The sequence below is a fragment of the Eschscholzia californica genome, unplaced genomic scaffold (genome assembly GCF_041429995.1).
Source record: "Eschscholzia californica isolate CP2 unplaced genomic scaffold, dmEscCali1.0.p SCAF_1, whole genome shotgun sequence".
NCBI classification, from domain to species: Eukaryota; Viridiplantae; Streptophyta; class Magnoliopsida; order Ranunculales; family Papaveraceae; genus Eschscholzia; species Eschscholzia californica.
The window spans coordinates 29,577,345-29,648,360 of NW_028238198.1; the positions used below are offsets into that span (position 1 = coordinate 29,577,345).

A 71,016-nucleotide genomic window follows, 5' to 3' on the forward strand; every position below is an offset into this window, starting at 1 on the left:
TGGATTAGCAATGGCAAGACAAGGGATTTCCTTAATCTTTAATTTTATCTTTTGGACTGCTTCTGTATGAACATTAGTCCAATCAGGAGGATTTTTCTTAAGCCTGTCAAATAAAGGCTTAGCATCAATTGCTAAGTTCTTATAGAAGTCAGAAATATAATTAAGACTTCCTAAAAACCTTTGCAATTGAGTTTTTTCTTTAATTTCATCTGGAAATTTATCCGCAAAAGTAATAGCTCTATCAATAGGGAAAATAGTCCCTTCTTTGATGGTATGGCCAAGAAATCTTATTTCTGTTTGAAATAATTTGATCTTTTTTGCTGACACAACTAAACCAGCATTTTTGACGGCATTAATAAATGCTTGAAGATGTTTAAAGTGTTTATCTATTTTTTCAGAAAACACTAGAACATCATCGATATAAACAATACAGAATGACGTATAAGGACTGAAAATGTCATTCATTATATTTTGAAATTCTGATGGGGCATTCTTAAGCCCAAAAGGCATTACGTTCCACTCATAGTGGCCAAATGGAACCGTGAATGCAGTTTTGTATCTATCCTTTTCATTAATCTGAATTTGCCAAAACCCAGATTTCATGTCAAATTTGGACATAACTTTGGCTGAAAACAGCCGATTTAATAAGTCCCTTTTATTAGGGATTGGATACCTTATCCATCTAAGAGCTTTGTTCAGAGGTTTGTAATTAATTACAAGCCTAGGAACACCTCTTTCAAGTTCAGCAGCATTTTCAACATAAAATGCAGGACAACTCCAAGGGCTGTATGATTTTCTAATTAAACCTTTGAGTAATAACTCATCAATCTCTTTTTTGCAAATTTCCAAATGGCGAGGTCCCATAGCAATAGGTCTAGCCTTAGTGGGAATTTGCCTTTCATTGAAGTCTGGCTCATAAGGCAGACTAACAATATGTTTCTTTCTTTCCCAGAAGGCATTGGGGATATCAGAACATATTGTTTTGACAATAAGATCATAAAGATCATTTATTTTCCTTTGAATTAAAGGATGTTTGATTTTTTCAGTAATTTTCATGTAACTGATCTCCTGAGATAAGGAGTTAAGAAAATTTTCTTTTCTTTGAATTTTCTTTTGTAACAAATCAATCTCGTGATAACGAGGTTTAGTAACGAAATTAAATGTAATTTCCTGAGAATTAATAGAACTTGTTATACCTTTCTCACTAATGCTTTTAATGGGATATAACATGTGAAGAAAAGGATTTCCCAAAATAACATCATGAGAAAGATTCTTTACCATTATAAATGGCATTTCTAAACAAATTCCATTATTGCAAACTGCAGTATTTTGTAGCTTGTAATTTACAAGCATTTTTCTACCATCTGCAGCATTTAAAATTTCAGTAGTTTTTGAAAAATATCTGGAGGGTATCAATCCTTCATTGATACAGTTTAAATCTGCTCCAGAGTCTACCATGGCAATTGCAGAGAGAGTATATTCTCTATGAACAATGATTTTAATTTTAATATGCCATTTATGGGTAATAACCCTATCTAACATATTAACATATGTTAAAGATTCATCCTTCGAAGATCCTTCGTCTTTTGAAGATTTATCTTTAACAGATGTTAAAGTATTTAATTTTTCCTTTAAGGAATTCCATTCTTCTTCATCTGACTCATGATCAGAATCAGGCTCAGAAAGAATAGATTTATCCTTTTTAATTTCAAGAGAAGTTACTCTAGATTTAAGAGTATTAATTTCTCTTTTGAGAATTTTGACTTCATGCAGTAATTCATTAATGCGAGAAGATTCTCCCGGAGTTTCTTCTTTTGATGTTGAAGCCTTAGCTCTTTGTAAAATTTCTTTTAGACTATAAGTCTCTGGTTCTTCAAATTTTAACCTTTTGTCACCTTTCTTTCCATTGTAATCTTCTAAATATTTTTGAAGCATTTGTCTTTTAACAATGGGATCAGAAAGTTGATCAATAAGGTCAAGGATGAAATTATCCTCTTTTGTTAAAGGAAATAGACCATTTGCCTGACATAAGGCTTTGTAGTAATCACAATTTCCCTCACAAGAGTCATCCTCAGATTCTTCTGTTTGATCAACAGATCCTTCTGACGATGATTCTTCCTCAGGATTATCTTCTGCAATAGCAGCTACTCTAAAATTTTTTCCTTCTTCATTAAGAAGTAATTTTTCAAGTGACCTCTTAAGGCCTTCATCAATATTCAGACTATTGATTTTCTTTTTCATTCTACACTTATTAGCGTAGTGGCCAGGTTTCTGGCATTTCCAGCAGACCGGGATAGTTTTTTGCCGAGAATTATTCTCGGGTTCAGACTGCCTTTTCTTCCCTCTAAAAATTTTTTTCCTTTTTTGTTTAGGAAAATACTTTTGCTTGGCATGGACCTTATTAGTCCTTTTCCCTCTATTTTCGATAGAGGTTCCAATAGGAGGTAAGCCAATTTGCTCACAAAAGTCCCCTATAATTCTTTTGCCAAGGACTTTCTCCTTTTGGATTTGTCTATGTAATTTTATTTCATTGCATAAATTAATGCCTTCAGCAACCACTTCCGAGGATAAATCCCCATAAGTGTATTCGGAATAAGGAATAATTCCATTGTGTCTTTGCTTAATACGATTGCGTATTTTTTCCGCAAAGAAATGAGGTAGTCCTGATAAGAACTTTTCTTTCCAAAAATCATTTTGACTATCATGTCTGGTGAAGACCTTCGAAAAGAATACGTCTTTATACCATTTGAACTGAGATAAGTTCTGACATTTTAAATTCATTAGTTGCTCTTGAGATCTGTCAATGAGCAATGATGTAGTGCCAATAAAATGTTTTGCTATAGTATACAGAAGTGTATTGACACAATCTGTAACTTGTACAGGCTGATTTTCTCTAACTTCTGTTTTAATAGCCTGTGAAATATGTATTTTGGCTTCTTCAGGAAGGTAGAAATCCCACCATCCTTTCAATTGACCAGTAAATCCTTGAGTTAAGGCTTTGGCAATATTTTGATCAGAATTACCATGTGTTTTACAAGCAGTTGCATACATAGTCATGTAGTGCAATACCGTTTGTATTTGGTATTCTGACATGCCATCTATATTCCATTCATTAATGGATTTTCCATCAAATTGAACAGTCATGAATTCATCATGTTGTTCTAATTGGAGATCTACAGGTGTAGGCCTATGATAATAGGGCTTTGCAGGAATATTATAAGCCATTTTCTTCTTGTATGAAGATGCAAGCTTATTTACTTGAAATTGATTTTCATTATTTTTTTGTTCTGATAAGAACATATTTTCCAAAAGATTGACTTTATCTTCTGTTTTTGAAGAATTTTCTGCTTCATCATAAGAAGCATCAGAATTATAATCTGACTCATGTGTCTCTAGAGGAGCACATTCATTGTCTTTAATTCCAAGATTTTTTAATCTTTTCATAATCTCATCAACCATTTCGGAATTCTGAGGATCCATCTTGAAATCAAAGTTTTCAGAACTCATTGGTTTGAATAAAACCTTTTCTTCAAAAGTAGTTTCTGAAATTTTAGAAACATTTGAAGCCTTTTCTTGTTTTTCAAAATCAATATTTTTCTCAATTCTATTTAATTGATCTCCCATTGTTTTGAGAGTTAAATTTGTAAAATTGTTTTGTTCAACAACAGCCTCAATGTTGTCGCTTTTCCTGTAAGGAGTTGCAACAACTTCTTCGTTGTTGATTCTTATTGCTAATTGGGTTTCCGGGGGATGAACACTCCTAAAAACTTTTCCATTTTTAGCAATAAAATTCTTATAAGAAGCTTCAAGAGAAAATATGAAATCTTGATCCTCGAAGTCAGGAAATTTTTCATAAGCCCGTTCCATAAAATTGAAGAAATCAATAACTTCTCCATTTTTTATTAAAAATCTTTTATAGCGAGAAAACCATTTTTCATGACTCTTAGAGTCTTTAGCAAGGGAAAACCATTTTCTCTTTAATTTGTTTTCTTTGGAATAAAATAATTCTTTTGGAAGTCCCCTAAAAGGAAATTTAAATTTGAATTTTTCTTCTTCATGGATCGTTATAGGCGAAAGGCTATAATAACCCATATCAGAAGGAGTGGGGGATGTTCTTTCACTATTAATTTCAGAAGTGGGTAAATTAACCCTATATTCAGGTTGGTTTACTCCGTCAGAGGTAAATTTTGTTCCAGAAATTTTCTCAAAATTAGTTGTTGACGAAGTAGAACTTCTACCTGGAATAACTTTGTTGTTTAGGCTTTCCAATTTTAACCTTGCAATTCTCTGATTAGAGAAGACAATTTCAACATCACCGTCAGGGAACTCTTTGATTTCTTCGAGTTCACGGTTATCTTTTTTAACAGGCTCATTAGCCTTTTCAAGTATCCAGTTTTCAGGTAGATTAACCTGATCCCATGTGATCGTTTTTGGGACCTTTAAATTACTTTTTTCTAAATTGGTTATAAACAAAGTAGTAGACCCCTTTTGATCTTGTAAAATATTTTTCATCTTGGGTACTACGGTGTTCATAACTTTATACTGAATCCTGTAAATAAGGATTATGTTTTCAGCTCCTTGCATCATATTAAATCCATCAGATTTAATGTCTAAGCAAAGAGAGTGCATAATTGTGGGGTCGTTTAACGACAGAGTAAAATTTGGAAAACACGAAAAGAATATGGGTCCGTCACAAAGACTAGACTCCACTATTCCAAGTAGTGAATCATGAAATTTGTTGTGTCTTTTATCACGTACACAAATAATTGCGGACGTGTTTAAACCTAAACGGGTAGCAGGTTTCAAACCTACTTGAATTAACCCAATATGCAAGAATTTATATTGTTGTTGTCTATGTTTATCAATTAAATTTTTTGACAACAATTGGAATGAGTTGTAACCCTCAGTTAAGGGTATAGCCTCTTCTACAGTTTTTACGATATAATCGGAGGTAAATTCAAAAGTTCCTTTCTGTTTATAAACAGAACTTTGAACTGGTAAATTCCAGTTTTGTAAGGATTTTTCGAAATTTTCTTTTATCAAAATTTCTTTATTATAGCTACTATTAGCCTTATCTTGTCTTTTAGACATAGCTCTAGTTAGCCCAAGCATATTTGCCTAATCACTGTCAACGGTTTAATGCCAATCCCTTAAAATGCCCTCACCGGCTACACGGGACTTTCAGGCGACGCGACTTAGGGTGAAAACCCGGGTTTCAAAGGACAAAAATGCTTTAGTTCACCAAAGTTAAGCTTCAAGACTTAATAAGTATAGTAGTGTTTAAAGAAATTTAATTAAATAACAACTTAAACAAAGATTTAAAACAAAAATATAAATGAAACTAACAGAAATTAAAACATAAACTAAAAGAAATTAAAACTATGATATAAACTAAACAAAGACAAACATAAATCATAATTCCTAATCTAACCTTCTTAATATATTATAACTGATTTATCTTCAAAATCCATAAAGATCTTCTTCCATTTTTATCTCACACATTCTCTCTCCAATCACGTTTTTAAACAAAGAAATATATATTATAACTGATTTATCTTCAAAATCCATAAAGATCTTCTTCCATTTTTATCTCTCACATTCCCTCTCCAATCACGTTTCTAAACAAAGAAACGTGATTCATTATTTTCAGTAACCGAAACCTCTTTATTCTCTCTCTAAATCCGATTCACATAACAAAACCTCCATTAAACTCAGAAATCTTTTTTCATCTTCATTAGATTGTTTTTCAAACATTCGTCTTCTAATCCTATACACAAGCTCAGAACTTCATTTCCATTTATGTCTCTTCATATCAAGTTAATCAGGTAAAACATAAATCAATTTATAAGTTTTTGTGATTCTATTTCAATTTATAGTAGTTGATTCTCTCTCTCTACATCTTAATCTACTGAAAATCTTCCATTAAAACAAAGAAATTGTTTCATATTCATTAGAGTTTTTCAAAATCAGTTTCTTAATTGTTAATCAGGTAAACAAAATTCTTCTTTAATGATTCTGTTTCAAATCGAGTATGTTATTATTGTATTTCTCTCTCTAAAAGTTTCTTTAATGATTTCGATGTTGATGAAATAATCCTTCATTACTAATTCCTATAAATCGAGTATACTTATTGTTGCAACCAATCATCATATCAAATATCTTTAAATATGTAGTTTAAACCTAATGATATTCGTACTTTTTCTTCAGATCTGGTTCTCAATCCGTACGGATTTATGAAACGTGATTTTTTCGTACGGTTCCTCATAACATAATTAACAGTACATGTACTTTATCATAAATTACCATAATTTATAGTAAATTATGCAAACATCTCCCGTACGATGTTTTTCAAAATGAGAACATGATATATGTATTTTCTGACAAATTATATATACTTTATCACGAATATCATGAACATTATATGGAACATTAATTATGCTTTAATCTCAAAAACAGTACTCGTTTCATTATTAGAACAACTTCGCTTATATATGTAAATCCCGTGTACTTTGAAATAAATTACATATAATTTACGTAAATGTTCATGTAATTTATTGTAAATAATATACTTTTTTATATAATTTATATGTATTAATCTCTCTCCATTTGTTATCACAGATGGAGTTCCAGGCAGAATCATCAAATCAAAATAAGCAAATCAAACTTGAAATACCCTTGTTCTTGTTACTTGACTTTTTGATTGGCTCCTCGAAATATTTCATAAGAAATGCACACTTGAATGGATCTTGATCATGATTCCTTGGAAAAGCCTAATATTCGGCCCCCTCCATTAGCATTCCAAGCAATAGGGCAACATGGATGGGCACCATTATTGAACCAGAGAAGATTTTGTACGTTTTTTTTGTAGCAGAATGTAAACGATGTGTTATGTAAAAGAAATTATGTGTTATGTAAAAGAAATTATGTGTAATGTAAAAGAAATTATGTGTAATTTACAGAACAAGACCCAAATACATTTGATAAATTACGTTGTATACTTGACAAATGATGGTTTATTCGTCATAAATAATACATAATTTGCGTATTTATTTCATAATTTGTATTCGATGAGTATTTATGTATGAGTAAAAACGAAAACAAATGCTGCTTTAATGTTCCCAGAAAAATATACTATTTTCAAAACTAAAAGTTAAGTGAGAGAAAGTGACATATATGTTTTGTATATTAACCCCCAAATCACGCTAAATTGATCCTAGATTATATACTATTTCCAAATTTGAAAGTTAAGTGAGAGAAAATTGTTTTGAATCGAAAAAAAATTTACATAGTAAGATAGAGAAAATTGATTTGGTTTCCAAATCTGTAAAGAAGAGAGAGAAAATTAATTTGGAAATATCCGTGGTGATGACGTTTTGGTTTTGGTTAGGATTTTGGTTTCTGATTGATTCGGATAATAAGAAAGAGAAAATTTGATTTCCAAATCTGTTTAGAGGAGAGAGAAATTATGATTTGTTTCTATCCATTTGTTTCTAATAAATCTCCATATATTTTGGCTAATAAATCTCCATATTAAATCTGTAAAGAAGAGAGAGAAAATTGATTTGCAAAAGTTTGAATTTTGTTTCTAAACAGATTATAGAAGAGAGAGAAAATTTCGTGAGAATCTATCCGTTTTTTCCTAAATTTATCCTAAAATCAAGGTACATTAAACCGTTTGAAATTTTTGTCCGGCCTCACATATTAAAATCCTGCAAAAAACGACTGGGACATAGAAGGAATTATGTAATATATATTAAGGGTTTTTAGTCCCAAGAGCAAAAGGACTAAAAATCTATTTTTTGAGAAGATTGGACCCTAAATCCTTTTTGAACATTATTTTGGGCTATATACCCACGGACCCTTTTTTTAACAAGAATAATCATACGGCATAAGAGGTACAAAATTTAGATGTTGAGACCGACAAAAAATTAATTTTGTCAAGGTGAACTTAAAGAAATGTTTAGCTAAGATTTTGTCTAAGGAAGGATTTGTCAAGTGGTAAAAAAATTTCGACAACTGTTTAAGTTTTGTCAAGTGTCGAATATATTCGAACACAATTAAGATGTCCAAGCCCAACAAAAATAAATGTTTACGGAGAGATTTGTACTTGATGTAGGTACTGGGCATCACATAGATTGTACCATTTGAGATTGAAGTTGGCCCTGGTGTCTGAATTATCGATTCTCTTTTTCCATTTTTTACTAAATCTGTGGTGGCCGACCTAATTTCAACCCATAATATATGTCTCTCTCTCTGAGTCTAAGATATTCAACAATATTAAGATGCCTATCTGATATCAACAATATGAATGTCCTGTAAGAGGGGCCTATCGCGTACAGTATGTACTTATAACATACTGTAGTCACTATTCTTCGAGATTGCATATGGGTTATTATAATATTTTATTTTCATATTTACTCTAAAGTCTAAACCCTTGGTACTGAAAACGAAGTAGTCCATATCATATTCCTGCAGTTAGTAATGGAAATTGATTGAGAATCAGATGTAGTTGATGAAAATCTTTAGTACAATGAGCTCAACTTCTTTTCGGGTACAAAAGAAAAGTTATTTTCCATCTTTATCCACAAACAACAATGTCTGTTTATACTTAGATTTTCCAATTAAGTATTTAGAATTCTAACTCTCAATCAATTCTTAGAGAAGTCAATCCATAAAATTAATTTGTAAGTGAATTGTTTATACACTTGTTTATTAAAATTTCCGCATTTCTTTAACAAGAATATTGTACAAGAGATTCCTTCGTCATGAGAAATCAGACAAAGAAAAACATTTTATGTTTGAACTTCGAATATTTGTTATTATTATTATTATTTTACTTAAAATTCATAATAATTCAGAACCACAATTATGAACTCCATTCTTATCCTTAAGCCATTGTCAGTTCTGTTAACATCATATTATTAAGTCTTCATTAACTAACAGCAAGTGGCACATGGATTCAGAAGCTTCTAAATCTTTTTAAATGATTGACTTTTAAGAAAACTATTTTCAATTTTTTAATTGACTTATAAAATTTTAATCTCAAACAAGTAGGCATATTAAAGGTATAAAACAAAAATATAAAGTCAGCTTATCTAGCCATGAATTTCGAAGAAAAAGATGCGATGTAACTTCGACTAATAGACGTTAGTTTCTATAAAGACTAGAGAGAGATAATCCACAATGAAGTTATTTTCTACTTGCTTCGACTAATAGACGTTAGTTTCTATAAAGACTAGAGAGAGATAATCCACAATGAAGTTATTTTCTACTTGCGAATATATCGGGATTAAAGTACATAAACAAACACATATACACACTTGACAAAATGATTTTGACTACAGACATATGATGCATACCCTCGTTTCAATAAGATGAATCGGGTGCTTATCTAACTACTATTACATAACTTAGCTAAGAAAACTAGACTAATAACATTCTGCCGATATATTATAAGAGAAAGCCATCGACCTTTGAACTCGTACTGCAAGTGACAAATGATTTAGAATACCTGTTGTCTCAATCCGACTTGAAAGCATTGGGTAGTTTTCTATCTATGCCATCTTTTCGATCTCACGTTTTATTTGAAGGGCAGCTCTAACTACGTTTCCTCTAGTTATAATCCCAACCTTCAAAACAATATGAAATTCAATGAGCAAAGATTCCGATAAGTTAACTATTTGTGTCTGATTGTGTGTATCATATTACTTACTAGATTTCCGCTGCTGTCCACGACTGGAAGACGGCGGTACTTTGTTTCAAGCAACAATCTGCCATATATAATTGAATTTGAACATTTTGGTAACTGCCTTAATGCAAGAGAGAGTAAACCAAACAAATTAGGTCAGAAAAACAAAGTTGCAGAAAACCTAACCTTGCAGCATCTTCAAGATTGGTGGTTTCACGGACAACAAGAGGAGCAGGAGTCATAACATCGGCAATGACTTTTCCATTGGTCTTACCAAGTAACTTTTGTATCTCATTGAAAGTCTGGAAACAGTTCATAATAGGATAGTCAGTAATTACAACATTAAACAATTGTGTTTTCTCATTAGCACCGAATTAGCAAAATAGAAAGAGTGCGAAGAAAGGTCCTACATATCCGTTTATCATCCATCTAACAGATCATATCAGTCGAAGACATAAATATCAACGAGTAAAAGCACATTTTGGCAGATAATTAACAATTGGTGAAAGCAGTCGAAGAAGCCATTATTTCGGCAACAAACAGAATGTGGGGAAGCAATGTGACTACTTTCAAGCATTGCATATGAATATATAGTTTTGGCCTTCAGACAGTCAATAAAAAAAACTAACATGTATTATTCTTAATGAGTTCTAGTTAGAATCATTTTTTTAACAGTTTCTAGAATAGAACTTTTTTCACCTATTTTCATTTTGTATCAAATGAAATGTTATTAAGCCTCAAGGTTTCCGTATAGCTAATCAATGCTAGAAGATCGTCTTCGGTACTTCAGATAGAGACTTATTTGTCTACTTAGCAGTGAGAACAAAGAAAGGGAAACAACAAAAAGAGAAGAATTCTGACGTACTTTCCAAGAGCTGTCGACTTCAGGAAACATGCTTGTATCAGCTCGCCCACTACCTATCAGCACAGAAGAATTATACGTCACTGGTCACTTGAGATTCACTAAATTACAACTATCCAGTGCATAAAACACAATGGCATGCTAACTAAAGGTTGCAATTTGTTAGGCTACACTTATGCAAGTCACGACAAGAAAATAGACGAGAAAAACCCAGATAGAGAATGTTGGTGTAAGTTCTTGTGGCATGATTTTATTGCCAGTCTATGTAAGGATAACAGGATCAGCGGACTTACCACTGTAGTCTTGTAAGATACAAAAAAAGTCGCTACCCCTCCAGGCAAGTCGCTACCCCTAATGACCTATATTACATTACCGCCTTACCGGTATAACTAGAACTAAGCTCTCCGGGCAAGTCGCGCTACCCCTCAACAGTGACAAATAGTTGCGCCCTACCTCAAATAACTAAAATACCTGATATTGAATCCAGAGCTAACAAATCATAATCTGATACTAGGCCAACCTGCATCCAGTAGAAAAAGAAAAAAAATCCTGTATTCAGTATTTGTATTGAAGAGGTTCAATTATATAGAGCCAAGTATAGTTTCTTATTTTCTCATAAAAAAAAAAAGTAAAAAAAAAGTATAGCTTCTTATTTTTCTTTTTTCTGAAAGAAAACCAACTCTAGCTTAGACCTAATAACCATTGCTTGAAAACGAACACATGATCAATTCCAAAAAAGAAAAATCATAAAAGATGTAATATGTACCAGTTTCCAGCCATCATCGATCACAGGAAAACCAGTAATTCTGTTATCCACTAGCATCTCGAGTGCTGTTTGACGCGAAGGCCACATTATTTAATGAGATGAAACTAAACGTAGTTGAGACTCGGGAACATCAAACCATGTACATAAAGTGTACCTTCATTAATTGTTGTTGTAGGCCTTACCACATGTAGCTCTCCTTTCTTAGTCATGAAATCACCAACTGTATAGACCCCATTTTTGGGCTGCTGTATTAAACAAGGTCAAGTTACCTAGAAATGAGTTTCTGAAGGAGACACCTCTAAACAGAGCACACATACTGAAAAAGGAAAAGGCTACATACTAATGGACTGAACTGAGTAACTAAACATAATACATACAGCATATTATAAAGTTTCAAAAAATAAGATAGCATATTAACTCATACAATAGTCCTAAATTTTTTTTTTAGTCCAGGTTTAACTCTACAGTCTAGACTACCATTTTCCCTCAAGCAATATAGTGAGGTACACAACATAACCATCTCATGTGTTAGGTTACACAACTGGATAATAATAAATTAACTTTTATATAGTTCATCTACGCACCAAATTTCATATCTATAGATCCTCGAATCCTTAGTTGCACTGTACTTACTGGATAGCAAAACAACTTTCTTGTGAGGTATTGATTCCAATAGTCAATTCAATGTATTGATACGCATAACCAATCCATTGTATTGGTTTTAATAATGCTATTGTGCGTAACCTATGCATAGTATAATGATCTGTTCTGGAGTTCAGCTGTTCATGCAAATTTCATCACTTCATGAATTTTGCACAACTTACCAAGACCCTTCTGCTACACAAACCAAGCAAATTATATTGTTCATCGTTCACTGTGAAAAAATCTATGTGATCTTGGTAAGAAGAAAATCATGGAAATGGAATAATGATGTTAAGGATCTGATAGTGCAAACAGGAGCAATCAGTGTGCCAGAGACACCAAAAATTCCAGTTGCAATAAATGCAAGTGAATAGTTTATTGATATTAATAGAAGTATAGTGCATCATTGCTGTTATGTAAATGGCGAGGAGGTGTCCACGTGAATCGTTCTTTAGACTGACGAGCAACTTGGCTAAAACCTATAATGAAGCTTGAAACTCCAATCCAAATAGTTCTATTAAAGCTTTGATTTTGTGTACCTTTCACTGCTAATCAAATCGATATAAAGTTGATACAAGGGATCAACCTGTGCAAATCTTGTACTGAAGCACTCCTTTCTGTACCAACACAGTATGCTAGGAGTTGCATAATAAACAGATGGCGACTTACACATACACAGTAACTATGAAAATGCACATTACACTGCATTTAAGTATATCAAGACAAAACACTATCTGTAACCCCAGCAAAAATCCTCGGCATGCAACTGACACTGAGGGTACAGCACATTCCCTCATCGCCATCTACTACCATACCATAATTTATGACTCCAAGCCCTTCCACAAGTCATAAATATCAAGTTCCAAGGTCATGCAAGGTTTCGTGACGCATGTTAATGTGGCATCCACCTAATGGACAAAATGAATTCACTCGACAGCAGTGGAACAGATATTTGGGAAACAGGCACAGGTGTGTGGTATAGGATGTCAATCTGAAAGTTAAAGTAGTCTGCATAACTAGGTCGAGGAGATCCACGTGGACTTAGGGTTTTATCCAATGGAAATAAGTCGACCTCCTGAGTCCATCTTGGCAATTGGCATAGGTCAACTCATGTTGCGTGGCCAAAAGGTCCACTATCCATACAATGATATGATTAGCAAAGGTTTTGACACAAGGAGGGTAAATATTCAAATGTTGACATTTCCACCTGTGCATTTTCAGTAATATCGCTACCTTAAGGTAATTCGACATTGTCCGCAAAATAAGCCTACGTCTGGATTGACTCAAAATTCCAATTCGGATCCCAACCAAGGTTGATATTTTGTTCGAAAAATGAGAGAACTCGGACTGGATTGTCATGTAATAAGAAAAAAAAAATTGGGGAGAAAAAGATAAAATTTTATTATTATAACGTGTTAGTTCATTTTTGAATCTTCATGGAAAGTCGACAAGGACCACAACTCAAGTGAGGATTATGTCAAAAATGGCCATCACAGCTTGCTCATTAAGCTCTTTATATTGAAGGATCATTAGGGCATTGAACCATCAGTATGACACATGTAGTAGTAACCCCTCTTTAAATTAGCAGACACCATTTCAACTGTCAAGAATGAAACATTCTGCGCCCATCTAATTCTAATAAGTAGGTACTTCCCCAATGATTAATTAAAATTCTAGACAGGATGGACCCCTAAAAATGTAAAAATGCCATCTTTTTTACCAAACAATGAATAGAAGTGATATGGCAGGAAAAGCAAACACTCTTCTTTGACTCATATTTTTCAGAGGGTAAATAGGATTTGGGAATTTTAGCTTTTTTTTGGCAACTCATTAACTAAAGAGAATAAACTCCCAAAGTCCTAAAATCAACCTGTCTTAAACCTAGAGTGAACACTCAAGTTTCACAGGACACCTAAACAACCCTAGAGATAGAACCCCAGCATAATCCCTCTAAGATGCCTCTTGATCACAATTATAATACTAAAAACTAAATTCACATCTTACACTAAATTGATCAAGATAAACAAGTAAAAAAAAAAAACACAATTCGTTCTTTAATACCACGTATATTTACTTCAAATGATATAAATCTAACGTTTTTTTCCTAATTATTTCCCAAATTAGAACAAAAACTTGGATTCAATCACAATTCACAAATTGATTCAAAGAGGGGCGGTAACTAACCGGTACAGAATTTGTCATCAAAGCGTCGTTACCGGCAACAGCCAAGATCTTGAAAGAATTACAAGCTGACCGACGGTTGAGATGTTTATAGAGAGAGCTAGTAATGAAGGAAGGAGGAGGAGGTGGAGGTGAGAGAAAACAAGGAAGTTGCTGACGAATGAAGTGAGTTGAAGTTATAGCCGTGGAAACAGAAGAAATCTGCGTACTGATGAACTTGTCTGAAAGAACAACCAAATTCATGTCTTCTTCTTCTCTTCCGATATTCGATTGACCTGATCGGTGCTCTGGAGAAAAACGAGATAGAAATGAGGAGAGAGTTTTAGAGAGAGAGAGAGAGAGTTTTAGAGAGAGAGAGAACGCCCACAGTATCGGTCGGGTGAATTATAGTTGAAGAAATTAAGGGAACTAACGGAACTGTTAGTATAGAATATGGATATCCGTCAGTAATGCTTTAGGGCCCAGCCGTTCAGGCCCATAATGACCTCAACCAGTGTCCAAGTCTGGACTTGGATTCTTTTGAAGAGGACGATGCCGAAAAATGGTACGTTCGGTTATCTTCTTGATGATAAAGGTCTATCGTCACATGATGAATTTTTCTTGCTTGCATGACCAATGACACAAAGCATTCAAAAAGTCAGAAATCACTAAAACGATTGAGTCGGTAGAAGTTTTTACAGTTTTAGGAATTGAATTTGAAGTTTCAATTTAGAAATTGGAACTTGTGTCCATCTTTAAGACAAATTTAATATGCTAATGTAGGTGTGGTTGTTCTACCGTAATGCTCGCCTAAGATGATCTGGTGGTGGGATACCGGTCTTAGGAAATGAATTCAAAGTGAGTAAGGTGTTTTTCGAGTTTTAGGAAAGGAATTCAAAGTCGGAATTTAGAAATTGAAACTTAGTTCCCTCTTTAGGACAAACCTTATATGCTTATATAGGTTTGGTTGATCTACCATGATGTCTGGCTGAGATCATGCGGTGGTAAGACACAAGTCTTGATGAGAGCCACATGTCAATAACCGTTAGGAGGGCATTTGACGAGTGAGTGCCTTCTAACATTGACAGATATTTAAAAGATTTGTGTATGAAAAATGGGTTGTTGACTATTTCTAGCCTTCCACGTCACCTGCATTACATTCGAGTAGAGCAAAGCTGGGAGAGATCAATCTTACTCTAGCAGATCCTACTTTGAGTCTCTTACCAGATCAGAGATCAGGTTGTGGAGTTTGACTCGAATCCACCTTCCTGCGCTTCAATGCACCACGAGGTTCAAGGTGTCAAATTGACTTCAACAGACTTCTCTTCACTGTTTCCTGACCAAAATAGAGCTTTTACCAGAGGTGACTCTGTGTTATCTCCTCGCTTGCATCTAGACTAGTGCCTGGCTCAAAGTGCTTACCTTACTCATACCGATCTCTCAAGTTAAGACTCATGTAACCGAGTTGTCTCAAATCTATCTTTCCATGCCTCAGGCAATTTGGGACTCAAGTGTGGAGTTGACTACTTCTAGTAAGGATAATGTGTTGATTAATATGAAAAGAAAGCACAACAGAGAAGTTAAATATGTTGTTGATGGTTTAAGGGAAATAGAGTCACCAATGAATGTGCTCGAGCCATAGAAAGTCAAAGACTGTAGGCAGAAAATGAAGGTCAAATATTATGGCCATTGATATCATGTTCCACTCAGACGATAACTGCGCCCAATTTCTTTTTTTTTTGGTCCACTCGAAAAAGTTGACTGCTACCTCTTTCAGTTTTCTTCTACTCGGTTTCCCTCTTTCGTTTCATGGAGTTGAGTTCCATCAACAACTAGGGAGTCTAGGTTTTAAGACGTCCAGGTTTCAATCTCTCTCTTTACTTATTTCAATTTCATTCTACTTAAAAAATACTCTTGATTCTGATTAACAAATTCTGTTCTATCTCTCTCTATTCTTGTACTTAGTTTCAATTTCAAACCTTACTCCTTTAAGACGGTTTCAATCAAAAGAAAAATTGTTTTTTTGATTCTTTGTTTCAGTCTCCCAAGAAGATAGATGGCGAAGCTCATTTTGGTTGATTTGTTTCAATCCCTAATTAGGGTTTTTGGAACAATGGAATGTTTATCTTACATGTTACTTCTGTTTGATGACAATCTCTAATATGTTTGTTTGGATTTTATGATGATTTCTTCTTTAGAATGTCCTAATTTCGAAGATGTTTTCTCTTTCAGTTATCTCTATAGTGTCTCTTTCGATTTTCCCCAATTCACGGAGTTCATTGAGGGAAACCATAGACGGAGTTTGAGTTCCATCAAGGGCAGCTAGGTTTCAATCTCTGTATCTCATTCGCGGTTTGTTCGATCTCTCTCTAAACTCCTTATTAGTTTCAACTTCATTCTACTATTGATTCTTGGTATGTGTATCTCCTTCTCTATCGTAATGTGTCGACATGAAATGTGAATACCAACAAACACCTTTAAAGTATTATTGACAATGGAATGGACTGTTTTTCTTACATGCTACTTCTGTTTGATGAAAAATCTGTAATATGTTAATTTAAATTTGATGATGATTTCTTCTTTCATGAAAATGAACAATTTTTAGGTTGGGTCCTATCTTGGCGTATTTATAAGGCAGTGTTTAGGTAATAGTGCACGGTTGTAAGAATATCTCAATTTAGTTGTCAAACAGAAGTTTGACACATTTATGAGGAGAATTTAGAGAAAAATATTCATGATGGAAGAAAATCACATTTATCTGAATTACTGATTCAGTGAGTCAGAGTCAAACACCATGAGTCATGCAAAAGTAAATATTTGTGAAATCTGACTTCGAGTCATGTTTTCTACTCATAACAAAAAGGCAGGGGTCTGATATATGGTGCTACAAAAAAGTACGCTGCTAAAACTTATCCACTTTATTTCCTCTACATTTTTTTTTGAAATAACATGATATCATTCATGGCTTTGATACATCAAATGATGGAGTGTGCTCATAACTTCCATTAACTATTTGAGAGACTCCTAAAGGGCATACAAACTATCCAATAGGCCATCATTTATACGCTTAATAACCCAAGTTCAATAAATCATGGATTTTACCTCCGTTGTGAATCGAACCTGGAACCTACGAGGTTTTGAAGTAGATTCACTATCAACTGGCCTAGCAGTTGTTGGCAACTCTACATCTGTTACCTATCTCACTATCTGTATGGAATTTTTAGAAGTCAGCTAGCCAAACTAAAAGGTTCAGAGTTGGGTTTGTGAAAGTAGGTTCTCGTATAGTTTATTGCTTGTGATTTAAACAACAAATTTTCTCTTATATTATATATCACTAGAAATGTAAAGACTTTTAGTGAGACTATATAGAGGACCGACCTTATGCATTTAGCTTCATTAGTGCCTTAGTTATTTCTTTTGTTCATTTCCTTGTTATGGTTGCTTGCTCTGTTCTCTACTTCTTTGTATGTTGTTCGCTGATTGAAATCAAGCTTTTAGAAGTAATTAACTTATCAATTAGGAGCTTTTAGACTGTGGAGCACAAATTACGATTTTTCATTAGGTATCGATTTTTTTTTTACTTAAGTTATGATGTAGATTGTTGCGGAAGCGTAAAAGTAGTAGAACTCATTAATAAACTAAAAGAGAAACGATAAATAATGTAAAGATAAACTGAAATAACTGTAAACAAAGAAGATGCAATCAAGGGTTTTTGTGTTTAATAATTCAATTGTGTTTAACAAGACAGACTGGACTTCTCTTATGTAGAGATTATACTTTTCCTAGTTAGACTCAAATAAAGAAAGAAGATAACTACTAAAGATACTTTCCTTGATTGCTAGGATTCTAAACATGGGAACATTAAATACTAAACTGGAAACTTATATTAATATAGGATCTTGGCTGTTAGGCCCGTTATTGGTCTGGCCGTGAGGCCCATTAGTTGGATGGCCGCCATCATACTCCCCCTCTGTAGAACAACTTGTCCCCAAGTTGGTGTCGTTGTAAATTGGCTCATCTGAATAAAACGGGTAAATATCGGCGACAGTGAAAGTGTTTGAAATATTGAAATCTGGCGGGAGATCTATAACAAACGCATTGTCGTTGGTTTTGTGAAGGATCTTGAATGGACCAAATTTCTTCTGACCCACTTTCTTGAAAGTGCCGATTGGAGTTTGCATCTTGGAATTAAAGACCATAACGTAGTCGGCAACTGCGAAATCTTTAGAGAAATTTCTTCCCGAACCTCTCGAAAAAGAAAAGATTGGTGGTATCACATACAATGACATCACCAAAGCAATTCTTAGTTCCCACTTTGAACGAAAGTTGCATTGGGTTCGAAGAACACCCACTTGGACTAAATCACTATCTTCAATCCCATATTGCAAAAACAATTGTAGGAAATAGACTTCCAACAAATTGCGACATCTCCCATCATCTTTTAGGTTGAAGAAATAATATAAGATATTATCATCTACACTATGTTTATGAGCTCTTAAGATTATCTCGTCATCTATACCTTCGATTATATGTAAATAAACATGACGGAAACAAAAAGGTAATTTGATAGTCCCTTCACTCCATTTTCTGTTAGTATCCATCATCTCATCATCTTTGTTATCATCTTCAAATATCCAAAGCTTCACAATGTAACTACCCGTTCTAAACAACAAAGCCACACGAACTCCTACTTGTATCAAATCAGCTATTGGATCAAGTATATGATTCAAATACATCACGTATTGATTTGGATGCTCATTAAAAACAAAATTAGGGATTTTGATTGTTCTAAACCTCTCACTTGTAATCTATGTTGAAAAAGGCGGCAACGGGGACTAGTCGCCAGACCCGGGAGTAGGAGTAGTCGTTAATAGTCGTATTTAGGCGGGACTAGTCGTATAATATTAATATATAATGTTTTTTTATATGTAATTATATATATGCATAAATATTAACATTTGAGATCAATATGATGAGAAATCATACAATAAACCATAAAATCAGTTCATTACGAGTATAATATCAACCTTAAACCCTAAAATAACCTCATTATGAGTATAAAACAGTACAAATCATACCCTAAACCCTAAAATATCAACCTTAAACCCTAAAATAACCCCATTATAAGTATAAAACACTAAAAAACAAACCCTAAACCCTAAAATCAGTCCATATTATGAGTATAAATCATTATAAACTAACCATAACAAGTCAAACCTAATTGTTATAAACATTAATGAAGTATAACAACTCAAACTTAACATTAAAATCAGTGTATATAGAAAAAAAACTCAACTAATGATTTCTAGAGAGAGAAAGAGTTGTAAAAAGAAAAAATGGAGAAGATAGAGAGAGAAACTTACTTGGAATCAAGTTTGGAGAAGAAAATAGCTTGAAAAAGTGCTTCAATGATGGTTGATTGGTGTTTGGAGAAGAGGGAAGAAGATAAGATGGAAGAACCCTAGACTTTCTCGGTTTGGAGAATGAAAAAGAAAAAAAAAAATAGACCTGCTACTATAAAGCCCGACTAGTCGACCCGACCCTAGTCGGGTCGAGTCGGGGCTTTATTTATAATAAGTCCCGACTAGGGGTCTGGTCCCTAGTCGAGGCGCCACAATGGCGACTGGGGACTAGTCTGGGACTAGTCTAGGACTAGTCTGGGACTAGTCTAGGACTAGTCCCGACTTTTTCAACATAGCTTGTAATATCAAATGCCACTATGCATGAAGGACCAACGCCATCATTACGTATATTAAACGCTAAAAGCGTTTTAGTAATCCAGTAAATACAACTATTCACATAAGCAGAACTTGATTCTACTAATTTAAGAGGTGGAACCTCTTTGATCCTTCTCCATGAATTATTCCCTATTGGCAAGACTTCACAAAAAGTATAACCTGTAGGTACATCCACTGGGCTACCATTTGAAACAAAAAACTCTAACCTAGTTACAAATGCCACACAAACTAATTTGTGTTTGGTAGTACAAGGATCAAATCCAAGTTGGTAGCTTCCGTCAAACCAGCCTAGCCAATCAGGATCGCCACCCTTTTGTTCTTCTATAGGTATTACTAATGATATAATCCATGGTGTTATTTGTCGAGTGGCGATAGTGTATATACGAACAGAATAAGATGCTTTTGAGTCGATGAGACAAATTAAACCGTTTACAGGCTTTGAAACACTATGATAAAACCAAGAAGGCGTTTTACATACCGTGGTAATAGATGATGATGATCTTCGACAAAAAAAATCGAACTCTTGATAAACGATGCCAAGTCTAAAGGAAAAATTTCCAGAAAAACGACATCTTTTTGGCCCTTGTTCTAGAACACTGATAAAGAGATGGGGTTGTTGAGATCGGACACGGTGTGAATTGATAGTTGTAGTATCTTGTTCAATCAAGTGGCACCATCTAGTACATACACACTTGAATCTCAGAAGATATTCCACTGGGACTCCGCTTAGTATCTCGCTTAATATATTCTTATCTCTAAATATAATTGAACCTTTCTTCTTCTTCTTCTTCTTAAATTGAAAAGTTCTAACTTCAATCCACTTAAATTGACAAGGTTCAGTTTTAACACACTTCTTCTTCTTGTTCTTAATTTTAATCTTCTTATTCTCATCAACATTGTAAGATTCTAAGGATTTGCCATTATCTTCTGGCAACTTCTTAAATTGAAAAGGTTCATGTTCAACACACTTGTTTTTCTCAACCGTGTAGAATTCCAAGGGTTTGACATTAGGGTTTCCACCATTAGAAGGTAAAGCAACGAAAGATGGAGAATCAGAGTCTGAATCGAAACCTTCTTCTTCAGAAGAGGATTGAGATTGTTGGATTGGGGCGTTAACCTCATGTTTCTCTACAGAGAATTTTGACTTAGCGGCTTCTTCATCTTCCTCATCGTCTTCATCCTCATCTTCATCTTCTTCATCCTCGCCTTCAGTTTCTTCGTCTCCTCCTTCAACTTCTTTGTTTTCTTCACTAACTTCTTCTTCTTCCTCTTCTTCTTCTTCTTCGGAAGCTGAAGCTGCAGGAGGGTTCTCAAGTAATGGAGAACGGCGTTTGGGAGCCGAAGTGAGACTTTCTGAGGAACAAGGAAGGAATCGGAAAATTGGTATCTTCGATTGGGTTTCTTTTGAATTATTATCATCTGCTTCTTCATCGTTGGTGATGCTGTCCCGGTTTGGTAATGTTGTCACTATTTCGGTGGTGGTGCTGTTACGGTGGGATGGTTGTTGCTGTTTCGGTGATGTTGCTGTCACGATATCAATGGTGGTGCTGTCACGATATCAATGGTGGTGCTGTCACGGTTGGGTGGTAGTTGCTGTTTTGGTGGTGGTGCTGTCCCGGTTGGTCCGTTTATAGTTGTTTGTTCCTCCGTTAATGGTCTTAGTGTTAGAATCCGTCGGAACCAAGAAAACTCGAAGGTGTTAGCCCGGCAATGATAGGTGGCGTCGACGTCAAAAATCCATGGTCTCCCAAAGATAAGATGACAATTATCCATATCTACGACGTCACAACAAATTGAATCACGATAGTGAGAACCAATTGAGAACGAGAACGTGCATTGGGTTCGTACCGATAATTCTTTATGATTAGAAATCCAACCAATATTGTACGGGTTTGGGTGTTCGGTTGTAGGTAGGTGGAGAGCATTGACAAGGCGTTGGGAAATCATGTTCTCTTCGCTGCCATTGTCTATGATGAATATCACAGACTTTGTTGTTAACTGTAAGTCGTGATTTGAAGACTTTATTTCTCTCTGGGTGATTTGTTGGTGAAAAAATTTCAGGATTTTGTAGGCTCATGATACCAGCTGATGTAGATTGTTGCGGAAGCGTAAAAGTAGTAGAACTCATTAATAAACTAAAAGAGAAACAATAAATAATGTAAAGATAAACTGAAATAACTGAAATAACTGTAAACAAAGAAGATGCAATCAAGGGTTTTTGTGTTTAATAATTCAATTGTGTTTAACAAGACAGACTGGACTTCTCTTATGTAGAGATTATACTTTTCCTAGTTAGACTCAAATAAAGAAAGAAGATAACTACTAAAGATACTTTCCTTGATTGCTAGGACTCTAAACATGGGAACATTAAATACTAAACTGGAAACTTATATTAATATAAGATCTTGGCTGTTAGGCCCGTTATTGGTCTGGCCGTGAGGCCCATTAGTTGGATGGCCGCCATCAAGTTATATGATTGCTCTTGTAAATTTGATGTTTATAGCAAGTTTATGTATAATGATACTGCTCTAGTAAATTTGGCCTTGTAAATTTTCCTTACTTAAGTTGAGTTTATTATCTCATGGTTTAATTATTGCGTTCAACTATACTGTGTGTCTTTTAATTAGTGTCTATTATTCCATTTGTTCCTCCTATGTCGATTAAAGCAAATGATATTGTTCCCAGGGACTTGAAGTTAAGCTAGAGGCACTAAATTCGTTAAACCTTCTTGTAACCGTCAAAGTTGTATTTTTTTAATTACTTGAAGTTAGTAAGGTCCGTTAGTTTGATAAGCACCCTCAATTTCTATTTATATTTCTGTAAGTTTACACTTCATACTCTAACAAATATAAGTGAAGGAAACTAATAAGTGAAGGAAACTAATTAAGCAAGAAGTCGCAAGTGCAAATCCAACTCAAACCTAATTGGCAATGAGTGGATCTATCTCAATCGTGAGAGTACTTTGTTCATATGAGACTATTCTCACAGTCACAAAAATAAACATGTTTGTGCCATGAGAAAGATTCATAACTTGTAAGATAAATGAGTTTGAGTTGTTATCGGTAATAGTCCCACATCGCTCACAAGAGTGTCCATAGATTGGGCTACAGGTATAAGCTCAAGCTTAGTAAGTACCAATCCCTTTTGGGTGGGCTCGTGGTGCCTTCGCCAAAAACAAAACCCCGGGGATAATATCGACAACTGCGAGGGCTTGGGGCGTTACAAAATGGTATTAGAGCTCTAGGTTCATAAATCCTAGGGTCAGTGTGTAGGGTTCAATCCCGTTAGGCGCATAGTATGTGGTAATTTTCTGTGTGGAGCTATTCACTGTCTAAGTTTTAACTTAGTTTCTCTTTTGGACGTGAATAGAGTTATGGAAAACGGAAGGGCTACTGGTCGGGGCAGAGGACGTCGCAGTGCTCACACCTAAGGAGGTGGTAGAGGTCGAGGTGTGTTAGCTGAGGAAAGGGGGTCTGCGGGAACAGAGGATTCACATGCACAGTCAGGGGGGTGATGCAGGCTCAAATCCTAATCTGGGTGGAGGGCCAACTGTGACCATAGGAGTTGAGGAATTGCACAATATTGTTAACAATGCTGTGCAAGCTGCGATGCGGGCTAATGAGATCTCACAAAATTCAACACCTGTAGGAGAGGAACGCGTTGCAGAACTGGCACCGGAAGTCATCGTGCATCGACAACAAGTTAATATGACGTGGTTGCAGTACTATCATGAGTTTAAGAAGATGGGGCTGCCAATATTTGATGGGACTGGAGGATCTATAGAGGCATATAAGTGGTGCAAGGAGATAGAGAGGATGTTCTTAGCATTTGATTGCTTTGAGGTGTATAAGCAACGGATGGCGGTATTCGAGTTAAAGAAGAATGCAGCTAATTGGTGGGACACTCAGTCTAGGCTGGTGGATCCGTTGAGGTGCAACTGGGAAGATATTAAGAAGGCCTTCATGGAAAACTTAGTTCCTTTCTCAGCACGACAGACACTTAAGAGGGAATTTCAAGACTTAAAGCAAGGAGAGAATCAGTCAGTTGTGAAGTATGAGAATGAGTTTCACAGACTCTCCCTCTTTGCTAGTCAACTAATCCCCACAGAGGAGGAAAAGATTGAGAGGTTTGTGAATGGGTTGCGTGACAACATTGCGAGGTACATTGTTGGGCAACCTAGTTTCGACACCTATCAGAAGGTGGTTTCTTGTGCTAAGGTTCACAATGCTCGGATACAGGAGGCAAAGAAGCAAAGAGGAATCAAAGTGCAAGGCAAAGGTGAACAAAAGGGAAATGGTAGAAATTATGGGAAAGTTGGTTGGAATCAGAGCAATGACTATAATGGTCAACGGGATGACAAGAGGCATCGTACAGATCGGGGATAGAGCAGTGGTAGCAACTGGTGGACAACCAGAACCACTGAATGGCAACTGGGGAGACAGAGGGTTTTCCAAGTAACGTGCTACAATTGTCATGAGCAGAGTCATAGAGCAGTCAACTGTCCTAAGAAGAATCGAACAGGAAGGTTTCAGGGGCATGGTCAGCAACTACAACTGAATGGCGTAGTTCCTAGAGATGTTGGAGCACCTGCTAAGGTGGTTGAAGGTATTTTTCTTATTCATAGCAATTTGGGAAGAGTATTATTTGATCCTGGCGCCATGGACACCTTTATTTCTGCTTCTTTTGTACGCACTTTGTCTATAGTGTTAGATCGATGTGTGAGTCATTTTGTTGTGTCATCGCCTTGGGGTGGGTCTATAGTGATAGACCATATTTGTCGGGGGTGCATTATTAAGTTTTCATGGCGACCGACGTGGAAATCTGGATTTGGGGTGTTACAAAGTGGTAATAGAGCCGAGGACGGCTCTTCGCTGAGGGTGGGGGATTGTAATAGTCCCACATCGCTCGCGAGAGTGTCCAGAGACTGGGCTATAGGTGTACACTCAAGCTTAGTAAGTACCGAGGCCTTTTGGGTGGGCTCGTGGTGCCTTCGCCAAGAACAAAACCCCGTACCTGTGTGAGGTGGTTAAAGCGGGGACAATATCGGCAACTGCTAGGGCTTGGGGCGTTACATTATCACTCGATTGACTTTTGGATCCAACTACCTGGACTTGTATACGTTTCACTTTTTGGTGTTCGTTGAAAGTCAGGCAGTCACTCTATTTTAACTTGTTGGTCCATGACCAGAACAGTTCAGGAAATGAGATTATGAGAATCTTTTATTTCTTTTGATCAATATGCATGAGTTATGAACAAGTAGACCATGGGATTTTGATTTCTACAACTAATTAGATTCTAGACTGAATACCTTAAGTAACTCTGCTTGCACTTTGTCATTATATCACTAGCTGACTGTTATCCTGATATTTACTTATGAAATTGTTTATGTAGGATTGAAAAGCAAAGCAGACATTTTCTGTGCTCAACCAATTGAATTTCACTTGCCTCGCTTCCATTCTGAACTCTCAATCGAGATGGATGAATCAAACCAGAAAACGTTAGTCGAAATTTTGGAGGAGAATGTTCTTGTCGACCTTGCTAAATACATAAATTTCGTTAGTACTCCACAATCCGGAGCAATTGCAACTTTCTCCGGAACAACACGTGATACATTCGAAGGCAAAACAGTTGTGGAGCTCAGATACGAAGCTTATGTACCAATGGCTTCACGTCAGATCAAATCAATTTGTTCATCTGCTAGAGTTTCGTGGAATTTGGACACTATAGCTGTTGCTCATCGTCTTGGATCTGTGCCTGTTGGAGAAACAAGTGTGTTCATTGCTGTCTCGGCAGTCCATCGGTCTGATGCGTTGGATGCATGTAAGTATATAATTGATGAGATTAAAGCATCGGTTCCCATTTGGAAGAAGGAAGTTTACTCGAATGGAGAAGTTTGGAAGGAGAATTCGGAGTTTTTGGAGAGGAGGACCGAGTTCGGTAGTAACGGTTCACATGAAGACATGGAGGGAACGGCACAGAGAAGAAAGGGTTGCTGTGGTCATAAAGTTAAGGTGAAAGACGAGGAAGTGGCTTTAGAGCTAAGCACCAAAGAAAATGAAAGCTAAAGAGGTCAAATCAAGTATTGATGGTGAAATTCTGAAATGCAGTTCTTCGCTCTCATTGTCTTCTCCACCGAGGAAGTTCATTTTGCCCGCTTTCTCTATGTTGCAGTCTGTACAAGAAATACGTACAAGAAAATTCGTATGATTGATTGGTTGTGGTTGTCCTTTTTATAAAATTATGAACTATGAATGCAGGATTCAATGTGTTCAACTAAGTTTCCAAGTAGTTTGAGTTTCCCGATATATACATCTCTGAAATCATGCACTTTTATAGGTTGGAACATAATTTCTCAGTCAATTATGAATTGCCTTGCGACCGCTATTGGGCTAAATTATGAATCAAGTTACAGTTTTATTTCATTTTTGGGATTCGCAGTGGAGGGAGAATTTGAACCTTATTCTGCAGTATTTTAATGAAGAGTGTCAATAGACTATAGTAAGCAAGGCTATAGTAAATATAGGTTTGGAGTTTAGACAAAAAGGTTATTTTGATTCAGAGGATTCAGATTCAGATAATGAAAATGAAAGAACAAAAACCACCTAGCAGATCGGCCTAATAAACGACTTATAGGTTAATGAGAAAAAACTGAAAGACATTTGAGGTGATTTTTTCATCTTATTGTCTGACTAGTCTGAATCCTATCAAATGGACTGGAAAATGAACTAGGCAATGAGAAAAAAGATTAAATGGAACCTGAGCCCAGTGTTTTTTCTTCTTATTATTTGAACCGGACTTGTCTAGATCTAAATCATATGATCATCCAAACTCAACCAGTCACACAAGTAAAAAATTAAGCTTCAAGCTGAAACTAACGGTTTGAAATCTGACTCCAGTCAAACAGATTTGACTTCGGGAAAAACTGACTCGCATGAAGAGAAATGCAAATGACATCAGTGCAGTCTCTGTGATGGTGTTGGACCTAGGACTGGAACAAAGACCTGAGAGCCAGGGACCCAGTTGTACTTGCCTCTCCGGCAAGGTAGAGAGACGTGCACTAGCTACCTGAACCGAGGGGGCTCGACCTGTGAGATCGGGTGGACATGGTTGAACTTTGGTTAGGGTCCTAACTCGAACCCTGACTTGTACAATAATCACCCATGAGAGTCTGTCCACTACCCGCCCAACGAGATTTAAAACTAAGAATTCGAAGTGAGTTTCAAGCATAATGAGTTTTGAGTTCGAATGACACTCGAAAGAATTCCAAAATCAAGGCGAAACTAAGATCTCATATCATTCCCTCTCATTTCTCTTCCTCACGCAACTCTCAAGTGAAATTGAATGACATTCGAGCAATCATTCCTAGAAACTAAGAATCCTAGAAATTAGGAACCCTAAAAACTAAGTACCCTAAAACCTAAGAAATTAGGGTGAGATTCCAACATTATGGGATTCGAAGTAACTTGCTCAAAGTGAGTCAAAATATAAAATAGAAATGGGAGGAAGACTCCGTTTTTTTTAATCAACAGACAATACTTTTTATATTTTGCCGGCTCGCCAGGAAGATCCATGGTTTCCATGTACTCCAGGGTCCGACTCAAAGTGTGGCCGAGCCCAGCCTGCTGACCGACCCTGGCGCCCGAGCCCAGACCAGCCCAGCCCAGCGCCCGAACCCAGCCCGTTTCCCACACCTAGTTGGAATTGGAAAAAAAATTTTGGGTGTCAGAATGGTAGGTTGAACAGATTCCATACTAATCCGGAGGAGAAAAAATCAGCAAGTACGTCAGTGAGATAGGCATTAAAGATCCAACGGTCAAGATTGGTTTAATAACTAAAACTAGGGTTTTCTGAAACTCCAAAACCTCACTCTCTCTCTCTACACTATATAATCGTTATATCTTTGAAGAGTGACGCTGCGGTGCAGTTCGAGGCTGCCCTCCTTATTTTCATTTATTTAATATTTTCTCTTTTTACTATTTATCTTCTTCATCTTCTCCGTCGTCATTGTTAAGGTTGCCGGTGTTACCCATCATCATCCTTTCGACCATCTCTATTGGTATCTGAAGAATACCCACTTCTCTATTTTCTCTCTCTATCTCCTACAAAACCAAAAAATAGTGAAATTTTTCACAAAATCCCACAAAACCCTAATTCTAGAGAGAGAGAGAGAGTGAAAGAGTCTGAGTTTGTCATTATCAAACTTATCACTTTTGTTTGATCTAGATCTCTTGATAAGTTTCCATTTTTAGAAGAAACAGAGTTTTTCCGGGTTCCTTTTGTGTTGAGGAATAGTGAGAGATAGAAGCCAAAAAAAAAAAACTAAAAAGGAAATATTTTTTTTGTTTGGGATTCAGAATTTTTATTGGATTTGAGAGATGGCCCAAGTTCAAGTTCAACCACAAGCTCCTATTGCTGGTTCTAATGGAGTTGCAAACGGAAATCTTTTCGTTCCGACGTCTCTTTATGTGGGAGATTTGGAACCGAGTGTTATGGATTCACAGCTTTATGATTTGTTCAGTCAAGTTGGTCCAATAATTTCTGTTCGTATTTGCAGAGATTTGAGTACTCGGAGATCTCTGGGTTATGGCTATGTGAATTATAGCAACCCTCAACATGGTTAGTTTCTTTTTTTTAATTTCAGTTTGATTTTGGTCATGCATTATGATTTTACTGATAGATGTTTGAAATTAAAAGTTCTCAAGTGCATTAACTTTGGGATAAGAAAAAGCTAATATAAATTGGTTGCTTTGCTGCAATTTTAATCCCAGAGTTGGGATGTGTTCGTTTAGGTCGATCTGAGTGTAGGGGTCACAATGGTGGTAGAGGGGCGAAATCGTGTGAATGGTTAATTGGGTAATGCGGACACGTATCAGTTCTACCAAATTTATGAATTGATTATAATTTTGATGGTAGAGGTAATGGTATAGGTAAATATATTTTTGTTTGCCGAATTTCGATTTGGCCATGAATCTTATACATGTTCATGGTTGTCAGTAAGGAATAATCCAACGTACTCTCTTTGGCTAAGGAGTTGGGTTGAAAGCCGATCATTTTTTTTCGAAGAGATCATCTGCCTTAAATAGCTAAATCCTGGAATTATAACTGAATTAATTGTGAGAGTGAGTTGTTGACGAGTCGTTTTCATTGCTGGTTGCTCTTGGAACTTCGATTTTATCCTTTGGAGAACCGGAGTCCAATATTAGATATGCTTAGTCACTTAGTGAGGATGAGAGTGATTCTGTCTCTTGGTAAATGACAAGATAACCCTGTTAAAAACTTGTACCGATTTTTCTCTTGGTTTATAGTGTATTTGCAGGTAATCCTTATCTCGTTTAGCCTTTTCATAAATAAATGTGATTTGGAGAAAATATATATGTTCTCATTTAGGGAGAATATGGCGTTTGAGCTTGTTAAAGATTTGTTGATATGCTTCTCTTAGAAGTCCAAGAGTTGCAAGGTTTTGAAGAATTACTTTTGATATCTTGAAATTGTTTATTCTTTTGGCAGCGTCAATGGCATTGGATATGCTAAACTTCACCCCTCTCAATGGAAAACCCATTAGGATCATGTATTCACACCGTGACCCTAGTATCCGTAAGAGTGGGAATGCTAATATTTTTATCAAGGTACTTTAATTTTTAATCTCGTTATGTGTTTTGGTTTTATAATGTAAGGGGCTTGATACGACTTCCGTTTGGTTTTGCAGAATCTTGATAAGGCGATTGACAACAAAGCTTTACACGAGACATTTTCTGTGTTCGGAAATATCCTCTCATGCAAGATCGCTACAGATCTTTCTGGTCAGTCAAAAGGATATGGATTTGTGCAATTTGACAAGGATGAATCAGCCCAGACTGCTATAGAAAAGCTAAATGGGATGTTGCTGAATGACAAACCAGTTTTTGTTGGACCTTTTCTCCGCAAGCAGGAAAGAGAGACTGCTATAAGCAAGACGAAATTCAACAATGTTTTCGTCAAAAATCTATCGGAGTCGACAACCAAAGAAGATCTGGAAAAAATATTTGGTGAATATGGAACAATTACTAGTGCTATTGTGATGATGGAATCCGATGGGAAATCCAAGTGCTTTGGATTTGTCAACTTTGATAATGCTGATGATGCTGCCAAATCTGTGGAGGCTCTTAACGGGAAGAAATTTGAGGACAAGGAGTGGTATGTTGGAAAAGCACAGAAGAAATCTGAAAGAGAGGCGGAGCTGAAAGGCCGATTGGATCAGACTACAAAGGAGACAGTTGATAAATTTCAAGGGGTAAACTTGTATGTGAAGAACTTAGATGATTCCATTGCTGATGATGATCAATTGAAGGAATTGTTCTCTGAGTTTGGCACTATTACTTCATGCAAGGTTTGAGGGAACTTACGATCAATTATGTTTTAATTTCTCGCTAACCATCTTTCTGGTTCTAGTGATGGGAATATTTGTTTTTATGCTTTGATATTTTAATAGATTATGCGAGACGCTAACGGTGTCAGTAGAGGTTCTGGATTTGTTGCCTTCTCGAGTTCAGAAGAAGCAAACCGTGCGGTAAGTTATGCTTTACTTGCTTTTATGCTTTGAGGAAATTAGAAAATCTGATCATAGTAATCTTCTATTGTTTATAGCTTTCTGAGATGAACAACAAAATGGTTGCAAGCAAACCACTTTATGTTGCGCATGCGCAGAGGAAAGAAGATAGGAAGGCAAAGTTACAGGTAACTTCGGCATATGGTTCTAACCAACTGAACTAGATACAGAAATGACTATTTTTTTGACAACACGTGCACCGAGTCTAGACTCCTTCAGATGGAAAACAAGTTCCAATAGGATGCCTTCCTGTATAGATCACAGAGGAAGCTGACCACTTATGCACATTGCACTAATGTAGTTTTGTTTTCAGGCCGTGGTATTGAATGTTTTCTATTATGTAGGCCCAATTTTCTCAGATGAGGCCAGTAGCAATGTCACCTTCAGTTGCTCCTAGGATGCCTATTTATCCCCCTGGAGCTCCAGGTCTCGGTCAACCAATGTTTTATGGTCAGGGTCCTCCCATGATTCCCCAGGTAAATTGCTTTCTTATTTCTGACTGATTTCTTTGTCTACCGAGATCTTCATGCCCGTATGACATAGGTGTTTATATCATCAATGGTAGATAGTCGGTTGTTTACATGCACAAAGAGTGATAGCGAAATCCTATAAAGGGAGTTAAACCAGAGAATAAGATAATTAGAATCCGATCGAATTTGTATATTATCTCCTTCCTGAACTTAAGTTGGTGTTTTCGTTGATGTACGTCAGCCTGGGTTTGGTTACCAGCAACAGCTTGTTCCAGGCATGAGGCCTGGTGGACCGCCCATGCCAAATTTCTTTGTGCCAATGGTCCACCAGGGTCAGCGGCAAGGGGGCAGACGCGGTGGATCAGGTCCAGTCCACCAACAAAACCAGCAACCTTTGCCTCTATTGCAGCAGCAGGTTTTCTTTTTTTGACAAATGTTTCCGTTTCTTGTTTGTTATTATTTGGTGTTGATAAATACATTAACATGAATACCTATCTATCTACAGATGATGCCAAGGGGGCGTATGTACCGTTACCCACCTGGTAGGAACATGCCCGATGCTCCAATTCATGGGGCTGCTGTACCTGATATGGCATTACGAGATGCTTCCACGGCACAGCCTATCCCAATTGGGGCTTTGGCTTCTGCTCTGGCGAATGCAACACCCGAACATCAAAGAACGGTATGATCTTTTAAAGTGACACAAATTACCTCATCTCTGGGGTATGTGGATCCCCGACCTTGAATAAAATTTGAATCTGACTCAAGATCTGTATCTTCAGAATGTTAGTTTTTCTTATCTAACTTGCGAAGCTGACTTGTCTGCATCGCTGGCTTTGGCTGATAATACGTCCATTTAAGTCAAACATTAAATGAGTCCCAACTTAAGAGTTCATTGATTAATATAACCTAAAATGACTATCTGGCCCTGAAGAGAACAATCCGACTCAAACTACTTATATTCAGACAAGTTGGACTCCGGCGAGTCAGATTCAAACAAATAAAAAACAAAAATCAAGTCAAAAAGTCTGAATCAACTTTTGTCGTGGATTGCGTGTAGATGTTGGGAGAAAACCTATATCCACTGGTGGATCAATTGGAGCATGAGATGGCAGCCAAAGTGACAGGAATGCTTCTAGAGATGGACCAGACTGAGGTTTTGCACTTACTTGAATCTCCAGAGGCTCTTAAAGCTAAAGTTGCAGAAGCCATGGAAGTTCTTAGGACTGTTGCGGCTCAACAGCAGCAGCAGCAGCAGCAGCAGCAGACTGGAAGCCCTACAGATCAACTAGCCTCGCTCTCCCTGAACGAGTAGAATAATAAGCAGGATCTGGGATGTGTTTATTTTCTTCTGACGAGTAATAACATCTAGGGATCTTGAACAAGTAGTTATTAGGTTGTGGGTTTGATGGATACTCTTTTAGTTAGTTGAGTTGGTGCCTACTGTGGTAGTGAGTTAATTAGAGTATTACTCTTTAGACAGGTTTTGGCAGTGGATTAGTGGGATACTAAAGACTGCTATTTATAATATCTATGCTTTGGCTTGGTAGTTTAAATATCTATTTGTCTGTTGAGTTTGCATAATGTCATGCTTATGGGTTTTCGGTGCTATTTGGTTGCGCCATCAGCCTGCACTTTTTTTCTTTCTTGTCGAGGAATCAGCCCGCACTTGATGAATGAAAAAAAATCAACCACTCTTTAGGCCTCATTTGGATATGCATATACCTTATCATCATAGCCTTGTAGCTCTTACCTTCATAGGAATAATAATAATAAAAGTGATACATAATAGAATGGTGTAGTAATAGAATGGAGTGATACTAGTAGGTTTTTTTTTTTTTGTTGAGGAATACTAGTAGGTTAATAAAGGGACTTTTTTCTCTAAAAAAACCCTTAAACATCAAAATTAAAATAGAATGAATGCAATTCCATGACTTGTTTGAGAAGGGGTTATCACTACCTTGTTTCTATAGAAAGAGATATGAAGGTTTGAACCAAAAAATTTGGTTGATGAACTTCAATTAGCAAGAATCTATACCATAAAAAACAGTGAATGTTGAGCAAAAAGGATCTCTTTCTTCAACTTAGAAAACAAGACAAACAAGAATGATATTTAGGACAACAAAATAACCAAATACAGTGATAAGAAAAACCCATTGACAGTCAAACAAAAATAACACTAGTCCTAACAATAGAAACACTTGAGAAGATAAAAGACAAATCACAAATCAATGTGAAGTCATGTAGGGAAGGAGAAGATCAAACACTCTGTACGACACTCTGTAATGGAGGAGAAAAAGAGACAGCTTCCATGAACACATAATCATCTTCCATGCCCTTTCAACTTTTCCACAGGAAGACACACATCCATATCTATACTTCCATGAACACATAATCATCTTCCATGGTCCTTCAACTGTCCACAGGAAGACACACATCCATATCAGGTCCAGAAGAAAAAGTACTTGTCCCATCAACGGATAGCTTCCATGAACAAAGAATCATCTTCCATGGCCTTCAACTTCTCCACAGGAAGACAAACATCAATATCTACACTTCCATCAACAGGTCCAGGAGAAACAGTAATTGTCCCATCAACCTTATCGGACATCCCAGTCCTTAAGGCAATGGGTTTTCCCCAACCAAAATCATTCCCATAAAGGTCGAATCTTGATGACCCTCTTGCCACTACCATGTTCTTATTACCTTTCACTTCATTATCAATACCTAAAACAAAAGGTTTTTCCATCCAAAACTCAACTTGTTTCCTGATTGTTTCATCTGTTTGGGCTTTAATCGCCCTATTCAATAACGAAGAAGCCCAAGCAAGCCCATTTTCTAGTAATTCACCTACCTTTGCTCTGGCAATCGCACACCCCACGTAGTTACCCACATACTCTTCTTCCAATGGTGCTCAACCTCGATCTGTACCCGGTCATTATGCGACATTCAGTCTCTTCATTGCGATCTAAACTTCTAGCACGAGTAATCACTATCCAAAGGTGAGCGAATGTAGCTTGTAAAGAGGATATATTGTTACTCGTCTCCGAATTGGCCCTAGCTTTAAGTCTTGCAATGTTTTCTCGTGTAAAACGAAAAGTTCTCTCCTCAACAGAAGATTGAGTGATAAATTTGTCGGCGGACAACATGTTGGAGGATGGTAGGAGATGGTTAGGAAGGCTAATGGGACAGTCTGTTTCTCGAAGAAACCATCGTTTTAGAATAGGAGGACGCGATATAGATATGAGTTTAGTACCCTTGTTACTTGACAATAAGCCTCTAGAGATTTCAGACCATGAATTTATAAAATGGAAAAGTGATGGCAACAACATGGCTTAGACTAATCCCTATAGTAATGCCATCAATGAGTTGGGTTACCTTAATAGAAAGCAAAGGATGAGATTCACCTTCATGACTCTTTAGAGTCTCTACTCCATTCAAAGAGAAGAATGATTGAATTATTTGAGGAGTATATGTTGAGTTGAGTATATCAGCCATGGCTATATGATCTGCATAGGCATTGATGAATTCAGCACCTTCACTATTGCAGTTGATTTTGTCTTTGTATTTTTTGATGGCTAGAAGACCCGCGAATGGGTAGAAAAGATCAAGTGTGTGTGACAATGAAGTTTTAAGGTGATTAATTCTTTCTTCTTCTACCTTGCTTTTCTTGTTCGGGTTTAGGGAAACAATTCCCGGTACATAATTTAATTCCCCAGTTTGAAAAGTGTCTAGTACACAATACAATTCCTAGTAAATAAAAACATTCCCGGTAAACAAGAACATTTCCAGTACAAAAGTGTCTAGTACACAAGAAAATTTCTAGTAAATAAAATAATTTCCAGTACACAAGAAAATTTTCCGGTACAAAAGTGTCTAGTACACAAGAAAATTCCCAAAAAATAAAGTAATTTCTGGTAAACAAAAAAAATTACTAGGAAAATTCCCAGTAAATAAAATAATTTACCAAAGAAAAATTCGAAATTTGAACCAATATGAAAAAATTCGAAATTTGAACCAATGTGGAAAAATTCGAAATTTGAACCAATCAAGAAAAATTTAAAATTTGAGATAAGAAACAAATCTTAAAAAAAAAAAAGAATTTTGAACCAATCTGAAAATATTTGTTGAGATTGGTTAAATTTGAAGAGAGAAAAAAATTTAAATTAGTTAGAATTTGGTTAAATTTGGAGTGAAATTAGGATTTGGTTAAATAAGTAAAGAGAAATAAATCTGGAAAGAGAACTAGAGAGAGAAAGTAAAACGCAGAGTAGAGAGAGAAAGTAAATCCCGTGATTTTTCAGAAGGGCAATTCCGTAATTTTCTGGGTGGCAGATTTCGTAAATTTGATGAAAAAACAAGGACATTACGGTACTTTCGCGTGGGGCTCTGACTATTTGGACCTCCCTATCATTTATGGGCTACCGTGGATGGGATGCCTATAAACTCCCTCTATTTGGACCCTTGACCCAACGCCAACATGTGTGAAAGAACTAGATACTCAATACTTTTGGGTAGGTGAAATGTTTCATTTTACATTATATTTATAAGGTATGCATACATGGTCACATGGAAATATATGTAAAATATATGGTCACATGGAAATATAAGGTACGAGATTTATTCGAAGCTTCAGGATCGTGGAACTAAGAGCTTTTTGAAAATACTTTTGACGAAATATCTGCAAGAGCTATTTTACAAATCCCATTGAGGGGGAGAGGTGAAATTGATAAACTGGTATGGGTTCATACAAGTACGGGTAAATTCACCACTAAATCTTTATACCAGACTATCCAAAAGCCTCTTTCATCTTCCTCGCATTCTTCGGTTATACCAATTAACTTCAATTGGGATAGATTTTGGAAAAAACTCAAGGTTCTTCCAAGAGTTAAATATTTCATATGGCGTCTTATACATAATGCTCTACCGGTCAAGAAGAGGGCATTAAGGTTCAATAGTCAAGCCTCGAAGTTATGTCCTTTTTGTAATGAAATTAATGAAGACGTGGAGTAGTACATCTTTATGCATACGGCTAGAGGGGCAGGAAGATTTCCAATCTGTGTTGCTTCGGTGGTTGGTAGGAGAAGAAGATGAGAGTGTTATTCACCTCAGGATTTACACGTGTTGGTGTTTGTGGAAGGCTCGAAATAAGAAATAATTTGAGGGATCGCTCCCCTGTATTCATGCAATTGTTAGGCAAGCTTTAATAATGTGTAATGAATATGAGATGTTAGACATAGGGCATGGGACCGACAGTGACAATTGTCAACCGATCTTATTGAAGCATTGGACATTACCACCTCATGGGTCACTAAACACAAATTTTGATGCTGCTTTTAAAGACGGGATGGCAGCGTTAGCAGTGGTTAGTTGAGATTCTGACGGTAATTTTGGCAGTGCATTTTCTAAGGTAATTACGGTGCAAAATGCTCTAGTTGCGGAAGCCATGGCGGCCAAGTTAGCTATTAATCATGCAAAATCACTATATCGGCATAAATGTATTATTGAAGGAGACTCGTTGATCGTGATAAAAACGTGTTCAAATCCGGAGGAGGAACCACCATGGAGAATTCACTCTATTATATATTTCTGAGATTATTAATGAAGCTGCAACTTTAGAGAGTTGTCAATTTTCGCATTGTTCGCGTAACTTTAATGCAGTAGCTCATGAGTTAACTAGATTTGCTTTTGCCGATAATGTAACCCAGAAGTGAGAATTTCATAGCATTCCTTATTCCATTGTAAGTCTCGTGGCGGTTGACAAAGCCATGAACTCGAATTTATAAATTTTAGGGTTATGCCTACTTCCATAAAAAAAAAAATGTAAAAGATAAACTAAAGAAATTAAGTGAACATTTGAAAAGTAAAATTCTATTTCTCCCTCCATTTTGGTCTCTCCCCCAGCCGTTTGTCGATGTGGCGACATATCACTGGAGTATATTTTCTCACAATTCTCTCTCCAATTGCTTCACGCTCAAGTGATATGTTGCCACATCGGTTGAGGGCTGGGGGAGGGACCAATATGGAGGGATGAATAGAACTTCTCTTTGAAAAGGGACTTGCCACATCATTTCGATAAATTTTGTCAAAGTTTTTGTGAACTTAACATTTCCGATTAAGAATTCGGTAAACATTTGAAATAAATCTAGATATATAATAGTCAGGATTCAGTTGAACTTTCAAAAGGGACTTGCCACATCATTTCAGCAAAATTTTTATCAATTTTTTTTTGTGAACTCAACATTTCCGATTAAGAATCAGATAAACATTTGAAATAAATCTAGATATACAATACTGGTTTTTTATTCCGAGTCAAAATCTTTTTCCTCTATATTCTCTTGTTTTATTACCATCTCGCAAATTGCACCAAGGACTAACCCAAAAGTTCGATTTGAAAAATAACTAGATGAGATAATTTGTTGACATACTCTTGAGGCAACCGCGAATTGGTTGTTGAACAAACATTCTTTATTGCAAACATTCTTTATAACATAATTACACCGAATTCAAAGGCCATTTAGAAATCGTGGGCTTAATCACATTAAAGTCAAAGACTCTTTGCACTTCGTGAGTTTTATCCCAATGGATTCAGAAAGCGGCTGAATTTTGAATAAAGAACAAGCAAAAACACCAATGGTATACAACAACATTGCACTCCTAAATCATAATGGCGAGAATGATCAGAAAAACAACCCCTTTTCAGATATCTATCTTCCACCAAAACAATATTACTATTACGGGTACCCTATTTTTCATGGACGCGTCCATGTTATTGATATCTAATCATTACATGACAAAATAGTTAAGCCTGTGGCATTGAACATATTCCATGTCTACGTAGCACAATAATAAAATAAAGGGTGTGTAGTGTGTTCATTGCACACCCAAAATTGCTGTAGGCACTCTACCCTATTTTTTGTTTGCACTTGGCTCTCCAATAACTTTTTTGACATTTCTTTCCTCTTTTTATTCCACTTTGATTTTGATTTCTTTTTAAAATCTTTAGATTTTTATGTGTTTTTCAGATCGGTATCATCTATAGTTTGTTTATTGAAGAAAGAGACTAGAGATGAGATTGAAAGATCTCAGTTTCTTATTAGACACTGCTTCTAAAATCCTATTTCTTTTTTATGATTTTGTAAAAAGATTCACCGGTTGAATAATTTTTGAAGTGGGTAAATCCTTGGGAAGTGCTTATTATTGATTTTAGGTTGATCTCAAGTGATTTGAAAATAGGAGGCAGTTCCCTCAAATCAGAAAAACTCGAACAGTATCTACCTCGAACAGTTCGACACCCTCAGACCGGGTAGTCTGAGACCTTAAGTAAGTTCTCGGTTTGGTTAGAGTCTGAGACCTATCGGACGTTGGAGGTCGAGAGTGTGCTTACTTTCTCGAACTCACCCGTCCGAAAAAAATGACGCATATAAATGTCAAAGGTCAAACGTTATTGACCAAAATCAATTCATTTTCTTGCGGTGAGTAGCAATTTCAAATGCCTCTATGGTGCCCCACTAAGAAGTACCATTGGGTTAAATTCAATAAGAATTGATGAGTAATAATGAAAATTTGTTTGAACTATGGTATTGATCAATAGCAACAGTTAGATTAATAATGATACTCTGACTTGATAAGGAAACCTAAATAATAAAGGTTGTAGTTTAAATAGAGTTAGGTATATTAGATGATAAGAAATCATATTGTAATAAAAAATAATGAAACTGTGGGTCCTAGTACTAGTTTTTGTATTGATGGGAATCGTAGATCAATCAATCAATCTACCATCCCTATTTGGTTTTCAACAGTTTTGCTAGTTGTGGTAAACTACACTTTGAAGGTAATGCTCTCCTCACTTCTATAAGTAGTAGTAGTAGGTTTTACTTCTAGTTTCTCTCTCTAGGATAGTAGGGTGTAAAAGTAGATAGAACCCCACCATGCAATATTGCAATTGCATCGTCATCTTTCATTAAAGAGGAAGGAGACAATTGAATACGAGGTGAATTGCCTTGTGGTCAATAGACTTAAATGCCTGCCTATATTTGGGTATTGGTAGGAAGTCTAGAAAAGGTGACTAAAGTGGTAACATGTAGCAAGTTTCAGCATTGTCTGGAATTGCTACAAATCGGCTCGTGTTAAGTTGCCCGAAAGGGCGTAAGGCGACAAGGATATCTTTATGTGAAGGATTGGTAGAACTACGGTAGGCTTGATCCTGTAAAAGGGTACGTAGGCAGCCATGGTCATATGGTGCAGTCGGATGAAGTTACAAGAAGCATATATATCTTACAAGGAATATCCTGGTGTTCGTCCAAAATTTGAAGTATATCAAATTGTGTACGAAGTGGAGAATTGTAAGAGGCAATTTCCAATTGAGGTAGGCGGTTTCCAATTGAGGCAGGCGGTTTGTGTAATTGGCGGTTTTCAAATTGGCACCAATTATTAATGGCGGTTTTGCAATTGGTTTCTAAATTTTGGTGTTTCCAAAATTTGGTTACAAATTCCTACTTCCTATTATGGGTCGGTGGCTATAATGTATAAATAGGTGTTTGAGTGTTTGTATTCAACACATCAACACAAGCAACAACAACTCTTCTTTAGAGAGCTAGAGAGAGCAAGTGAGAGAGAAATTTTGTTCATAGTTTTTGAGCGGTGTTAAATTTCTCGGTCGTCGAAGATTTAGTATAGAAGGTTAATTTCTATACGGTACCATCTTGGGACGAACTTGCGGGTTGTGTTAGTCGTCTTCATCTATCCTTCAATAAAGATTTCTTGTTCGCCCGAGAACGTAGGCTTTAAACCCGAACCTCGTTAATTTCTGTTTGCATATTAGTTTTGGCATAGCTTCTCGATTAATTTTCGTAGTCGGATCAATTTCTAGAATAGGTTCGAGCTTCCGCGACTTTTAGTTCTAACAGTTCCCAAATAGCTTAGGCTAGTAAAATCAGAAACCCTAATCAAAATAATCTCAAGGCCTGTTTTGGATTTAGTAGTGGAACCCTCCCTGGTCATTTACTGGATAGTCTCCCTCATCTTCCTTTCTCTGCTAAAATTCAAGTTTTTAAAAAATTCTTGAAAAAAATGAGTCTCCTTCATCTTCCTTTCTCTGCTAAAATTCAAGTTTGTAAAAAATTCTTGACAAAAATGAGTTAGACCCATAAATTCTTACTTACAGATTGTCACTGTTTGTGTTTGATTGTGATTTTGGTTGAAAGTGTAGGCTGGATAAAAAATTGGATCCAATAAGATGAGAATGATCAAGTTTGGTATGAAATTCTTTCATTAAACCATCTCATTTCCTATCATTTATAGGATAGGCATATGTACAGATCAGGCAAAAATGTTTTGCTCATCAATCTGCTAATGTAGTTGTTAAATGTCCATCACAAACTTTGCTTGTAATGTCCAACAATTTTTTGTTGTTATAATAAGAGAGTTTGTATCAATGGTGTTTATCATGTTATAACTAGGAGAGAAAGAAACAAGAGAGAATAGGTGGCGGGGTGGTTGGTGGTCGGAATTGAGGTGGTACTCAAAAATTGTGGTGAAGGTAAAGAGAAGATGAAGACTAGAGAGCAAAGTTAGATCAAATAAATTTTAGGGCTAAATAATAATTATGTCTCCTAAGTCAATCTTGATCGACTAAGTCTTTATTCCCTAAAGACTTTTCTTTATTCTCCAAAACCGCGGCCTTTCAGATATCTATCTTGCACCAAAACAATATTACTATTACGGTTACCCTATTTTTCATGGACACGTCCATTTTTTTTTTTTTTTGTTGAACTACCATAGAATTAATGAAGCAAAGAGTTCTTACAGTACATAAAAACTAAAAAATAAGGGATATTATGCCACACTTTACTCTGACTATGCTTCCTCGACCATTTCGCCAGTTTATCTGCTTGGGAGTTGGCTGCCCTTTTAACGTGGTGAAACTGGATTGCCTTGAAAGAACTGCATTTTTCTTTGATTTTCTTGATGTGAATCTTCGATTGCCATTGGATAGAATGACGATCGTTACGGATATGCTGTATCAGGTTCGCGTTGTCACTTTCAATGATAATCGAGCTGTAATGCTTGTCTGCTGCCCATTCCATCCCTAGGAGGATAGGCTTAGCTTCACTTTCTTCACTATTCCTGGCTCTTGTGGATTGAATCTGAGCTTCAATGAATTTAGCCCCACTATCATGAGCTATCATGCTGAGACCGACCGTAGTAGTGATGTTGAGAAAGGATGCATCGACATTAATTTTGATGAAATTATTCGCCGGCGGCTGCCATTTATCACATCTTTTTTCTTTATTCGGTTTAATAGTTTTGCCAGTGTTCGGGTAATGTTGTATCATGTTAATGATTTTCGAGAGGTCGTTAATTTCATGCTGAAAGCAATGGTCACATCGCGTTTTCCATAAGATCCACAGGATCGTAGCAATGTGAATGCTGTTACTAGTGTAACAAAGTTCAGGCTGTTCTTCCCACGAGAAAATCCAATCTACGATGGAGAGAATGTTGTCAGTTTTAATGTTATAGTGGAACCATATATTTCTCGCTATTGCACAGTGTAAGAGGGCATGTTCAATGGATTCAACAGCGCTACAGTTCGGACAAGTCTCAAGCATTCCAATATATTTCCCTATTCTGGCTTTGACCGGGAGAGCCCTGTTACAAGTTTTCCATAAGAAGAACTGGATGCGAGGTACCACCGGCAGAGACCATATGAATTTCCAGTTTTTGTAAGTGGAGCTACGAGGACTATTCCTAGAGCTTAAGTGCTGATACATTGAAGAAACTGTAAATTTACCTGATTTGGAGAGTTGCCACTTTAGTTGATCTTGACCTTCTGATTCCACTGGGATTGCCTTGATGAGGTTCTGGGTGTTAACATCAAAGTTATCTTTAAGGACATCTAAGTCCCATTGATTGTTGTTAATGAGCTGCGAGACTTTAGTTAAATTGGAGTTATTGTTATTCACCACGTTAGTTTCTATTTCTGGGATCCATTTATCTGTCCAGATGTTTATATCTTTACCTGAGTGAACTTCCCATACTGCTAGATCGTCTACAAAACCGCAATGTTTTCTTATGTTTTTCCAGGTCCAGGAGTGATGAGCTTTGGCAGGACCAGGGGTGTCTTTGTTCGGATAATATTTGCTTTTGAGAAGTTTAGCCCATATAGCTTCCGGATTTTTCCTAAGCCTCCATGCCATTTTCGTGAGGAGCGCTGTGTTGTCAAGTTCTGGCAAGTGGATGCCCAGACCCCCCCTCATTCTTAGTAGTGCAGATATCGGACCAGGCCTTAGTACGAATACCTTTAGACTTACCCCACCAGAAGTCCCGCTGAGCGGCCTTGATGCTTTTGCAAATCCCTTTGGGGATGGCAAAGCATTGCATCTGATATCGGGGTACAGCCGCCGCAATGGTTGAGATCACAACCGTGCGACCAGCTAGAGATAAGAAACTGTGATTCCATTTATTGAGCTTCTTTTTAATTTTATCCAAAATATCTTTAAATACCGTGGTTTTTTGAGCTCCGATGAAAAGCTGCGAACCAAGATATTTTTCTGACGTGGAGGCATATTTCACCTTAAGTGATCTCATGATCATACGTTTGAACTTCGGGTGCGAGTTCTTCGAGTAGAAGATATTGGATTTGGCATAGTTGATCATCTGGCCAGAAGATTCACTGAATACCTGCAAAATGTTTTTAAGAATGTGAACATTGTCAATAGAGTTTTTACCAAAAATAATGCAGTCATCGGCAAAAAGCAAATGCGATATCTCCATATCTAAGTGATTGGTGTGGAAGCCTATGAAATTGTCCTGGACATTAAGGTTGTTGTTATCCATCAGCTTCCGACTGAGGCCTTCCATTGCCAAGGTGAATAAGAACGGTGACAGCGGGTCCCCTTGTCTAATTCCTCTGGTTGGGCTAAAAGTAGACCCAGGTCTGCCATTAACCAGCACCGCCATAGATGAGGTCGTTATGCAGACTTGGATCATTTTAATCCAGTGCTCATTGTAACCTAATTTCCTCATGATGTTCAGGATATAGTTCCATTCTATTCTGTCAAACGCTTTGGACATATCTAATTTAAGTCCAAAGTAACCCGTTGCACCTTTCATATGCTTATAAGAATGGATGATCTCCTGACCCATTATAATGTTGTCCGTAATCTGTCTTCCCGGTACATAAGCCGCCTGGAAGGGGGAGATGACTGGATTGAGAGTATGCTTGAATCTATCTGCCAGCAGCTTAGTGATAACCTTATAGGTAGTATTGAGCAAACTGATAGGTCTATAATCTGCCGGGGTTTGAGGTGTCGCCGTTTTTGGAATAAGACAGATGTGGGTATGGTTAATATCAGGCGGGAGGATCGCGGAAGAGAAAAAATCCTTAACCATAACATAAATATCTGAGTTAATAGTATCCCAATTCGACTGATAAAAGTGAGGGGGGTAACCGTCAGGCCCCGGCGCAGCTTCTTTTTTTCAGATTATTGATAGCCCAGTCGATCTCTTCATTATTAGGGATGGCTGTGAGGGAATGGTTCTGATCTTCAGTGATAATGGGGGTAAAAAGATTGAAAGTGTCAGGTTCTATGCTAGGATTGATAGTGGTACTGATGTTCAGGAGATGAGAGGTGAAGATGTCCTGAATCTCTTTAATGTCTTCTTTCCAATCCCCGTTACTATCTCTGATAGCGTTGATCTTATTATTTCTATTATGTTGTATGGCTTGGGAGTGAAAATATTTTGTGTTCCTGTCTCCTAGCTTAATGAAGTTGTTGTGTGATTTCTCCTTCCAAATGCTCTCCTGTTGATTATATAATTCTTCCAGTTCTATGCTCATTCTGTTATAGTCTTCCTTGGTCTTAGAGCTAAGGATATTGACTGTGATCTGTTTAATCTTGTTCTCGATATTTCCAAACACCTGTTTGTTCCAAAGGGTAAGGTTTCTGCTAAGTTTTTTGAGATCCCACTGAATGCTGTGCTAACCTTTCTTGTGCTTGATATTATCCCAACTGTCTTTAATGAAACCAAAGCACTCTGGATGAGTCATCCAAGTTCTGATAAATTTGAAGGGTTTAGGACTATTCTGATTCTTAGTGATGTTATTCAGATAAATAGGGAGATGATCTGAACCGACCGCTTCTAAGTGTAAGACTCCGGAGTTCGGGAAGAGTCGCAGCCAATGAAGGTTAGCCAGTGCCCTGTCTAGCCTCTCTTGAATAAGATTTTCACCATACTGCCTGTTACACCAAGTGAACGGGTGACCCTGGAAGCCCAAGTCCATAAGACCTAACTCATTAATAATGTCAATAATTCTGCTCGTGTTGGAGTTAGAACCGGTTAAGCCCCCACTCTTGTCAGACGGGTCCAAAATGCAATTAAGGTCTCCTAGAAGAATCCAAGGGAGCTCATTATTAATATGCATATTCAACATGTTCTTCCACGGCTTAAGTTTATTCTTATTATAAGGGGAGCCGTAAAACCCGGTAATCAGGATGCCAGTCGAGTCTTGTTGGTTTTTCAATTCAAAGTGTATGATGTTGTTGTCAGTATAAGTAATATTGATGTTTAAGTGGTGTTTCCAGTTTAGTGCAAGTCCTCCTGCTTTATTGATTGGATCAACATAGAAATTGGAATAGTGTTTGCTGATGGGGATTAATTTGTTCATGTTAGTAGATTTGTTCTTGGTTTCCGAGATGAAAATTATATCCGGATTTTTATTGTTGATAATGGTGAGCATATTCTTACGAGTAATGAAAGAGGAGACGCCTCTAACATTCCAACTCAGTATCGAGGGGCAATCCATCTGCAGAGAAACAAAAGACGAAAACTAGGGGCAGACCCCCAACCCACACCTCAAGATGGGCCTAAACCCGGATATCTTGCAGGAGGGATGAAGGCACCACTATCAAAGGGTCCACCGAGCCCGAGAGTAAACCTGGAACAATCTGTAAGCACCTACACTAACCAAAGAGGAGAAGGGAAGAAGGGAAAACCACTCACAGGAAAAGATAAAAACAAAAAATCTAAGAAAAAGAGAAAGTAACAAGAAGAGCAAGATCTAACACCCGAAGCTAATACAATATGGACAAACTTAAAGAACAACTACAAACACTGTCACCTAACAATTAACAAAAGATTAGATAGACAAAATAAAAACCTAGACTCAAGCAACTGATCAAAATGGAGCTAGGCAACATCTAACCACAGAGACAAGAAGATAAAGCAACAACCTAGATCATAAAAACAAGAAAGACAGACCAAACACCAAAGACTAAGACTGAAAAAAGATTAATCTAACGAGTTAGATTGTTCCTTGCCACCATCCATCCTTGCCTCTGAATTCTGACTGGGGGACTCTAACAGTGAATCAGCAAATAAGTGACGCCTTCTTTCTTCATGACTATTGATCGATTCTGGAGGAGGGCAATACCAGCTGTCCGGAATAATAGGAGAGTAACCAAGAGAACCCAACGAACTATTAGAAATCCATTGTTGCAGTCTACCCCCCTGTGAAGAACTTCCACCTATCGACATTTCTCTATGTCTCTTTGTCAAAGCTTGCCTGACTTCTCCCTCTTCAATCTTAACTTCAATAAGGGCCTGAGATTCCTTCCTCTTCCCTCTCTGATGATAGAGGTCTTGTGGAGGGATAGGGGCAGTGGGAGAAGGAGGGTTACTGGCCACTGTAACAGCCCATTGAGATACTGGTATAGGAAGGTTGGGAGTGATCTCCATAGGAGAGACAGAATGTCGAGGGGCTGCCCTAATGCAAGGGGTCATTGGATGTTCAATCACTCGACAAATATGGCAGATTGCTTTAGGGAATCTGAGATAACTAAAGTTTATGGGTTTGCCACCATCAGTGAAAATAGAGGTTAGAGTCGACAGGAGAGGGGTTCTTACATCGTACATAAACTGAACCTTGATGAACGGCTTGGTGAGCATATGAAAATTCTTCGGAAGAATTTGCATGATATAGCCCATGCAAGAAAAGATGATATCCAAGTCATGTTGGTTCTGAATAGCCGAGGGGAGATCTGAAAAATGACACCACATGGGTTCCTGCATTAGCTCTGGGAGCTCTTCACTGAAAGGAAAATCAATCTCTTGCATAACTACCAAAAGTCCCCTGATAATCCAAGGGCGACCCTGATTAATCTCATTCATCACAATGAGATTACTAGGTTTGATAAGAAAGTAGTTGTGACCTTGATTAATAGGGGTAACTTGACATTCTCTAAAGAATTTAGACTGATAATAGAGATGTCTTCTGATGAACCCGATCCCATAGTTGTACTGACAACATAAACGCGCAATGAAACCAGTAGAAATCTCCTGAAGTTCTTGATTCTCGGCTGGTTTAGGGTAGTTAATGGTTAGGTTACCATAATCCGACAGGTTGAGTTGGAAAGCCATATTCTGAGAGAGGTTATCGATGTTGAGATGAGAAGAAGAGGAAGACATGGATGGTAGTCTGAGAAGAAGAAGGATGAGAGAACAGAACGGCTTAAAGAAGGCTTTAAGTACAGGAATACCCAGCGTCATTAGACTGAAAAGAGAAGAGATTAAATTTATTATCTCGGGAAGGTCCAACTTTGTCTCGGGAGAACTGCCCATAATGAAGAATCGACCTACAGACGCAACTTTGCACGCTTGAGTCTCTCTGATTAAACCCTCAATCTCTGAAAACCGGGAGACGAGACTAACACTTGGAAGTTCGTCTAACCTCAACCACTGGACTGCCACCAGATGTAAACCCCAACCGAAGCTGATTGCATGCAAAGATGGAGGGGATCCGAACAATCTAACTCGGCCTATTTAGTTCATACACATGTTAAAAGAATAAAGAGCTAATTAAAGAGAGTTAGAACAAACCTGGATCCTCGCTGAGGACTGACTTGGATCTGCTTCTTGGAGTTGATTCCGAGATCGAAACCCTTTCGACTTCTAAGCGTCCCTTACGAGGAAACTAGGGTTTTAGCCTCTGGGATGATTTGTATCTTCACCACTTTCTCAGACTAATCAATACTCCAGATTTGTCACACAGTTATTGGTGTAAATCTTGATGGATGGAAGGATTCAAGCCTCTGAGAGGATTAAAATTAGGGTTCTTCGTCGTTTTTTGGGGAAAAAGAAGAGGGAGGCTAAAATCGCCTTGACACGTCCATGTTATTGACATCTAATCATTACATGACAAAATAGTTAAGCCTGTGGCATTGAACTTATTCCATGCCTACATAGCACACTAAAAGTTAAGGGTGTGTAGTGTGTTCATTGCACACCCAAAATTGCTGTAGGCACTTTTTTCTGTAGGCACTCTACCCTTTTTTGTTGGCACTCCATTAATTTTTTTGACATTTCTTGCCTCTTTTTGTTCCACTTTGATTTTGATTCTTTTTAAAATCTTTATATTTCTATGTGTTTTTCAGATGGGTATCATCTATAGTTTGTTTATTGAAGAAAGAGACTAGAGATGAGATTGAAATATCTCAGTTTCTTATTAGACATCGCTTCTAAAATCCTATTTCCTTTTTTATGATTTTATAAAAAGATTCACTTGTTGAATAATTTTTGAAGTGGGTAAATCCTTGCGAAGTGCTTATTGTTAATTTAGGTTGATCTCAAGTGATTTGAAAACAAGAGGCAATATCTACCTCGAACAGTTCGACACCCTCAGACCGGGTAGTCTGAGACCTTAAGTAAGTTCTCGGTTTGGTTAGAGTCTGAGACCTATGGGACATTGGAGGTCGAGAGTGTGCTTACTTTCTCGAACTCACCCGTCCGAAAAAAATGACGCATATAAATGTCAAAGGTCAAACGTTATTGACCAAAATCAATTCATTTTCTTGCGGTGAGTAGCAATTTCAAATGCCTCTATGGTGCCCCACTAAGAAGTACCATTGGGTTAAATTCAATAAGAATTGATGAGTAATAATGAAAATTTGTTTGAACTATGGTATTGATCAATAGCAACAGTTAGATTAATAATGATACTCTGACTTGATAAGGAAACCTAAATAATAAAGGTTGTAGTTTAAATAGAGTTAGGTATATTAGATGATAAGAAATCATATTGTAATAAAAAATAATGAAACTGTGGGTCCTAGTACTAGTTTTTGTATTGATGGGAATCGTAGATCAATCAATCAATCTACCATCCCTATTTGGTTTTCAACAGTTTTGCTAGTTGTGGTAAACTACACTTTGAAGGTAATGCTCTCCTCACTTCTATAAGTAGTAGTAGTAGGTTTTACTTCTAGTTTCTCTCTCTAGGATAGTAGGGTGTAAAAGTAGATAGAACCCCACCATGCAATATTGCAATATTGCAATTGCATCGTCATCTTTCATTAAAGAGGAAGGAGACAATTGAATACGAGGTGAATTGCCTTGTGGTCAATAGACTTAAATGCCTGCCTATATTTGGGTATTGGTTGGAAGTCTACAAAAGGTAAAAATTAGCACCCCACCTGCCCCTCAGTCTTTCCCGTACTCTGTTTTGATTCCCATCTTCGGTAAGTACGTACTCTGTTTCTATCTCCTCTTCTTTTTGTTCCCCTTATATCTTTTCCAAAAAAAAGAAAAACACAAAAACGATTGGGGGATTCTATGGCATACTCTAGGGGTGGGAATCGGGCGGGCTCGGTCGGGCTCGGGCGGATCGGGCTCGGATATGCCGAGCCCGAGGTAATGAGCCGGACGGATCGGGCCGGGCGAATCAAAGACATGAAGTGCCCATAGCCCGTCCGAGCCCGACTACCCGAACGGGTTGGGCGGGCTCGGGTCGGGCGGGCTCGGGTCGGGCGGGCTCGGATTTATTGAATTATTAAAAAAATAAAAATTAACAATAATTTAATAAAAAACAATAATTAATTAAAATATCAACCATTATATATATGATTATCAGATTATATCACAAACAAAATTACATAATCACCCATTTTAATAACAAAAAGTACATTTCCCTCCCTCCAACACTTTAATAACAAAAAGTCCAAAATATAAACAAAAAGTTACATTTCTCTCCTTCATTCATTAATCGAGCAATTGAACTTGAGAAATGCTAGGACTAGGAGTTGGTTCGGGAAACCCGTCGTTTAACGGATCAAACTCCTTCAAAGTAACATTAAGCTCATGTTTCCACCAATCCTTAAGACAAACACAACACTCCAACATTTCCGGAGTTAGGCTACTCCGATAGTCCCCCAAAATTCTTTTACCTAAAGAGAAAGCCGACTCGGAAGCAACAGTCGAAACCGGGACAGCAAGAACATCACGTGCTATTCGAGACAAAATCGGATACCTCTTCTCGTTCTCACTCCACCAACCCAAAACATCAAACTTTTCAATATTATCGACCGCAGGATCTGGCTCGGACTCATATCTAGATATTTCTTCGGAAGCGGTAGCTATTGGGTCCTTTCGGACTCTCTTAATACTTCTCCAAAAAGCACCACGCCTAGACGGTCCATCGAGCTCACTCTGAGGTTGATCAACAGTAGACGACGAAGAAACGGATGTAGGCACACTCAAATCAGCCGTATACTCTTTAAATAATTCACGTAACTTGCCGATCATGGTGGTAGATTGCTCGGTAGAACACTTGATAACATGAGCCGAAGTATCGAAACAATTCTCAAGTTCGGTTAAGAGCATATGAACTTTCATTTTGATCCTTGGATCTAAAATACATGCAACACCAAACAATACGGGAGTTTCACCCCAATACTTGCAAAATTTAGCCTCCATGAAATGAATAATGCCCGCAAACATAGGATCGTGCCGATTATCTAAAAATACCATCCCAATATCAACCAAATACTCCAAGACGGAGTTAGAAGTCACATAATCAACACCAGAAAAGAAGTTGGTTGCCTCATAAAAAGGCTTCAAAAACTTGTACAACAAATTGGCGTGCTGCCAATCACTACTCGATAAGACAAAAGGCGGAGATCGATCAGATAAGAACGAGTCAATCGGATCCTTAAACGGAAGGGCACTTCTCAACATAAGATAGGTTGAATTCCAACGATGTTTTACATCCAACTGCAATTTTTTAGGAGAATAGTTTTTTGATTCACAATGTGTTCGAAATTGTGCATTTCGAGTCTCCGATGCAGAGATATATTCAAGACAACCTTTCAACCGTGTAAGCATTTCTTTAAACTGGGGAACTTTAAAACCATCCTGAACAACCAAGTTCAAGATATGACAGCAACATCGAACGTGAAATAATTCGCCTCTCAAAGGTAAATGAGGCATTAACTCGATTAAACGAGAAACAGACACAGTATTTGCACTTGCATTATCCATTGACAAGGAAAACACTTTGCCAGATATCATCCAATCATTAGTTAGCTTATCATACAAAACATTGGCAATGTGCTCCCCAGTATGAGACTTGTCCAAGAGAATGTAAGAGATGATTCTCTTTTGCACACACCAAATTTCATCAATGTAATGCGCTGTAATGCACATGTAACTAAGCCTCTGGTTCGAAGACCAGATATCAGAAGTAAGAGCAATTCGACCAGGAGCACTAAGTAAAACATTTCTGAGTGCATCTTTTTCTTCCTTAAAGTATTTAAGGATATCATTTCTAACAGTGCTCCTAGAAAATGACTTGAACCCAGGATGGAAGGAATCAGTAATATAAAATTGAAAGAAGGGGTCCTCCACAAATTGCATAGGCAACTCTCGAAGGATTAAAAGCTTGATCGTGTTTTTGCGAGCTCTCGCTTGACTAAACTGAAATGAACCCATATTACCACTGTTTGGATCTTGCACCAACTTTGATTGAGTCAAGTCGATTTTTAGTGCTTTAGCACACTTAAATGTGTGTCTCTTGAAATGCGTTGTCCCGTTAGAAGATTTTGAATTTCGAGAAACACCACAAAAGTTACATTTTGCCATTTTAACGATCTTGCCTCCATTTTTAGGATCAGGAGCATCATGAACGGAATAAAAGTTCCAAACCTTAGAACTTCTGCCTCTCGCACAGGTTGACGTTCCAGTCAGCTCATCTACTTCGCTTGCGGGAGAACCAGCAGGGGCAGACACACCAGGAACAGGAGGATCAGCAGTACCAGCAGGAGATACTTCTCCATGAGCACCACTCTGACTCTCCGTCAAATCAACCTAAGTAGAACCACAACCAACATAGAAAGTCATTCTACTAAGCTGAGTTCATGAGAGATCTAAGATAACGACATTCATCATCGGTTTGTAGGAACATCAATATTCGTTCGGACATTCAATTTCTAACCAGCTTCCTTGAATCACCCATTTTGGTTACAGTGTTCTAACAACAAAGAAGTGTCCACAATTGGGAGAACCATTTAGGTTCTTCATCAATTCGGTCCTTCTAAGTGTTTAAACAACGCATCCAAAACTGGAATGACAAGTGATCCAGTCTGAAATCATGAGTCCTACAGAGAAGGTAAGAAACATAGAAGTTAGAAATAGACAAGTTCAAAAACAGACAAGTTTAAGAACTTAGAAGGTAAGTTGTTTTAGAAATAGAAAGTAAAGAGAAGTGAAGGTTAGAAAACTTGTTTTAAAAAAGAAAGAAAGAGAAGAAGAATAGTAGTTTTGAAAAACAGAAAAACATAAGTAGTTTTGAAAAAGATTTGTTTTTAGAAAAAGAAAGTAAATAGAAGTGAAGTTTTGAAAACTTGTTTTAAAAAGAAAGAAAGAGAAAAGAAGAGTTGTTTTGAAAAACAGAAAGAAGAGAAGTAGTTTTAAAAAATATTTGTTTAGAAAAAGAAAGTAAAGAGAAGGTTAGAAAAATTGTTTTAAAGAAGAAAGAAAGAGAGAAGAAGAAGAGTAGTTTTGAAAAACAGAGGAAGAGGAGTAGTTCTAAAAAAGATATGTTTTGAAAAAGAAAGAAAGAGAGAAGAAGAAGATTTGTTTCTAATTGTCCTGAACATGGAAGGCAAGATCACCATGTTGACTCTTTAGTCTGATTGAGTTGTTTGAAAAAAAAATATTTCAATCTTTGATCAAGTCTCACTAAGTTGTTTAAAAAAAGAGATCTAATGGTTCTAAAACAAGAGATCTATAATATTATTAATTACCTAATGGTTCTAAAACAGAACACTCGGATTTGTTTAATCAGACAGATCGATAGTCAGATGACTCAGATCTGTCTGATTAAACAGATCAAACTCAATGTTTGTGTTCTGTTTTAGAACTAAAAAGAAAAGATTATTATTTATGACCTATGATCTATCATCTTTTTACTTCTTGTATCAATATTATCTAACGGTTCTGAAACAGAACACTCATTTGAGTTTGATCTATTTAATCAAATGAGTGTTCTGTTTCAGAACAAAAAAAAAAAATTCCACTATTTTTTGTGTCTGTACATGGTACATCTTACATCGACTTCAAGTCATACACCACAAAAAAAAAAAAAAACAAGACAAATACATTATAGATCTGATCTATTTGATCAGACAGATCAAAGGTTTAGGACTCTGATCTGTCTGATCAAACAGATCTGACTCGTTAGAGTCGAGATCTTTACATATAATCATAACAAATAATGTTATATACATTAGTCATTACAGATTACAACCATTAACTAAAACGTTCAGTAAATAAAATCAAATAAACTAAATAACATCAAATACATAACCATTAGATGAGTTCGAGGGCTTAACCGCGTCCTTTGATCCGAAGATCATCAGCGTATACCCATCATGAACTAACCATCAGAGAGATAATACACTTCGACCAACTTCGACCAACAGTAGATGATGATGATGTGAACAGAGACTTCGACCAAAGTAATCATAAGTCATAACCATAGTCTTTAATGGAAAATCAGAGAGATGATGATGTATACGTACCATATTGAGAGGCTTCGACCAACAGTAGATGATAGACTTCGTTCTTTAATGACCAAAATGTTTAACCCTAGAGAGAGATGATGTTTGAGGGCTGAGGCTGAAAGAGAGAGAGAGAGGGGTGGAAAGAGAGAGAGAGAGAGTGCCGGAAACAGAGAGAGAGCGGCGGAAGAGAGAGAGATGATAGGGTTCGGTCAATGAGAAGAGGCATTAGGGTTTTTACCTGGGAATTGAGGGGTATTTATAGGCTGGTGAGATTTAATCCAACGGCTGAGATATTATGTAATCTCAGCCGTTGGATTCATTAAAAACACGCGGATCATTCGGGCTGCTCGACGGGCTACTCATCGGGCTCAACTAACGGGCAAACTATCGGGCTACACATACGGGCTACTCATCGGGCCGGGCTTCGGACGGGCTTAACGGGCCGGGACTCGGAATTGAGAACCTGTCCGAGTCCCGGCCCAATTAGCCCGATATATCGGGCCGGGTTAGCCCGGCTCGGGGCTGCTTCGGTCATCGGTCTCTCACGGTTCGGGCCGAACGGGCCGGATCGCGGGTTTCCGGACCGTTTTCCCAGCCCTAGCATACTCCATGGAACATACTCTATAGCTGAGTTGACAAATAAAACAAGGGGTATTTTGACTTTTCACAATCTGAAAAAGACCAAAATACCCTTTGTCCTATTAGGGGGAGTACACTATGGAGTCCGCCTATCAGCGTTGCAAAAAATGACTTTTACATCATCTCTATGTCAAAGGTCGTCAAAATTCTTTTTCCGTAAATCTTCACCCTCCATGTTGTCTGATTGTGGGTCTAAAATCATATGTTAGTCAGATAGACTATTACTCTTTATGGAAGGGAGAAGTGATGAAACTGAAGAGTGAATTGATGAAACGGAAGAGAAATGAGGTTGATTTAAATGTTTTAAATTTTTTGTAAGAATTTTACTTTTGGCCCCTACAAGTAATTCCAGAAAAATAAAATAAAATAAAATAGGCATTTGGAGATGAAAACGAACTATCAGATACTTATGCGGGTTAGAACAACGAGTTGGTTACAATTAGGAGCCAAAACCGAATTAACCCTTCAAATTGTGAAGTAGATGGCCTCAAAGCTTTAGTACACATTAGAGTTCGGTTAAAATTCACACTCATATGGTCTGAAGTAACAATAACCTAATTATCTACAAAATATACAGTTTATGCTTAGGAGTTGTGAGAACAAACCCAACGTGTGTGGGACTGGACTCCCAAATTCAAATTTAGGGAGCCCAGCTCCACACTCCCCCACTACAACTGGGGAGCCAACGGGTTGGGAGCTCCCAGGATAATATTTCGGTGGATCTCCTAAAAAAATTGGATTCACCCTAATTTAATTTTTCTTTTTTATTTTTGTTAAAGTTTTTTTATTCATGTTTTTAAAAATCTCTCTCGAGAATTATATCAAATTTAAATTTAAATTTTGAAGTAATAATTTATAGTTGAAAAGTGGAATTAAAATTTTGTACATGTATACTACTGACATTTAAGTTTGAGTCAAGAACCCCTAATTTAAGAGTCCACATTAAAATTGAAACATTCAAGAGCTCCCAAAATTTTCCGACCTCCCCAATTGGGACCCAACTCCATCACATTAGTAACGCTCATAGAACTATGTGGAATAAGTAGCATGCTGGCAATTTTATATAGATGGAAGAACGTAGAAATTATACATCTTATTTATAAAATTAAGTTAATTTGGTTCGGGTGTGACTATGTAATGTGATACAACAGGGTTATAAAAGTATGGTCCATTTCGTTGTACTCTGATAACATTTGTGACAAACACAAATTATGTGTGATATAGAAAATGCAGCCACAACTTTCGAATTAGTTAGAGTCATGACACTAAGTCCGCCACAAGTCCCATCTGAATCTCGGACTGACGTGTTGGGCTAGGATCTAGAGAGAAAAAGTGAAAAAGTTTCTCTGATGTAGATTGTTGCGAAAACGTTAAAGTAATGGAATCTACATTAAAACTATGATAAACTAACTAAATAAACTGATAAAATAAACGGTAAAACGACAAACCTGATTATTAAAAACTTGATAAACTTGATTGATGCATATTCAGTTGATGACAATAAAAGACGACCTAGACTCTCTTATGTAGAGTTTTAGACAAACCTAGATAAACACAAAATAGGAAATACGATAATCACCAAACTCTAGTTTCATTGATTGCTACTAATCCAAATCTTGAAAACTCCTAAACAAATAAAATACCTAAACTTGAAAATACTTTATTCCTAAACAATTAAAGTACCTAGTTCCTAAACCTAGGTGACTCGGCCGTGAGGCCCGTATCCGGTTGATGGTCTCCATCATACTCTCCGTCCGATAAAGAACTTGCCCTCAAGTGAGACTCAACAATGCGATCCGTAATTCCCACTTCGAGCGAACAGTGCATTGGGTTCGAAAGACACCCACTTGGACGAAATCACTAACATCAATCTCATATTGCAAAAATAAATGTATGAAAGAAACTTCCAACAAATTGCGACATCTCCCGTCATCTTTTAGTTTGATGAAGAAGACCACAAACACCACATAATATTTTATGGAAAAATCAACCTTGAATTTCTTCATCCACTTCATCACTCTCTCTGTTTCTTCCCGTCCAAGAACAACTTGAATTATCTTTTCAGGTTCATCTTCGGGATGTTTATAAACCAAAACTTTATCATAGTGTTAAGAACTCGAAGGAACAATTTATCGAACATGTGACGAGCATCAACGTCTACACCCATCTCTTTCACAAGATCAAATGCATATGTAATTCTCATCGAACGACATAAGAGATCGATAACAAAAGATTAACGCTCATCAGCTAACTCAACTATGTTGTTTTCTTTTATAGCCATGAAAATCTTTAAGCCCTTTTCGACAAAACCACCATTACTATAAGCAGAGTAATCAGAAGTGAAATTAACTAGGTTCGCTTGCAGATTTGCTTTCTGCATTGTCACAAACAATGTCATCGATTCATCAAGTAACCCATGTTTCAACATCTATAAGTTCTTCTAGCAAATGTGTTTATGTCATCCAAACTAAACCTAGATCATAAAAGAGATGTCTCAAACAACAATATTACTAAATCATTCTTATCAGCTTCAACTCCCTTCCTCAATTGATAACTCAACTAAGCTCTGAGTTTGCTATGAAGGACCTTGGGTTACTTCACTTCTTCTTGGGCATTGAGGTAACACCCTTCTCTAATGGTCTGCTTTTAACTCAGAAGAAATACACTATGGAACTTCTTCACAAAGCTGATATGATGGACTATAAACCAAGTTCTACTCCTATTCCTTATGGAAAAAGGATGTCAATTGTTGATGGTGAGCCTCTTGCTGATCCTACCTTCTACAGAAGCCTGGTTGGGGGTCTTCAATATCTCACCATGACTCGCCCAGATATTTCTTTTGGGGTGAATTATGTAGCTCAGTTCATGCATTCCCCTACTGACTGTCATCTTCAAATGGTCAAGAGAATCCTCAAGTACTTGAAAGGAACTATGGGTGCTGGTCTTCAAATCTCTTCAGGTGACTTATCTTCATTGAGAGCTTATAGTGATTCTGATTGGGCTGGTTGCCCAGATTCTAGGAGATCAACCTCTGGTTTCTGTGTTTTTCTTGGGTCTTCTTTGGTTGCTTGGTCTTCTAAGAAGCAACCTACTGTTGCTCGATCTAGCACAGAGGCTGGATACAAGGCACTTGCTGTAGCTTCTTCAGATCTCTTGTGGATTTCATATGTGCTTGAAGAATTGGGAGTCTCTCTGTCTCTTCCTTTTCAATTGTTCTGTGATAACATGGGGGCTAAGCACTTAGCCATGAATCCTGTGTTTCATGCTCGCACCAAGCACATTGAAATCGACTATCACTTTGTTCGAGAGCTAATTGCTTCAGGGATGCTGAATTTGGAGTTCATTCCGACTACTTCTCAACTGGCTGATGTGTTTACAAAAGGTCTTTCGAATCCCCTATTCTCCTCCTTATTGAAGTCTATGATGTATATTCCATCTTCTCTTCAATCTAAAGTTGTTGCCTGCTTCAGCTTGAGGGGGGATGTGAAGGATTGAGGTGTAATAAGTAAGGTGTAATAAGAGTGTGAACTTAGTGTAAGCTAAGTGTAACAATAAGAAACTAAATAAGAGAGGAATTCTGTTAAGAGGTAGTTGAGAAAGTTTGTTACAACAAACTTTCTCTCTCCTGTCTTAACAAACTCTCTCTCTCTACTTTGTGTATAAATAGGCAATCTCGTCTATTGATCAAGGTTACTGAAAATAATCCATTTCGATTTCTTCTTCTCTCTCTAACTCTATCACTTTCTTCTACTTTCACTAAATCTCACAATTTTCATTATCTTCTTACTAGATGTATAAGAATCCATACTCTCATTATCACACGATACAGATGTATTAAAAAGTAATCAAACCCCAAGATTTGAGAGCTACGAGGTCATAAGCTTGAGCTGCCTTTTCTTCATTATCATATTGACCAAGATATACGTGTTTACCTTTACGTCTATGGCCTTCTCGTATGTGATTGTTATCCCACATGGACACTTGAAATTTTTCTGTCCAAAAGTCTCTAATAACTCCCTGTGATAGTTAGAAGTTATGCGGTTGTATTTCTCGACTGACTTATTGGGAGCAGAAACAACGATGGTTTCCGGACTCTTTGTAAAAGCAAGATCACTGGAAATTTATGAATTTATGCATGTCACTGAACTAGAAACCAGTGTAGGCTGCACCTTCCCTTTACCCATCATTTCTTTAACTGAAGAATTGGTGTTAAGAAAGGTATCCCTGGAAGTAAGCTTCTTCGAAAGATCTTCCACATACTCATTAATAATGAAATCAATTAAAACCAACAAAGATAGAGTCCGAAGAATTTTATGATTTGAAATGAGAATCTCTTCTCCTTAAATTACATATGAATTAAAAAAAATGGTCCGGGCACGAGTGTTTAATATCACTGTTAGGGTTTGGGTCTGATGAAGGAAAATTACTATCTTCTTCTTCCTCGGTCATTGATAGAATTTTGTTTCTTTTGTCAAGAACTTCTTCTCCAATATCATCGATCACAGTGACTAAATTAACTTTGGAGAACTGTTTAATTGATTGAATCTTTGTTTCTGCATATGACAAATATTCATCCAAAAGAAGAAAAATATACCTGAAGATACTTTTCAATGTAGCCCAATCATATATGAATTTTTTCCTTTGATCAATGAGTCTCCAGTGCATTACATTAAATTGTTCATAGACTCTTTCGGACATATGCTGCTCAACCCAAAAAACCTTATCTTTGGCATGAATATATTGATTTTGAACCAATATTCAGTGTGTTGAGTCCAAAAATTTATATGAAATTGACCGTCGAAGAGTGGAATTTTAGAAACTTCATGAATTTTTCTTTCATCTTCTCGATCAATATAGAATTGAGTTGCATCACGAATAGGATCCCAACATAAACGTGGAAATCTTTTCCAACCTTCAAGATGAGATGTCCATAGATATATATTTTTTTGTGGGAAAAAAAATCTAGAATTTTGATGACTTTGAATACCAGCTGATGTAGATCGTTGCGGAACCGTTAAAGTAATTGAATCTACCATTAACACTATGATAAACTAAGTAAATAAACTGATAAAATAACGATAAAACGATAAACTTGATTAATAACAAACTTGATAAACTTGATTGATGAATATTCAGTTGATGATAATGAAAGACGACCTCGACTCTCTTATATAGAGTTTTAGTCAGACCTAGATAAACACGAAATAGGAAATACGATAATCACTAAACTCTACTTTCCTTGATTGCTACTAATCCTAATCTTGAAAACTTTTAAACAAATAAAAGACCTAAACTTGAAAGTACCTTATTCCTAGACAATTAAAATACCTAGTTCCTAAACCTAGGTGACTTGGTTGTGAGGCCCGTATCCGGTTGATGGTCTCCATCATTCTCTCTCTAGATCCTGACCCGACACGTCAGTCCACCTGAATTCGATTGGGACTCGTGCCGAGCATATCATCACGGTTATAAACTCCAAATCTCCATACTTTATGTGTTATAATTAAACTTTAGGAATGAACCCTAAAGTTCATGATAAGTAACCTTGTAACCATTATAAGAGAGAATTATAGACATAAAAACTAATAAATTTTGGAGTAATACACAACAACAACAAGGCTCATTCAGTTCACCCCATATCATGATGCACCATATTTCTTTTGCCAATCTAACCTATGGGTAGGGGTGGGAAGTGGTCCGGACACTAATTCAACCGGTCTGGGCGGATCAGACACAAGTCCTAAGTGTCCACTCGGACATCCAGACAAAACGGACAGAAATTTCAGATTTTTCTCCAACAAAGTGCCCGCCGTGACCGTTTTGACAGTCAGGCAAATCGGGTATCGGTCGGTCGGGCACCGGTCAATAATGAACAAATAAAGAAATTTTTATTCGAAATAAAAATTGTATAGTAGCTAAATACAACTTTCTTAACTCCCACTTTACCATTCCAAAAAGTGTAAAAAAATTAAAAGATAATCATTGGGATTTTTTTTAAGACTTCGAATTAATAATAAGGAAAAGAAAACAAGGGGACAAAAAACAAAGGAAAGGAAAAGGGGGGCTACAATTAATTACAACTCACTAATAACGGCCCCCCAATTCGAAACGAAATCCAGATAAGTAAACGCTCTAGCCTAACCCATGTTCCTAATCCAAGAGAACAGAACACCAATCACATCTTCCACCTCCACCTTGATATTCGCACAAGAAACCTTGAAAATGCCTTCATTTCTCGCTTTCCATATATACCAGCAAATAGAAAATGGGACAAGGTTCCAAAGACTTCTTTTACATTTCTTCACTGGGACCTGCCCCCACTGCTCAAGGAGATGAGAAAGAGATAAAGGCAGGGCCGTGCTTGGGCCCGTGCCGGCAGGGCGGCCGCACAGGGCCCCCACCGACAAGGGCCCATTTGCAATAATATCCTTATAGCTAGGGGTGGGAATTGGTCCGGACCGGTCGGTACCGGACTCTAACTTCATCGAACCGGTCGACTCGGACATAAACTGTTGCTGACCACCTATTTACTCGGGCGGACTCGGACGGTCACTCTCAAGAATTCTTTGTCCATTGACCGTCCAAGACCGTTTATTTTACCGGTCCAGTCGGACACCGGACGGTCTCGGTCCGGACTTTCCAATAAATTTACTTAATTCAGGACTTTATTTTTATTACCACAAACAAAATTACTTACAAATGAAGATGTTTAGCCAAGAAATCAAAAGTAAATATAAAAAAGAAAAAACACAGTTGATCATCATTTGACAAGATATAATTAAGCGATGCACTAATATTTGGTCTTCCAGAGGACTATATGACTATAGCTAACGATCATCATATATTCATATGTCTATAAAATTCAACGGTCAACTTCTAAAAATGAGGACAGTTTAGTCGGTCAACCTATTCGGTCATTCGTACTGGTCGGTTAGAGGTCGGTCCTTCGACATAAAATTTTGACCGTGACCGTCCGCTAATTCTTTCGGGCCGGTCGGACACTGACCGTTATGACCATCGGGTGTCCATGGACACTTTTTATCTCGGTCGAACGGGTCGGATAGCGGTCTTCCGGATCTTTTTCCCACCCCTACTTATAGCTATTGTTTATAAAATATAGATACATGCACGTACATAAAACATCTTTTAGCCGGGCTGGTTGGAAGTGGCTGATTCCATCCGTTAAGCGAGGGTTCGAAACCCACTGCTTTCAAATTAATTTTGCTCTTTAGCTGGTTTTGTAATTAATGTTCATGGTACATTGCTAATTGACTCTTTACTTTTTTACTTTGTTACACTTCTTTTTACCATTTTGTTACGTATTTGGGTTCATTTTTTGAAGTATTTTTAAAAATAGATATCTAAAATTCGTAAAAAAACTCGAAGCTATGTATGTGAAAATCATGATACAAAAATGCTACATCCAAAAACTTACTTTTAGATTCTAAACTATATCTTGTACAAAGAAAGAATACATTTTAACAAAGAAATTATACTTTGTTCAAATTTTGTTTGTAGTTTTTTTTGTTCTAAAAGGCCCAGATTCAAATTTCGCACGGGGCCCATAAACTCTCAGGCACGGCCCTGGATAAAGGGAGACACCCTTGATACTCCCGAGAGAAAAGGAAGCAAGACCATAGCTTCGAGGCTTCCTCACAGTGCAACAACAGATGATCAAATCTATTCTTCTTCTCATGCATTACGATCGATGTATTGTGGTTCTTGGATTACTGATGAGATATTGAGATTTTGAAGGAGAGAGAGACTAGAGAAGTAGTGAGGCGAAGACAAGATTAAGAAAAGTGATTTCTAGGGTTATATATTTTTACTTTTGAAATCTAACAGTTGTAGCTAACCCTACAAACCTAAAGGCTTAAAATTAATTTTATAGGCAATGCCCAAAGTTGTTAAAAGCAATCTCGCTAAAAGCAATCTCGCTAAAAGCAATGCCACAAATGGTTAGAGGCAATGTAGTTTTAAACGCAATCCCTATCTTTCTTCTTTTCCGGCGAAAAGTCACCGACCGAAAATTGGTGGCCCTTGACCTTAACTCAAACAAAAAAATGTTGTCTTCTTCTTCTTCTCCTCTTCTATTTCCACACCGTTGGGGGCCGATGCAAAAACATACTTTAATAAGGTTTACATGCCACACTTGAAACCTTTGGATGCAATCTGACTTTAATTTCTTGACAACAACAACCATACTAGTGCCCAACTTTAAAGGTAAATGAGTCTCCTCATCCATGTAACCCTTGATAACTTTCCCACAACCTCCTCCACCTAATAAATTACCAGGTCTGAAATTTATGGGTTAATTCCGTTTTGGCCCCCAATTGTTGACCAACTCACTGTTTTGGCCCCCAATTGTGTCCGACAGTTCGTTTTGGCCCCAAGATCCACTTTTCGGGCAGCGCTGACATCATCAAGACATAAGCAATACTTTTCTATACCCGAAATACCCCTCTGACCAATTAAATCAAATCCCAAGTTGTCAAATCAATTAACCCTAATTATTACTCCTATTCCTTCTCCCAATGCATTATCTTCTCCATTTCAAGATTTTTTTTTTCCCCAAAGTTGTCATCATCTTCTTCTTCCTTTATTGTACATTAGAGAAGATAAATTTTTTTCTCCATTTCACAAATTAACCTCCTTCTCATCTTCAATTCTTCATCGGTCACCAACTTCCACTATCTTCAAATCTTCTATTTAATTTTAGCAAAAAACAAACTCATTCTTTACACCTCACACCATCTAGTTCCACTCCAAAAGCTACTTTAAATTTTTTTCTCTAAATCTGCAACTCCAGGAAAAAGAGGGGAACCCCCTTATTTAGCAAAAGATGCCATGAATTTTTTAGACTTCCTTTCTTCTTCTCTCTCTAGCATGATAATCAATAAGAATGTAATTTCTAGAAATTTCTAACATGCTTCCAAGTTCAACAACTTAAATTAGGGCATCTCATAGTGTTCAGCAACTTAAATATGCAAGATAGTTAATTAAGCTTGAGCTTTCATACCCAAACCCTAAGAATTGGTATAAATCATAGCCTTTCCTAAATACCCAAAACGAACATCATATCTTCACCCAAAACAATATTTCTTTTTCATTTTCTTCTTCATATCTAATGTTTGAGATGGAGATTGTGATGGAAATCTATCGATATGAACAAAGATTGAGATGGAGATTTCTTGATCTAAGTTAGATCGGTAGTTGTGTCAAAAAAATTGAAACGAGATAGAACTAGATCTGGAGGAAGAAATAAAAAAATTACCATCATCAAATCGTCAATGGCGTCGGCTCGTACCCTTCCGAATTCAAATGAAGATTTGATTCTTGATAATAAATTGTAGATTTGATTCTTGATAATAAATTGTGTGATTAGGGTTTATGAAGATTTGATTCTTGATGATCAAGATTTTTCCAATAACGGATCTGTCTCTTCCCTTGGTGGCTCTGCCTCTTCTGTCGAGTTCATTAGGTCTGATTTCTATGATTCGTTAGGTCTGATCTCTATGAAACATGATCAAGATTACTTGCCCTAATTACTCCATTAGGTCTGATTTCTATGAGTTTAGATAAAAATCCAAAAGAAATTCATGAGCTGGTTGGATCTGCAAGGATGAGATCTTTGATGGAAACAACTTTTAAGTAGTTTTGTAGTTTTTCATTAGTTTTTCAAATGTTGGATCTCTACTTCTGGATGGAATGGCTTGAGATGAAGTTGTTAATAGAGATTAATGAAGGAGAGAGAAATTGAAATAGAGAAGAAAGTGCATTGGGAGAAGGAATAAGATTAATAATTAGAGTTAATTGATTTGACAACTTGGGATTTGATTTATTTGGTCAGAGGGGTATTTCGGGTATAAAAAAAAGATTGCTTATGTCTTGATGATGTCAGCGCTGCCCGAAAAGTGGATCTTGGGGCCAAAACGAACTGCCGGACACAATTGGGGGCCAAAACGGTGAGTTGGTCAACAATTGGGGGCCAAAACGGAATTAACCCGAAATTTATAGTTGCCCTCTTTAATTCTGCAGAACTGAAAACTCTTAGGTTTGGGTTGGCAAGATTTGTCCATCTGGCCATGTTTCTTTAGCACTTCCACTTTTCGAAAAACAAATATTTCCATCACTACTCCCCGAAAGCCGTTTTCGGTACTATTGGTCTTGGAAGTTCATGTTTCAATTTAGTGAGGGAAACAAATCAAGATCCCAAAATTTAGCGAGAGATACCTTTATGTTTGAATAGAGAAAAAACTTACCTCATCACGATTTGTTAATTGGGTATTTTAATTGTCTAGAAACTCGAGAAGTAGAAGAGAGGATTTGTTTTTTAGTCTGAAATTTGAGATTTCATTCTAAGGAGGAAGAAGAGAAGATCTTTTTTTTTTCTGAGTTAAGATCGTCTGCCCGGAAAAGTTTGAGAAGAAGGAAAATGGGCATTGCCTCTACCCATACTTAGTCAACTTGTTTTGCCAAAGTCTTGACTGAAAAATACATTGCCTTTAACAACTTTAGACATTGCTTATAAAATTTCTCCAAAATCAATCATATAGGCGGGCTGGTATAACGGATAGAATAAACGAACAGGTATGGACCGGTTCAGTCGGACGTACTGTATAAGCGGGCGGACTCGGTCGAGTCACCGGATAAGAACCTATGCCCGCGTCCGTCCGTTTAAACTATTTCGATCGGGCGGGTACGAACCGATTCGGGAACCGAACGGTCACAAACTCTTCAGACTCGGACGGTCGTGGGCGGGTTCCGGATTTTAGGACCAAAATCCCATCCCCTACCCATGGGTAGCTACATCTTTTACCCATGGGTAGCTACATCTTTAAATAGTAAGGGGGGGGGGGGGGTAGTGGAGCGGGACTTTCACAGACTTTCATAGACAAAATGTCCCGTAGACATTTCAAGACATTTCGGATGAGTTATTATAGACAACATGTGTTCATAGACATTTTCAAGACATTGAGAGTTTGTAGACAAAATGTCTTTATAGACATTTCAAGACATTTGATCCATAGACAAAATGTCCTGGGGACATTTTAAGATCTTGAGTCCATTGACAAAATGTGTAATGCATATTATATTTGTGCTAATCAAAAATATATTTTTCGACTTTTGTAGACATCTGTGAATATTTGTGGACATTGATGGACATTTGGTAGACATTTATTATTTTAATATTATTATTATTATTTAATCACATGAAATAATATATTAATACTAACATTTCAAAAATATATTTTTCGACTTTCGTAAACATCTGTGAATATTTGTGGACATTGATGGACATTTGGTAGATATTTATTATTTTAATATTATTATTATTTTTTAATTACATGAAATAATATATTTATACTAACATTTCAAAAATATATTTTTCGACTTTCGTAGACATCTGTAAATATTGTGGACATTGATGGACATTTGGTAGACATTTACTATTTTAATATTATTATTATTGTTTAATCACATGAAATAATATGTTTATACTAACATTTCAAAAATATATTTTTCGACTTTCGTAGACATCTGTGAATATTTGTGGACATTGATGGACATTTGGTAGACATTTATTATTTTAATATTATTATTATTGTTTAATCACATGAAATAATATATTTATACTAACATTTCAAAAATATATTTTTCGACTTTCGTAAACATCTGTGAATATTTGTGGACATTGATGGACATTTAGTAGACATTTATTATTTTAATATTATTATTGTTTTTTGATCACATGATGGACTTCAAATGTCTCTTGTTTTTTGAAAGACATTTTGGCTTCCAAATTTGTCCCAAATCCTTCACAAATTCATCAAACTATGAAGTCCACCAAAGTCTGGGACATATTTTGTCTACAATCGAATGCCTCGGACTTTCATAGACTCTCAAATGTCTGGATTTGAATGCCTCAGACTTTCGTGGACTCTCAAATGTCTGGATTTGAATGCCTCAGACTTTCGTGGACTCTCAAATGTCTGGATTTGAATGCCTCAGACTTTCGCGGACTCTCAAGAGTCCGCGAAAGTCTTGCTCCACTACCCCCCTAAGAAAGAGATATAGGGTATATATGACTCTTCATGACAGAGAGAGATAAAAGATCAAAATGGTTGTTTTTCATTAATGACTTTGATGTGGAATCATTCATGCTTTATTAGGTAGGTAGCCAAGAAGGACATGTCTCCTTTACTGCTATTTTTGAAACAAAAGCTCTTCAATTTCTAGGTTCTAATTTGAAGAACAAACCCCCCTCTTCACCAACCACACACTTCATAGTCTTCTAGAGAGAGAAAGTCTAAGTTAGAGAGAGAGAGTTGGTTTAGGTAACGTAAATGTATGTTTAGAGAAACAGAGTAAGTCAAAAAAAGGATGAAATCTTTTGCCGACAAGAAGAAAATTTTCAGGTTTAATGGATGAAAAAAGATCAACATTTTAGTAAACTAAAACAACCCATTCAAAATTAGTACGAGGAAACAAAAGTTAACAGACAAATTACAGAGAAAAGTTTAGATCTTTCTCCAATTTATAATGGAAATTATAGTTAGAGAAGATAGCATGTTTGATCTTAATGACTCCCCTGAAAATGAAGATCATCAAAGATTATTTTCTAATAATGAAGAAGATGATGAAAAAGGAAAAGGGGTTCAATCAGTTTCAAACAATTGGAGTTTTCCAGCTTCAATTATTGAAGAAGAATCAGATGAAGTAGTCAAAATGGAGAAGAAGAAGAAGAAGAAAATTAAGATTTTTGGTTTCTCTGTTACCCATGAATGTTCTTCAAAAAGTGAACAAGTGAAAACCCATCAGTTTTTTCCAGTTGAGAAGTCAGAATTTGTAATACCCATAAATGGATTTGCTTCTTCTTTCCCTAAATCTCACTGGGTTGATTTGAAATTCTGTTTATCTGAACCATTTAGAGCTCCAAAATCATCAATGGAGGTCCTTACTACTCAACCCATGAAGAAAAGCAGAAGAGGACCTAGGTCTAGAAGTTCTCAATACAGAGGTGTTACCTTTTACAGAAGAACTGGTCGTTGGGAGTCTCACATATGGTCTCTTCCTCTTCCCCTTTCTCTCTCAAAAACTCTCTCTCTCTCTCTCTCTCTCTCTGAAGATCATCTTATCTTCTTACATTTTTTTTGATGCAGGGACTGTGGAAAACAAGTTTATTTAGGTGGATTTGATACAGCTCATTCTGCTGCTCGGTAAGCTTATATCAAAACCTAATTTTTCTAATTTGATTATGAAAAGTTATGATGAAGTTTATTAGCTTCAATTGTTTAGTATTAAACAAGAAAAATGGGTTTTTAGTGCTTATGACAGAGCAGCTATTAAATTCAGAGGAGTTGAAGCAGATATAAATTTCTCACTTAATGATTATGAAGATGATTTGAAACAGGTCATAAGCTTTCTCTTTTAGATTTTTTTTTCAATATTTGGTGAAATATAACAACTTTAACCAAAAAAAAAAATGTGGGTTGTTGATATATCAGATGGGTAATCTAACCAAGGAAGAGTTTGTTCATGTACTTCGTCGACAAAGTACTGGATATCCGAGAGGAAGCTCGAAATATAGAGGTGTTACTTTGCATAAATGTGGAAGATGGGAATCTAGAATGGGACAATTCTTAGGCAAAAAGTAATTAGTCTAATTCCATTACTTAATCCATAAATATATAGAGGTAGAATCTCAATCAAATTCAAAACCTAAACCAGAGTGTTGTGTGTGTTTGAATTTTGCAGATATGTTTATTTGGGTCTATTTGATACTGAAGTTGAAGCAGCGAGGTATTATTCGTCTATTAGTCTTTGTGATTATGTAATTCTATACTAAGTAGATTTTTGATTTTGTGAGCTTGGGTTGTTTTGATATTGTCTAGAGCTTATGATAAAGCTGCCATCAAGTTTAATGGAAAAGAAGCTGTGACAAACTTTGATCTTAGTATTTACGAATACGAACTAAATTCCAATGTTGTTGGTTAGTAACAAAAACTTCAATATGTAGTTGAGTTCCATGCTGTTTTTAAATTTAGAGATTGGGTATTTGTTTATTTCTCTAAAAATGTTGTTTTTAGATAATGACATCAAGGATCATAATCTTGATTTGCGCCTTGGAAATTCGTCTTCGAAAAACAATTATCTCGAGTCAAGGAATGATAACCAGGTTAGCTTCAAAAATCGATCGTTGAGAAGTAGTAGTGATTCAAGTTTTCAGCTTAAGGTACTACAACTGTTTTATGATTGATCATATATTATAACTATTTTGACTAAAGTTTAGATCATTTTAACTTGTTTTTTGATGCATAAAACAGCTTATAGATGAAGAATGTAAAAGAAAAAGCAATCCTTTTATTCACCCATCTATCCCAATCAAGACTAGTCAAACACATATCAGATATGACCAGTTCAGAAGAAGTGGCGAGACAACTTCGGGGGTTCATCGATTAAACCAGCCATTAATTCCTCAATATTGTCATGTAAGGAGTTTGGCTAAAGTATCTAAGTATTTAGGGTTTAGGGTTTATTATTTTTGATCAATTCTGTTCTTGTTGTTGTTGGTTCAGTTATCAAGCAGTAGTACTAATGGAAGAAGAGTAGGAGGAGGGTCAATTCAAGAAACAATTCATGAGAAGCTAAGACAGCAACGGATATCAAACAGAAGCAGTACTAGTAATGGCTCCTGGCCTTGTTTTCCATCTCAAGTTTTAACAACTACTGCAGCATCATCAGGATTCCCATCGTCGCGAATCACTAGAACCCCGAGTTGGGTTTCGAAGATTAATGGATTTGAATATCTTAGATAGAGCAATTTAAGCTAGCTAACCTTATTTTTTTCTCTCTAAACCCAAACTTCCCAATGCCCTCATGAATGGGCTGAGGGTGTGAGTTTGCTCTCTTAGTTCCTTATTGTGTCCTTCCACAAAATTTGAATCTAATGATCCAGCCTAAAAGAAGTATGTGAAGGCGAAACCAAGGAAAATGAAAAAAATCTAGTAAAGTGATCTTGAATTGCTGGCCTACTCTTAATCTGATTTAATTACTAAGCTATTAACAAGCAAGAGTTAGAAAGTAGAGGTAATACCAAAGGAAAATGGGACTCTACCCGACCACAATCCCGACCCCATATGTCCTGTCAGGATTTAGAGAGAGAAAGTGTGACTGACGTTCCCTGTCGGGATTCAGCTGGGAGTGCGGCTTGGCAGAGTATCATCTTTGAATAAAGATGTGATGACAAAAAAATAGGCACTATGGGATTTGGGACAATTGATACGAGACTCAAATCCATCGGCTTCTCTTCTATAAATTGGAGTGGTGCAAAATGCATCATAGAAACCTCGTAGCGCCTCATGGTGTGGCAGGATTTGGGCACGACAAGGCTCTCACCCTGTCCTACAACTCCTTCTAAGGAGTTCCTTGCTGTCACAACCAAGATGCGGTAGGGTCTAGCGTGATAAGGCAGAGCTCTTAATCCCTCACCCACTCTCGGTTGTCTTTTTTCGTGGGGACTTGGTCAAACTCGTGGCCTCGTTCATAACATCTCGGGCTCGGACCTTCTCGCCCCTTTATATATACATACATACATACATACATACATACATACATACATAAAAAAGATGCGTAATATTAAGGGTTATTTCCATAATAGCCCCTAACTTTGTGAACAGCTTCCTGCCTAACCCCTAACTTTAGCAATAATTCCCGTATGACCACCTTTTTCCGTTATCTTTAACTTTTCGTTACTCTCTCTCCTCCATCTCATTTTCTCTCTCTGCCACATCATCTCAGCAAGTCACGTCATCATCTTCACCGGTAGGGTCGCCGGCCGGCCAAATTTCCGGCCGGCGACTTTCAAATTTTTTTTTTAAAAAAAATCCTCTCCTCTCTCTAAACTCCGGCGAAGGGGGTTTCCCTTCGCCGGAGGGTTGTTCATCACGAACAGACCCTGATCTGGGTCTGTTCGTGATGAACAACCCTCCGGCGAAGGGAAACCCCCTTCGCCGGAGTTTAGAGAGAGAGGAGAGGATTTTTTTTAAATTTCTTTTTTTTAGAGAGAGAGAATTTTTTTTTTTGAAGGTCGCCGGCCGGAAATTTGGCCGGTCGGCGACCCTGCCGGTGAAGATGATGATGTGGCTTTGTTGAGATAATGTGATAGAGAGAGAAAATGAGATGGAGGAGAGAGAGTAACGGAAAGTTAAAGATAACGGAAAAGGGTGATCATATGAGAATTATTGCTAAAGTTAGGGGCTAGGCTGGAAGCTGGTCACAAAATTAGGGGTTATTAGGAAAATAACCCTAATATTAATGCTCAATCAGTATTTTGAGATCGGGCCCGGCTAGACCTGGATTTGATAGATGTTTTCACATTCACATTGGTGAATCTCTGATTTTGTTAAAATTATAAACTCAAAAGGTATTTATTTAATTAAGTAATTAGAGAATTAAGTTAGTGGGAAGTTAATTTCTTTTGTTGATTAAGTTAGTGGGTTAATGGATGAATTAGTGGAATCATGTTACTAGTGGTCTTAGTTAGTGGGTAGAATTTGGGTCTATAAATAGACCAGTCTTTGTAGTTTATTTTAATCAAAATCAAATCAAGTCAAGTATTCAATTCAAGTTAAATATCTTCTTTATTCTTCTTTGTTTGTGCAAGTATTTTTAATTTCCAACATTTGGTATCCGAGCTAGAATTATTTTGTGATTACTAACCGAATTACAAAATGAATGGATCAATCCAACCTCAGCTTCCGCGATTTTGTGGGAAAAATTTTGATCAATGGTGTATCCAAATGAAAGCATTGTTTGGCTTCCAGGAAATTTGGGAGGTTGTCGAATTTGGGTATGTAGAACCAGTTGATCAGGTAGCACATGAAGCTCTCTCTCAGGTCCAAAAGGATAGTTTGAGAGAGAACAGAAAGAAGGATAAGAAGGCATTGTTCTTTCTCTATCAAGCTGTTGATGAGATTGTCTTCGAGAAAATCTCAAGAGCTGAAACAGCTAAAGAAGTGTGGGATTTGTTGCAAAGATCCTACAAGGGTGATGAGAAGGTAAAAAATGTAAGGTTGCAGACTTTACGAGGTGAATTCGAATCTCTTAATATGATTAACTCTGAAAATATTTCTGATTATTTTTCTAGAGTTCAGTCTATTGTTAATCAATTGCGGGTTAATGGTGAAAAGTTAACTGATCAACGTGTTATTGAGAAAATCATGAGATCATTGACAGGTCGTTTTGACTATGTTGTCGCTGCAATTGAGGAAGGAAAAGACCTCTCAACTATGTCAGTTGAAGGTTTGATGAGTTCATTATGTTCTCATGAACATAGGATGAACCAGAGAGCTGCTGCAGGGTCTATTGAACAAGCTTTTCAAAGCAAAGTGACTCTGCTTGAAAAAGGTGGTTTTAATGGTGAAGAGAGTCATGGTAAAGGACCAAAAAAATTTGGAAGGTATGACAAATCTAAAGTTAGATGTTTTCGTTGCAAAAAATTAGGTCATTATAAGTCAGAATGTAGAGTTTCCAAGAAATATTCAGAGCATGCTAACTTTGCTGAAGATGATGTAGAAGAGGGAGAAATTCTTTTATTGGCTTGCAGAATGGATGACGATTCGGATGAA

The 71,016-nt window shown here is 36.9% G+C and overlaps 7 protein-coding genes across 9 annotated transcripts; 4 read left to right on the forward strand and 3 right to left on the reverse strand.

Annotated features, from left to right (window-relative positions):
• Positions 1 to 9,246: 9,246 nt before the first annotated feature.
• LOC147565879 (CBS domain-containing protein CBSX1, chloroplastic-like) lies at positions 9,247 to 14,540 on the reverse strand. Its single transcript, XM_086652360.1, has 8 exons — positions 14,143 to 14,540; positions 11,471 to 11,558; positions 11,317 to 11,381; positions 11,022 to 11,070; positions 10,554 to 10,606; positions 9,875 to 9,990; positions 9,713 to 9,770; positions 9,247 to 9,629 (listed from the first exon to the last, which is right to left on the reverse strand). The coding sequence occupies exons 1-8, from the start codon at positions 14,380 to 14,382 to the stop codon at positions 9,555 to 9,557; spliced, it is 744 nt and encodes a 247-aa protein (XP_086508486.1). The 5' UTR covers positions 14,383 to 14,540; the 3' UTR covers positions 9,247 to 9,554.
• Positions 14,541 to 15,793: 1,253 nt separating this feature from the next.
• LOC147565880 (uncharacterized) lies at positions 15,794 to 26,250 on the forward strand. 3 transcript variants are annotated; one of them, XM_086652365.1, is made up of 5 exons: positions 15,794 to 15,979; positions 16,351 to 16,470; positions 23,226 to 24,015; positions 24,095 to 24,451; positions 25,248 to 26,250. In XM_086652365.1, the coding sequence occupies exons 3-4, from the start codon at positions 23,351 to 23,353 to the stop codon at positions 24,312 to 24,314; spliced, it is 885 nt and encodes a 294-aa protein (XP_086508491.1). In that variant the 5' UTR covers positions 15,794 to 15,979; positions 16,351 to 16,470; positions 23,226 to 23,350; the 3' UTR covers positions 24,315 to 24,451; positions 25,248 to 26,250. The 3 variants fall into 3 exon arrangements, with proteins under 3 accessions (XP_086508491.1, XP_086508489.1, XP_086508490.1); XM_086652363.1 differs by having other exon boundaries at positions 23,226 to 24,451; XM_086652364.1 differs by having other exon boundaries at positions 15,819 to 15,979; positions 16,351 to 16,444; positions 23,226 to 24,451.
• On the forward strand, positions 25,331 to 25,921 carry LOC147565881 (molybdopterin biosynthesis MoaE family protein). Its single transcript, XM_086652819.1, has one exon. The coding sequence runs from the start codon at positions 25,331 to 25,333 to the stop codon at positions 25,919 to 25,921; it is 591 nt and encodes a 196-aa protein (XP_086508945.1).
• A 1,521-nt stretch (positions 26,251 to 27,771) lies between the features above and the next one.
• LOC147565882 (polyadenylate-binding protein 2-like) lies at positions 27,772 to 32,467 on the forward strand. Its single transcript, XM_086652361.1, has 9 exons — positions 27,772 to 28,472; positions 29,364 to 29,482; positions 29,563 to 30,222; positions 30,325 to 30,402; positions 30,480 to 30,569; positions 30,786 to 30,917; positions 31,153 to 31,326; positions 31,417 to 31,593; positions 31,972 to 32,467. Exons 1-9 carry the CDS (start codon positions 28,232 to 28,234, stop codon positions 32,224 to 32,226), a joined length of 1,926 nt encoding a protein of 641 aa, XP_086508487.1. The 5' UTR covers positions 27,772 to 28,231; the 3' UTR covers positions 32,227 to 32,467.
• A 917-nt stretch (positions 32,468 to 33,384) lies between these two features.
• LOC147565883 (putative acetyltransferase At3g50280) lies at positions 33,385 to 34,409 on the reverse strand. Its single transcript, XM_086652835.1, has 3 exons — positions 34,290 to 34,409; positions 34,177 to 34,190; positions 33,385 to 33,772 (listed from the first exon to the last, which is right to left on the reverse strand). The coding sequence occupies exons 1-3, from the start codon at positions 34,407 to 34,409 to the stop codon at positions 33,385 to 33,387; spliced, it is 522 nt and encodes a 173-aa protein (XP_086508961.1).
• A 6,287-nt stretch (positions 34,410 to 40,696) lies between these two features.
• On the reverse strand, positions 40,697 to 42,109 carry LOC147565884 (uncharacterized). The gene has a single exon (XM_086652847.1). It carries the CDS (start codon positions 42,107 to 42,109, stop codon positions 40,697 to 40,699), a length of 1,413 nt encoding a protein of 470 aa, XP_086508973.1.
• Positions 42,110 to 65,448: 23,339 nt separating this feature from the next.
• On the forward strand, positions 65,449 to 68,421 carry LOC147565885 (AP2-like ethylene-responsive transcription factor TOE3). The gene is made up of 9 exons (XM_086668090.1): positions 65,449 to 66,453; positions 66,550 to 66,606; positions 66,713 to 66,800; positions 66,895 to 67,040; positions 67,145 to 67,189; positions 67,282 to 67,379; positions 67,477 to 67,622; positions 67,714 to 67,878; positions 67,966 to 68,421. Exons 1-9 carry the CDS (start codon positions 65,930 to 65,932, stop codon positions 68,203 to 68,205), a joined length of 1,509 nt encoding a protein of 502 aa, XP_086524216.1. The 5' UTR covers positions 65,449 to 65,929; the 3' UTR covers positions 68,206 to 68,421.
• Positions 68,422 to 71,016: the final 2,595 nt, after the last annotated feature.

Coding starts and splice junctions, on each gene's coding strand:
- LOC147565879 (XM_086652360.1), bottom strand. CDS start 14,382: ATGAATTTGGTTGTTCTTTCAGACAAGTTCATCAGTACGCAGATTTCT. Junction 11,559..14,142: donor TGATGACAAATTCTGTACCG/GTTAGTTACCGC, acceptor TTAATACAGCAG/CCCAAAAATGGGGTCTATAC. Junction 10,607..11,021: donor AGCTCTGGATTCAATATCAG/GTATTTTAGTTA, acceptor CTGTGCTGATAG/GTAGTGGGCGAGCTGATACA.
- LOC147565880 (XM_086652363.1), top strand. CDS start 23,351: ATGCACAGTCAGGGGGGTGATGCAGGCTCAAATCCTAATCTGGGTGGA.
- LOC147565881 (XM_086652819.1), top strand. CDS start 25,331: ATGGATGAATCAAACCAGAAAACGTTAGTCGAAATTTTGGAGGAGAAT.
- LOC147565882 (XM_086652361.1), top strand. CDS start 28,232: ATGGCCCAAGTTCAAGTTCAACCACAAGCTCCTATTGCTGGTTCTAAT. Junction 30,403..30,479: donor CAGAAGAAGCAAACCGTGCG/GTAAGTTATGCT, acceptor TATTGTTTATAG/CTTTCTGAGATGAACAACAA. Junction 31,327..31,416: donor TGCCTCTATTGCAGCAGCAG/GTTTTCTTTTTT, acceptor ATCTATCTACAG/ATGATGCCAAGGGGGCGTAT.
- LOC147565883 (XM_086652835.1), bottom strand. CDS start 34,409: ATGGCTGATATACTCAACTCAACATATACTCCTCAAATAATTCAATCA.
- LOC147565884 (XM_086652847.1), bottom strand. CDS start 42,109: ATGGCATGGAGGCTTAGGAAAAATCCGGAAGCTATATGGGCTAAACTT.
- LOC147565885 (XM_086668090.1), top strand. CDS start 65,930: ATGGAAATTATAGTTAGAGAAGATAGCATGTTTGATCTTAATGACTCC. Junction 67,190..67,281: donor ACTGAAGTTGAAGCAGCGAG/GTATTATTCGTC, acceptor GATATTGTCTAG/AGCTTATGATAAAGCTGCCA. Junction 67,623..67,713: donor ATTCAAGTTTTCAGCTTAAG/GTACTACAACTG, acceptor TGCATAAAACAG/CTTATAGATGAAGAATGTAA.